The sequence below is a fragment of the Dryobates pubescens genome, chromosome 14 (genome assembly GCF_014839835.1).
Source record: "Dryobates pubescens isolate bDryPub1 chromosome 14, bDryPub1.pri, whole genome shotgun sequence".
In the NCBI taxonomy this organism is placed as follows: domain Eukaryota; kingdom Metazoa; phylum Chordata; class Aves; order Piciformes; family Picidae; genus Dryobates; species Dryobates pubescens.
This window is the reverse complement of record NC_071625.1, coordinates 8,315,380-8,387,468: the sequence shown is the minus strand read 5'-3', so window position 1 is coordinate 8,387,468 and position 72,089 is coordinate 8,315,380. Positions and strand designations below refer to the sequence as shown.

Here is a 72,089-nt window from a genome sequence, read left to right as displayed (position 1 = left end):
GTAACAGGGGTAGACTGGCACCTGCATGCCTTCTAAGCTCTTCTGAAAGGTGCAATAACCCCTACCCAAAGCCACAAGGATCCTGGATGGATCCCATTGCTATTACTTGAAGGCTTGTCACTCCTGTTGCTTCCACACTGCAGACTTTCCAAAGCACCTGCAGGAAGCTTCAAATGAACTCCACATTTCAAAGCAACACCCAGGGGTAAGCACTGAATTTCATCTGGGTATGCTTTGAAGGAAAGACCTTCAGGCACAAACATGAGTTTCCTAAACATGAGCAGAGCTTTCAGAAAAGCTGACTGAAGTTGGTAATGAAAACCAGTGTTAGCCAAGCTTTTCATTTCAGAAACCACTGTAAGTATTGGCAACACTGGTATCACTGCTCTAACCTAAACCACCACTCTAATCTTTGGTATAAAGCCAGAGGAAGCTATGGAACTCCATCTGCTAACTGCAGCTGGTCACAGTCATCGTACAGGACTTTGTCATTCAGGGAGTCAACAAATTCACTTTAAAAAAAACTGCTGAGAAACCAGTGGGGCTGCTGAGCATGACAATTAATTGTTTCCAGCTCAGTAAAATGAGGGAAACACACAGGTGACCTGTGACAGCTGAGCCTAGCATCTGCCTTGGGATGTTCAACAACTGGCATTTTGGGATGCTGTTGCCAAAATCCTTCTAAACCAAAATTCTTCAGAGATTAGCTCTGCAGGCCTTGGCCAAGGAGGCCAGGTCATCTAATCACCTCTTACTAGGAGTCAGATCGAGCCCCAAGAGCTGGCAGCTATGCTCATAGAATCATTTTGGTCAGAAAAGACCTTCAAGATCACAGAGTCTGACCATTATCTAACTCTCCCAAGGCCAGTGCTAAATCATGTCCTTCAGCACCACATCTCTGCCTCTCTCCAACACCTCCAAGGATTGGGATTCAACCACCTCCCTAGGAAGCCTCTTCCAGTGGTCGAGAACCCTTTCAGTGAAGTTTCTTCTAATCTCCAACCTAAGCCTCCCCTGGTGCAACGTGAGGCCAATTCCTCTCATCCTATCACTTGTTACTAAGCAGAAGAGTCCAAGACTCACCTGGTTACAACCTCCTTTTAGGTAGAGAGTGAGAAGGTCTTCCCTCAGCCTTCTTTTCTCCAGGCTAAACAATCCCAGTTGCCTCAGCTGCTCCTCACCAGCCCTGTTCTCCAGACCCTTCACCACCTGTATTGCTCTTCTCTGGACATGCTCCAGCACCTCAATGCTCTTCTGGTAGTGAGGGCCTCAAAACTGAAGCCAACACTCAAAGTGTGGCATCACCAGTGCTGAGTACAGGGGTACAATCCCTGCCCTGATCCTGCTGGCCACACTGTTCCGAATCCATCCCAGGATGCTGTTGGCCTTCTTAGCCACCTGGGCACATGCTGCCTCATATTCAGCCACCTGTCAAACAACAGCTCCAGGTCTTTCTCTGCTGGGCAGTTTCCAGGCACTCTGTCCCAAATCTGGGCCATCCATGGGGTTGCTGTGATGCAGGTGCAGCACCCAGCACTTGACCTTCTTGAATCTCATACAAGTGGCCTCAGCCCATTGATCCAGCCTGTCCAGACCCCTCTGCATAGCCTTCAACCCACAAGCAAATCAGCACACTCTCCCAGCTTGGTGTCATCTGCAAACTGACTGAGGATGCCCTCTATTCCTTTGTCCAGATCATTGATAAAGACACCTGCTCTCTCCTCAGCCCTTGACTCTGTACCAATACCCACAGCCTGCAGGACTGAACCTGGGTTATTCATGGCGTACAACACTTTGGCTGGAAAGTTAGAACCCTAACATGCAGAAGATTCATGGCACACGAGTGTGCATAACAGAATCAGACTGTTGTTCCAAGAAACTGGAGCCAACCTCATCCCAACAGAGCCAGTGGTAATTTTCCTTATTAATGCACTGGGAGCAGTGCTGTGGAACTCTGCTGAAAGGAAGTTCTCCACGAGCCTCCACAGGGCTGCGGTTTTACAACGTGGCAATTATTCAAGTATCATTTCCTTGCAGAAATTCTCACTTTAAGCTGTGTCACAGCTTTTGACATTTGATAGATTCATGATATGTTTTGCCCCATTCTCCTGCTCAGGTGTTAATATGCAAAGTCCCACAAAAGCAACCAAACACAATAAAACTTCTGACTTCAGATATTAATTAGGCGATTAAAGCGTCACACAAGATTTGTTTGCCCTTTGCAAATTAGTAGCTCAATCCCCCCCCAGTTTATAAGCAGAACAAATCATAAAACAAAAGGCTTGGTTCACTATAAAAACCACTAAGCTTTTGCACAGGGCCAAAGCAGCCATGGAAAATTGATTTTCCACAGCTTGCTCAGGCCTGAATAGGCTCTGCTTTGTCAAAGGGTTTTTTTATTGAGTGAAGCCAAAACTCATTACAGCTAAGACCTTTAGGTACAACGTGTGTTTGCCCCATTATTTTTAATGTCATCAGCATCACATTTTAATCTCATGTTTTAAAGCAGGAAGAGCACAAAGACATATTTGCATCTCATTACGGGGGGAAAAGAACAGAACTATGCCAGATCTTTAGTGAAACGTTGACCGTGGGAGAAGGAAAATGATCACTCATTATTTCTCACTGGGTAAACTGTGGGTAAAGAGCAGGTTTAGGTTAAAGTGAAGTGAGGCTTTTTGTACAGTGTACTATTAAACTGTAGGGCTCGTTATCACTGGATCTTAGATTAGTCAACACAAATAGCTCTAGGGCAATTCAGGGGGCAGGACATTAAGCACAGCATTCCAGGTGCTCCTTAAGAAACCTCTCGACTAGTGATCACCAGAAGTCCTGAGAAACCTTGTCTTTCCACAAAGTTTGTTCTCATTGTGGGCAGCTGGGTGGTCCAGACGTGTCCTCAGGTGCCTTCCACTCTGGACTGTGCTACATCCCTCTTGACACACTCTTTTCTTATACTCTTTGCATCCTAGCTGGCATCACAAACACTTAAGTTGGCACAGAAGTGTTTACACTACGTCAATAGACAAAATTGGGTCACCTGATCTATGATATATTAAAGCCAACAGTCTTCAGTAGCTTTTTTGGTCAGTGAATTAGGCTAGCTCATTTTGCCAGGATTATCACAAACAAATTCTTCTAGAGGACAGTCCACACACCTGAATAATAGCAGAGTAGGGGCTGGGCAACTGGTGTTTTCCAAGAGGCACAATTTATGATACATGAAAAAAGCCACCATTTCCTCACCCAGCTCCTGGCAGGGACATGATCTCATGGAACTACAGTGTTCAAACCCAGAAAGGCCACCTGTGAGCACCTAATCTGACCTGCTTACTACAGTCCATTACCTTTGTATTGGGCTCAATAACTTTGTGTCTGATTTAAGTACATCTTTCAGAATGACATCCCATCTTAATTTGAAAATGAGGGATGGGGAATCCATCTCTTCCCTTCATCATGTATTTCAGTGATTAATCACTCTGTTAAAAACAGGCCCAGAATCCCTAATCTGAATTTGGCTGGTGACAGCTTCCAACCATTGCTTCTATAGCACTCAGAATTTTCTCACTGTGACTATGCTCACGTAGTGTAATGAGGTCACCTCTGAGTCTTGTTATTAATTCACTAACATACCAATTCCTTTATTTCTCATGGGGTGAGGTATTTCTTGCAGCTCATGAATCATTTTGGTAGCTCTTTTTTTTTTTTTTTTCTCCATTGCCCTCTCAAATCTTTGAACAGTTTTGAAAATGTGTGTATGAAGTGGACACAATATTCCATTTCTGTGCTGAGAAGTAACAGATTTCCACGCTCCTATCAGCAATCCATTTACCAATGGACATCCTACCATTGACTGGAGCATGCAAACTGGATTATGTTGGATGAAATGAAATCATATTAGAAGATTGACAGCTACTGCAGGAGAGGATTTTTTTTTTTGCTATACAAAGGTTTAGTTGAACACCTGGATTCCCAAGTAAAGCAAACACATTTCTTAGTGAAACATGCTGACTGGCAAGCTGTGGCCTTTCAAAAGGCACATTACCAACTTACCTCAGTTTCCATAACTACAAAAAAAAAAAATTGGGAACAAAATCTTGTTAAGCCTGACACACCAGGAAAAAGAAGCAAAAAACCCCAAGACATTAAAAAAGCTTGCTGGTATTACTGTCAGAGCAATTCCATTCGTCACCACAACTGAAATGTTCAAGTAACTGTGTCACCTTAATGTTAAAAAATGGATGCTACGCTACAGTCCTTTCTTCTCATGGGGCTGCTCAGAGCAAATCCGTAGCCCCTAGAATCACTGCAGGCATAGGAAGAACTATTATCCTATGGCTCCAATGGTGAGACAGATGACTATTGAGATAACGAAGGGGCATGGGCAGTACTATATTACTTCAAACCTACTGAATTTTGCATACTATACAGTAGAATAGAATGCAATGCAATGCAATAGACTAGAATGCAATAGACTAGACTAGAATGCAATAGAATAGAATATTAACCAGGTTGGAAAAGACTTTTGAGATCATCAAGTCCAAGCTATCATCCAACCCTATCTAATCAACTAAACTATGGCACCAAGCACCCCATACAGTCTCTTCCTAAACATCTCCAGTGATGGTGACTCCACCACCTCCCTGGGCAGCACATTCCAACGACCAATCACTCTTTCTAAGAACTTCTTCCTAACACCCAGCCTAAACCTCCCCTGGTGCAGCTTAAGACTGTGTCCTCCTGTTCTGTCACAGATTGCCTGGGAGAAGAGCCCAACCCCCACCTGGCTACAACCTCCCTTCAGGTAGTTGTAGAGAGCAATAAGGTCTGCCCTGAGCCTCCTCTTCTCCAGGCTAAGCAACCCCAGCTCCTGCAGCCTCTCCTCATAGGGCTTATGCTCCAAACTCCTCCCCAGCTTTGTTGTCCTTCTCTGGACACGTTCCAGCAAGTCAACATCTTTCCTAAAATGAGGGACCCAGAACTGGACACACTTTAGGGTCACTGCTGCCATAGCTGATGTTTAATAATGCCAAATTAAATGCATTACTGAATGGAAAAGCTGAGCTCTCCAACATGTGCCTTATTTACTTTGAAAATCGCTGCTTTTCAGCAAGAGAGACACAGGGTTTCTCAGAAGTGATGGATGCTGCATTCCTTTTGCCACTCTGGATTCTTAGCATCCTTTCAGAAAATTTAATTTCTTCCATTTGTACAATCTATTGCCAGAGAAAGGACTGCAAGTAAAACCCAATGACTGGAATCAGAACTGATTTGGCAATACAGGAGCACTTCATTGATCCACATAGTACCTGGTATTTGCTTATGAAAAAGCTCATGAGGGATAGAAAATTGTTACATTCATGTAACAGATTTCTGCAAGATACACTTGAACTCACTTGGTCTTTTGGAAATGCCCTAGATGTGATCCACATTAAATGTCTAAAGGCTGATTAGCCAGAGAGATTAAAGAAAACAAGAGTAAGCCCAGCATCCTTATCCAAAGAGGTCCTTTCTAGGCAGATTCCTCAAGCAGGATCTAGTACAAACTCAACATGAAATAGCATTTGGCAGCAATCTGAACAGGAGCATTAAACTGATGCTAACTGGTATGAATATACCAGTAAAATCTGTGACATCAAAAATAATTATTTGCAGAATGACTCAGAGAAAGTAATAGCCCTTTCCAGCCTTTAAAATTTATGAACTGATGCCACACTATTGATTGGAGCATTTGCTGCACCTGCAATAGGTCCAATTCATGAAACTGCTCAGGGAATGAAACGTGGTGCTTAGCAGGATGACACTCTGCCCCAGCACTTTGCAAACACCACAATCATAACATTGTCATGCTCATGGAGTGACCTAAGGAGAAGGCTACCTCCTGTCCTAGTGAAGGCAGGGAGTGTTTTCATGACCTTAGGGATCTTATGCTTATTTACATACAAACACAACGCTACTTATGAGACATGTACATTGGAGGACCTGACACTTGATGAAATGAAACTGTTAAAAATGGAATACTTGGTTTGTGCTTTTATCAATTAGCTTTAAATCATTGCTAGAGTGTTTAAGATAGAGTCACTGCAGCACACTGCAATGTGTGTCACATGAAAAAATGTGTTGCATTTTGCAAATAATAAATATCTGCATGTTAAGATGTTCCAACACAACAGTGTAAAGCCAGACACAGGCAGTCTAGCATAACAGAAAACAATCACCTGGAAAGAGACTCTAGAAGGCATCTAGAAGTCCCAGTGGGGACATGGTATGACCTTTTAAGCAGCTCCATTATGGCAAGAAAAGTTAATACCATTTGGAACACGTCAAAAGAAATGAGCAAATGCAGAAGCAGTTTTTGCCTGTTGGTGAGACTATTTGCACAGAATCACCAAGGTTGGAAGAGACCTCAAAGATCATCAAGTCCAACCTGTCACCACAGACCTCGTGACTAGACCACGGCACCAAGTGCCACGTCCAATCCCCTCTTGAACACTTCCAGGGGTGGTGACTCCCCCACCTCCCTGGGCAGCTCCTGCCTACCTCCCTTAAATAAAAAATAAAATTTAAAAAGAGTGAAAAAAGGACAGAAATGGAATAAGAGCCATAAAGCTCCAGCTTAAGGGAATGCCTTACAGCAAGAAACTGCAGGGGCCAGAGCATCTTGTTTTCTCAAGAAAACAACTAAGAGACTGGAACCTAAAAGAGCAATAGGCACAAAGGAAAACAAAAGATGGACTTAGAAGGCAGAGAAATTCACATTCAAAAAATAGCCACTTTTCACAAAGATTAGTGGATCTTTTTGTATCTCAATGCCTTCAGGTGAGGGCTAGGTAGCTTTCCAGAAAAGTTTCAGGAAAATGTGAGCCATTTTGCCACAGAGTTGTCAGATGTAAGAGTGACTGAGTGTTTGTTCAATACATGAAGAGACTTTCTAATTTCTTATTCTGTTCTGCCCATCTGCAAAGACAGAAAGGTCAGCAGAGTAAGGATTGTAGCTAAAGGAGATCAAAGTTTCCTGGCTCTCTGAGTCCTGTTTCCGGAATTTCACTGCAAACCAGGCATCTAATAAGCAATTTCAGATTATCCACCCCTTGAAAGGACACAGTTTGATCCTTGCCCAGCTATTCAATCTGGAAATCCAAGAGCTCAGAGGTGACATCCTCAAAGTCACCTTGTTACATCTGTAGCACCCTCCCCACGCTGCATGATCTCGTGTCACAGCTACACTGCTATAATATAAACCACAGAAGGAGATGAGTTTACAGCCTCAGCTTTCTTGGCTTTGTGAGATTCAGCCAGCACCAAAATGTTACTTACACCTTAGAGGTATGTTAGAATGTTGAGGACAGCAAGAAGCTGGATTTTTCTACTGCACATAAAGAAAATATTTCTGTCTGAGATTGACTTCTAAAAGCTACCAGCCTATGGAAGGTGATACCCTGCAGAAGTCCATGGAATACAACTGTAGCTAGCAACAGCAGTCAGTTCTGGTCTGGCAACAGATTCTTGAATCTGCCCCAGAAGATTCTTCAGCTTAGAGCATCATTTGTTCCACAGAAACTTCCATCAATCATTTTTCCTTTTCACCTTTCAGATAAAACCAGCTTTCATGTGTTGAATGAAGGTATCATGTGTAGGTTACCAACACTATGATCCACCCAGACTTCGCCACCTGTCAGCTGCTCCAGAGGAACACAGTAAGTCCACCCAAAAACCTCACACTTCAAAGGACTTTTGAGCAATTTGAATTTAAGTTTAAAAATAAGCACAAAACCACATTTCTAGGCAGTCTCATTCAGAAGCTGAACTGGAAGTTTTAATCTAATGTGATTTTTCCATGTTTGCTTATTACAATGGCTCTATACCATGGAGCCATTGACAAAAGCAGGCAGCTTTTGTTCTTTGGGGGTTTTTTATGTTCTGGCTAAAGTTAGAGCCCTTGACTTAACAGCATTTGACTGAATAGGAAATCAGAACTCAGGCAGGATTTTTTGAGCCCTAGAAAAGATAAAAGTGTGTTACTGCTTTAATTGGCTGTTGAATTAACTCATATGAATAATAGCTCATGGTCTTTTCAAGTTCTGTGGCTTAATAAGACTCCTTTTTACTTCTTTGTCTGAAGATTTTCAGGAAAAGATTCATTCCTTGTGGACATAATGATTACACTCAAATTCCAGACGTGGGGGGGAAGGAGAGAAACAACTATGCAGAGCAAAAAGCATAAGTAGTATAGGCTGCTGATTACACTGGGTTTGTACCACCTTCTCCATATGGCAGGCACAAAGGTCTGTTGTAATTATGCTACAGGACAAAAACTGAGGGGGCACTTCATGATATGGGACTGCACTATACAGGCCTTGCAGAGCTGCATACAAATAATAAGAACAAGAAAAGGCCAAAAGGCTCAGAACAGATGCATGCCAGCTGGCAGAACCATCACCCATGTCACAGAGCTGCACCTCAGGTGGGAACTCAGGAGCTTTGCAAGTTCAGATCTAAACCAACAAACATGGGGAGAAATGTTATGTGATCCAACTGATTCCTATCGAGCCCCACACCTACAATATCTACAAGCAGACACTACCAAACCCCACTTTGTATCAGTAATCAAAAAAGTCAAAAGGAAACAATTCTTTATTCTCTTTAAATGATTTTTGTTGTTAGTAAGTCCCTATCTGCAGGAGCTCTTACTATTAACACCTTTATCCTTGCAAACAGCAGCATTGAAGATGTTTATCTAATCTCCAGGCAGAAGCTGTTAAGCATTGCCACTATCTTCCATGGCACCAATTAACTGTTTACCCTTAGTGTATCCAACCATACTACTTGGAGACAGTGAATACATGGGGCACAGGGTGAAGCAAATTCCCCAAGGAGAAAAGAACCTCCAAAAGCTCCATCACCTTCTAGTCTCACTTGTGAACCTTACACATTGAAAATAGGAATATAACCATGAAAGTACTCATCACAAACCTGAAACTCCAAACTACCCAAACAACCCACCCTGCCCTAGAGACACAAAAAAGCAGGTGGGGCATCAAATCATTGTTTAATCCTTCTCTTGGAAATCTCTCCTGTACAAGGGTGATAATAGCATCCTGTATCTGTGTATTTTGACACAGTCTTTAATCTCTCCTTCTGCATAGGAACACTCTTTCATTCACCAAACAGCTAATCAATGCTTTGCTTTCACCTCCTAACTCCCTGTGTGGTCCACAATTTGTTTACTGCCCATTCTTCAATTGTGTTATGATGGCAGAATTATTAATTTCCTCCAGGGCTTCTCAGGGGTGCTTATCATTTCAATATCTGAGTGCTGCACAAATGCAAATTAATTTAGCTTCACAAAAATTCACAATAGTAAGGAAGAGGTAGAACTGATGTCTGAAACACAGGCTGTGGAGGCACAGAAAAAAATAAAGGCAGAGATATTCAATGATTTTAGACATCCTGAGGCATCCCAGATGGAATTGAGAAGCATTTAACAATATTTCAGGCACAGAGGTTGCAGCATCATCTGCAGCTGTGACTGCTGAGCAAGCTGGATTTAAGATTCTAAAGGTGGTCATTGAAAATTAGATAATTAGAAGCTATTAGACTATTACAGGTTCCACATAAACAGATAACAGAACTAGTTTAAGTGTCTGTATCAGCACTAGATAGGAAAAGTCCAAGGCAAAAGTGGCAAGGACTTCCTTTACTCTCTGGTTCATCCATGAATGACTTCCCAGCTGAAGCAGCAAGTGAAGCAGAAGTCACCTGGGCATAACTTGTCTCTCCTGCACAGCCCTAGCACATCCCTAGGGCAAGTCAATCCCGCAGCACGCCTGAGCCAGAAACCCTGCATAAAAACAACATGTGATCACACATGTATGGTAAGGGGACAGAATTAAGGTTGCCAAGCAACCATCTCACCACGTTATGCCACAAATCCCTGTCCCTCATCTTTTCAGCAAACAAAAGGCAGGTCCTGTCTCGCAACCCAACTCTCCCCTTAGTCTGCTTCTGTGACCCTAATTATCTGTGCTCCCAAAGGCTTCTTCATTACAGCTCTTTTGTCCAGCCCCTACCAGCTTTCCCTCATTACTCCAGTTGTTATTCTGTCTTTGTGTTCTTCATAATGAGTATTTAGTCCATCCCATTTCCTACTTCTCTGACCATCTGTCAATCCCAAAAGAAGAGACAGACAGTGTTTAAAAAAAAAACCAAAAGGTTTCTCTTCTCTCCGAGAATGCTTCAGAGATTTTTAGCTCTTAAGATTTTAGCAGGTGTCTCCAAAAGCAGTATAAACACAGGGCTGGTTTTTTTCCCCTAAAGCAATAAAGTGTTACCAGGTTTAAGCAGTGAAAACACAGTCCATCTCTCTGCAACCAAAACTGCCTGCCAGATTTCAGTTGCCTATTGCAAAACAGCTACTGCATTTCTAAGGGTGGGGGGAAAAAAAAGAATCACCAGAATGAGCAAAACATTGTCATACTGCAGGAAATGTATCCTCAAAACCAGCTAAAGCATCTCAGCTGACATTTTTCAAACACAAACAATAATCAAGGGGCACGCAACAGTGAAACCGGCAGACAAAGTCTGGCAAAACTGTGAGCAAAAATGGTCATTACATGAAATTTCCTTTAGACTTTCAATGGGCTAAGACCAAGACCAGAAATATTATTATTATTCTAATCATCATCATTATTATTTCTCCTACACTTCATTCTCCAAGCATTTTTTCTACTAATGTTAGTTAACCTTCACCCTAGGCAAGATGTCGCTGACTAGAAAATCCTCTTACCTGGTGTGGTCTTGGCATGGGAGGATATATAATTTATAAGCTACTGGACAGATAGAATCACAGAATCACCAAGGTTGGAAGAGACCTCAAAGATCATCAAGTCCAACCTGGCACCCAACACCTCATGACTACTAAACCATGGCACCAAGTGCCACATCCAATCCCCTCTTGAACACCTCCAGGGATGGTGACTCCACCACCTCCCTGGGCAGCACATTCCAACAGCTAACAACTCTCTCTGTGAAGAACTTTCTCCTCCCCTCGAGCCTAAACTTCCCCTGGCACAGCTTGAGACTGTATCCTCTTGTTCTGCTGCTGATTGCCTGGGAGAAGAGACCAACCCCCTCTTGGAGAGCCCCATGGTCTGATCCCACACAAAGGTTCTCATGCTGTCATGAAGATGCTGTCCTCATTGAGAATCACACAACTGCTTTCCACCTCAATTTGCCCCATCTTCCCCCACAGTGCCTATGGTGGTTTATGTATTTGCAGCACAGGGCAGCCTAGATGCACCTAAGTCACTCCCATCGTGCAGCCTTGCACAGCTCAAGCTCATACATCACGGTCAAGGGTACTGAGGGAGATCTCATTGTGTACAATCCCTGTGTTAGCATTAAGCCATCGCTGACAGATTTCCAGGGGGAAAAAAAAAAATACCCACAAATACCCTAATACCATTATTCAGCTTCCCCACAGCGATCCTGAACGCTGCTGAAAGGAGCGCCACGTGCAGCCATGCAAGTATGAAAGCCTGCGTGAAACCAGGCGAGCACTAAAGCTGCCCTATTCCAACCTGCGTGTGGAATGAGCAGCAGCTGAAAGCCCTAATGGTGACATTGTTTGCAGCTGCCTTATCGAGCCACTACCAAGCTTTTAACAAGATGACTTTTAGATAGGCCGTGCCCAGGAAGAAACAAACACACAAACCATCAAACAACAACAAAGGGCACCGTTTCAGAAGCTAACAGAAATGTAATGGCATACAGTGGTCTATAACTCAAGTGTTACACAGGAAAGAGAAAAGATGAATTTGAGAAGAAAACGGTGACAAAGCTTTAGGTATAAGACACAGCTATGCAAATGCACCAGTGCTCTTTCTTTCTCCTGGTGCTTTCAGAACACAGTCTTTTCATCTGCTTGGTATATTTATAGCATTCTGTAGAAAATTTGGGGGGGGGGGGGGGGGGAAGTAAAAAAGCCAAAATACTACAAAATCACACACAAATAGGTTTGTGGTCTTCTCTAAATTCTACAGCAATATACTTAGGGTTTAGCTGCTTACTGAAACAACAAACTACACTAACATTTTCCAATCTACACTTAACCTGCTCTGAAGAATAAGGCTGGGCTTGATGGGGTTTTTCTTTTCCACCCACATTAGGAAAACCTTCTGGCACACATTCCTGCAAGAATAATATAGCATAGCCATGCTTTCAGGGGCACAGAGGACTGTGTCAAGGTCTGCTTTTATGAGAAAAGAATGGAACTAAAATATCAAGCAGTACTCACCAAGGCAGTACCATCCATCTTGTTGTGCATGTAGGGAAAAATCTGGTGGGGGGGAAAAAAAAACCAGCATGTGAGTATATAATTTACAAGAGTATCATTCTATGTATGCAGAAGAAGGGTAATTAAGATTATACAGGCACCATTTTTCTTTGACTTTCGAGGATTTCATCCTACAGGCTGAATAGTATCTTTTACCACAGGTTTTGGTGAGGAGTTGGAAGCAGTAGGGATGAAGACAAGCTAATCATGAACTAATTACTAATTAATTTTCTAAAATTACATAGACACAAAGAGAAATTGCTCCAGGAGGCCCAAAGAAGTAGGAGTGACCAAAGGGGGGGTGGGGGTGGGGAGGAAGGAAGAAAGAAAGAAAAGAGCTGCTTTAATTAAGGCCATTATATCTGCTAATGACAAAGGTTAAGTGTAAAGCAGTCTCCCAAAAGTCAATGAGAGAAACTGAATTTCTCAAGGTATTTAAGAAAGTTAAACAAGGCTGCACAGACTCCCAGCCTGTGCAGCAGAGGAACAAAGCACAGGCAGAGAGCATGAGATTCACAGCCTGCTCCCACGTCTGCAGTTTGTATTATTTCAGTGCCAATGTAGTTAATTCACCTACCAACAATAGTCTTCAAAGTGAGTGTAAACATTGATCTTTTTCCAGCATTGCTTTCCCTAATAGAATGGTTTATGTTGGAAGGGACCTTAAACATCATCCAGTTCCAACCCCTCTGCCATGGGCAGGGACACCTTCCACTAGCCCAGGCTGCTCAAGGCCTCATCCAGCCTGGCCTTGAACACCTCTAGCACAGGGGCATCTACAGCTTCTCTGGGCAACCTGTTCCCATGTTCCCTGCACCCTCACTGCAAAGAATTTCTTGCTGTTATCCAGTCTAAACCTCCCCACTTCAATCCATTTCCTCTTATCCTACCACTACAAGCCCTTGTTAAAAGCCCCTCCCCAGCTTTCTTGTTGGTCCCCTTCAGGTACCAGAAGGCTGCTGTAAGGTCTCTCTAGAGCCTTTTCTTCCCCAGGCTGAAGAACTCTTGTACCCTGTCTCCACAGGGAAGGTGCTCCAGCTATCTGATCATCTTTATGGTCTCCTCAGGACCCATTCCAGCAGTTCAATGTCCTTCTTGCATTGAGGGCCGCAGAACTGTATGCAACAGTCCATGTGAGGTTTCACAAGAGCAGAACAGAGTGGGAGAATCATCTCATTTTTTCCTGCTGGTCACAATTCTTTTGATGCAGTCAATATATGGCTGCAAATGCACCAGGGGAAGCTTGGGGTGTGGGTGGGGCAGGTAAAAGGTTCCAACAAATGTAGAAAAGAAGAAATAGGAAGGGGAAAAAAAATTAACAGTTTTCAATGATCTGGCCAAGGCCCCAGAAGAATCCTCAAACAAGTAGGATGAAAGCCTCAATTATATTCCCCTGGTATTCAGAAGCAGTTAATGAGTGCTTTGCTCAGCAGCCTGTGCATCCTTACAGCCCATGCATCCACACACCTGGGCTGCAAGTGCATTTTAATGTCAATTAAGAGAAGGCCCAGCTTGTGCAAGAGAAAAGTCTTTGCCTTGCCAGGATGTGCTGCAGCTTAGTGCATGTTCCTCTTAAATGTGTGTGAAACACAACACTGAGAGGCAGCAGTGGATCGGAAGCGCTATGTGGAGTGTCTGGTAACTGCTTTGGTACATGGCGAGAGTTAGACATGACAGTGATTGCCACGCAATTTCTTGCACTGCTTCCCCCAGGAGTCTGGTCCACCCTTCTTGAGGGACAACCGAGCCACTCACCGCCGCTCCCAGCCTGACAACTCGCCCAGCTCCTTCGGAAGGGGCTTACAGAAGGTCCTGATCCCGGCTCCAGCCGAGGGCACCCTGGTGGTTCGGGCAGGGATGCGGCAGGGGCGGGCGGAGCCGTGGAAGGGAGCGGGGAGAGGCTGCCGTCACTGCGGCGGTGGCTGCAGCGAAGGCGACAGGCAATTCCCTCCTGCCCGGGGCTGCGGGAACCCACCGCCGTGGGGATCACCCTACTGCGGCTGCCCCTGCTCGGGGGAGAAAAAAAACCCGGAATTAAATGAAAAAACACAGATGTCAGGGCACGTTTGCTGCCTGCTGGGCGTGCCGGTTGCCGCGGCTCGGGGAGCCGAGCCGAGCCGAGCCGAGCCGAGCGTCTTTATAGCAGCACACTCTTGGCGTCTTCCCTCACCCCTCTCCACGACCGGGGCAGCTGAGCTCCGCAGAGCCGAGCCGCAGGCCACTCCCTCCCAGCCGCCGCCCCTCATCTGCTCTGCGGGGCGTGCGGTGCGGGGAAGGAACCGCCCCGCTGCCGCGCCTAGCCCCTGCTACACTGCCTGCCCCTTCCTCCTCTCTCCCCGCCGGTGTCCCGTCCCTTCCCTGCCCGCCCGGTCCAGCACCACGGAGAGCGCACAGACGGGCTCCTCCCGCGCCCCGCCGCCGCCAGCCGCGCCGACTGTGTGCTCCCCGTTAAAGCCGGGTACAACGTCCTTACCGCAGGACCGGGGGCTGCGGGGCTGTGTCTGGGGGATTAGGGCGAGGCTCTCCGGCCTCCGCCCTTCTGCGAGCAGTGCACTGTGGGTTCTCACGGTTGCTATCAAGGATAACTTCTTTTCACTATAGACATCCTGGCATGATTAGATCTCGATCTCACACAGGTGAAGACCCAAAAGGGTTTCACTAGAAATAGGCTGCAGAACTCCCGGGGCTCCCCGGCAAGGGCAGGTCCTTCCAGAAATCACAGGATGGCGGGGACTGGAAGGGGCCTCTAAAGATCATCGAGTCCAACCCACCTGCCAAAGCAGAAACACACAGAGCAGGTTGCACAGGACCATGTTCATGTGGGTCGAAAGTCTCCAGAGAAGGAAACTCAGCAACCTCTTTGGGCAGCCATGATCCACGGCTCCAGCACCCCGAGTAAAGAAGTTTTGCTTTATGCTTCCTGGGTTCCAGTTTGTGCCCATAGTGGTTTGTACCCTGCCTCATGCTCCCCCCGCTGAACAGCCAAGCTGCCTCAGCATAGAGCCATCACTGCCTCTGCTGTGCTGCAGGTCTCACAATGGAGAGCCACGTGCATCTCACTGTGCATGCTGCATGGTTTGGTAGCATTTCTCCCCCCAGGCTCACTTCCAGCCTTTACTAAAACAACTTTACTACAGGCTTTACTAAAGCAACTCACTAGTTCCCTCAATTCAGAAATCATCAATAGTCACTCAAAAGGGAAAACTGACCTCTAACTCTTACTCTGAGCCCTGTTTTACTCAAAGATCATAGAATTGTAGAATGGTTTGGGTCAGAAGGAACATCAATCATCTCATTCCAGTTTCCCTACCATGAACAGGGACACTTCATACTAGACCGGGTTGCTCAAGGCCCCATCAGTCCTGGCTCTGAACACTTCCAGGCTTGGAGCCTCCACAACTGCTTTGGGCAGCCTGTTCCAGTGCCTCATCATCCTCATGGGGAAGAATTTCTTCTTTGCATCTAATCTAAATCTATCCTCTTTCAGTTTAAAGCCATTACTCCTTGTCCTGCTGCTACACTCCCTGACAAACAGTCCCTCCCCATCTTTCCTGTAGTCCCTCTTTAGGTACTGGAAGGCTGCTATAAGGTGTCCCTGGAGCCTTCTCTTGTCACAGCTGAACAATCCTAAAAAATGCTGTTTCCTGACCTCAAAAAAAAAACTTGAAAAGCAGAATCCTGCATTACCTGGTCTAAGAATGCACACAAAGAAGAAGAGCACCACAGACAGTGCTGCCACAAGGTATCACAGTATCACCAAGGTTAGAAGAGACCTCAAGGATCATGGAGTCCACCCTGTCACCACTGACCTCATGACTAGACCTTGGCACCAAGTGCCACATCCAATCCCCTCTTGAACCCCTGCAAATGGCACCACTGAAGGAAGAACAGTTCCAATGTCCTTCCTCCTCTGGAAGAACATAGCTTGCAGACCTCTGCCCTCACTATCCTACTTTTCCCACCCACCCATATACATCATGAAATGAGATTCAAAGCTGAAAACTTGCCCTATGCCCCTTCTGCTTGCAGCAGTGCAAGAGTCTGTTATCACTGCAAGCTTTTGGCAATAAGGCTGCTTTTTTTCCCCTGGGAGAGGCAAATGAGCTGCAGGATGAGAAGTTAATGATGGAGTGTCTTCCTCTAGCACAGTCTCAGACACTGTTTTCTCTAGGCTGGCAACAGCTTCCAGCCCTTGGAGGTGTACAAATGGGTCCCATTACTGCCATGTTTCTAGCAAGAGCCTTAACCACCCACATTTGTTTAGTGGCTGTTAGTCACTTCACTGGCCTTCCTCTTGCTGGGGACAGAGAACCCTTCAAATTGATGTAGAGAATGCTTAAAATGTGTCCATCCTCTTTTGTGTAGTAATCATTTCAGGTTCTGCTCTGCACATTTTATCAAGTGAATTAAGTTTGCAGATTCCCATTGGCACTTCTTATGGTACATCAGAGAAGTGATTATGGACTTCACTTTTATCCTGGTTTTGGCTTTCCAGAGCCCTTGCAGAGTGTGAGTGGGTCCAGCTGCCAGTCCCCAAGTTTTAGAACAGAGTTCAAGTTGTCCAGGGTTCAGTCTGGGGGTGATAAAAACAAGCACCAAAATGCAGAAAGGTTGGGTACAGACCAATTGTATATGCTGTCTGTGTGCATTTGTAGGAAATGGGATGCAGAGCAAAAAATAATCTGAGCAGCTGCTTTACTGCAGTGATTTAGAAAACCCCTTGCACTGGCCCATTTTGTGGTCATACCTTTGGAAGGAAATTAATTTGTGCCTGTTTTACAGGTAGCAACAGCAGAGCATTCAACACCAATAGGCTTTTTTCATGTGAGACATAAAACATTTGACATGGAACGTACTATTAAAGCCAGACCGAGGGGGGAGAGGCATCCTAGGACTGATTTCCATTTCAAACTGCGTTCTGGCACTTTGTACTCCAAGCACCATTGGTGGATCAATATTTAATGCCTGGAGATTCTGGCTCTGCAGGAGTCATGTCAGGGGACCTCTAGAGCCAATCTGCTTGGGTAGAGGAGCAATAATTATTCATGGGCTCCTGCCTCTTGCTCCTTCTCTTGCACAGCCCCACTCTGCTGACTCAGTGCCTTATTCAGTCTTCTCTCCCTCTCTCCACTGCTGTAGCCGGACCCCTTTGCCTTCACCACCTCTGAGAGGCTGCACATCCCACCATGGCTAAAACAGCAATGGGTAAGAAACTGCATCTCTTTTTCTTCAGCCAGTACAACGGGGACTGGGTTCCCAGGACTGCTGCCTACATGGGTGCTCTTCTCTGCATCCCCAAAGCTTAGGAAAAAATCAAGACAATGCTAAGCAGCTTTTAAATTTCTTTAACTAGAGGGGAGGGTGGGGGGGAGAAAAGAAAAAGGAGAGGGTGTGGGATGCCGAGGCTCTTTTAGTGATTTAGCCTGTGATCAGGGGAATGATTTACTGATGGGTGAGGTCAGCACATCAGGCACAGAATCATTTTAAACGGCTTTCAGCCATTTCAGCCTTCTCTGAAATGGGGGGGGATTTGCACTAGATGATCTCCAAAGGTCCTTTCCAATCCCTACCACTGTGATTCTGTGAGTCATTATTTTAAGGATGAATATCTATATTACAAAATTAATGGAAAGAAATGAAAAAAAAAAATTTAAAAAGAAAAAAAAAAAGAAAAAAAAAAGAAAATAGTATAAAGACAATTACTTGGGAAGTTATCCTCGCTATAAATACACCTCCCACCACCTTCCTACCCCCGTCGGCCAAGAGGCAGCCCTCTTCTCAGCTTCGGAACCGAACCGCCTTGGGAAGAAGAAAAGAGGGAAAGAGGGGAGGAATGCACCGCCAAATCCAGCACCGGGGCAGCGAGGGGATGCGGGCGGATCGGGCGGCGGTACTGGGGAAGCCGTGTCGGCGGGCATGGTACTCGCGGTGCCGGGGTTCGAAGGGGTGGGGGGGGGGTAGCGCGTAATGAGGTGAGGGCCGCGCCCAGCCCGGCGCAAGGAGCTGCAGGGAGCGAGGAGGAGGATGCGCCGGTTGCCTGCTGCCTGCACCTGCAGTCTGCCGGGAGGGGGAGGGGGGGGGGATGGAGGGACGGGAGGTGGGGTGTGCTGAAGTAGGTCACTGCATCATGGCGAGCTAGTATCTTCTAAGCCGTTCCCACCCTGTTTTTCTCTCCCGGGGGGGTATCTTGCAAGGCTGTTGTTATCTTGCGTTTTTCAGCTGCAAGGAAAGAATCCTCCCACCCTCGCCTGTTCCCCCCGCCCCCCGGCCAGGAGCCGCACCCTGCGCCCTGCCGCCGCCCACCCACCCATCTCCCCCGCAAGGCCCCTGGGAGCGGCCGCCAGAGCCCTGGCCCCGGGCAGTCTCCGGGTCTCCCCGGGGAGCGCTTTGCCCTAGGGGTCCCGTCTGGCGACGGGGCTCCTGTCCTCCAGCCAGCTGTGGGAGCGAGCGGTAGCAGCAGCCCGGCCCCTTTGTTCGAGGGAGGCTGCTGGGGTGGGTGGGGAGCGGAAAGTCGCAGTGGAGGGTGTGGGAGCCAGGGAAGAAGAACTGTGGGGTCAATCTGCTGAGAGCATCCAGATCCCAGTGACCACATTGCTCCTTGATTTTTCTTTTCTTTACTTTTCTTTTTTTTTTCCCCTTCCTTTTTTTTTTTCTTTTTTTTAAATTCTTTTTTCTTTCTTTCTTTCTTTTTTTTTGGGGGGGGAGGGAGGGTGGGAGTGGGGGTGGGGTGAGGCAGGGGTGGAAATAAGGCAGGACCTACGCCTGACACATTCCAATTCAAGTTTCCCCAATCATTCATCATTAAAGTCACGCATGCACAAATCCCGCAAAATATGGGTGGAGAGCTCCAACACAATTAAGATCCTTCTCCAAGAAGCAAATCCCATTCAATTTCCCATTCTGTTCAGGCTCTATGATCACTCTTAATCACCTTCCACAAAGTTATACTGAATCTTTTCCTGGTGCTGGCTGCAATCAAGGCAGTATACATTTATTTATTTGAATGCTGCTGTCCCACTCCCGAGGACGGGAAGCATTTTAACCTGGCTGTGGCACCGCTGGGAACAAAGCATTGAAGCAGCTGTAGGTGCGAAGAGAGGAAGGAGACAAGGGCTGTGGGAGTCTGGCCAGCCCTGCAGTGCCGAGCACGCCGTCCCCTCCCCACTGCAGCAATCTGGTAATCAGTATTGATAATTTGTAGTCAGTCAGAGACTTAGCACTGCAGAAGGCCCTGTTAGGTATTCTGCTTCCAGGGAAGAAAGGGCTCAGCAGCCTTTGGTTAATTGTCTCACAGCACACAAACGGAAAGGTTTCTGCAGCAAGGGAGATGCCTGGAATCATTAGGTTTGCCCCAGATGGGTTGACTCCGTCATGCCAGTTTGCCTATTAGTACCTGGTTAACAAGCTATATACACTAACTACCTACTCCAGGTGTCTGAAGATACTAACTACAACAGCAGTCAACTAAAAAGAATGATGGATGATATTATTTGAAGCATCTTCTCTCTTTAAACTGACAAAGGTTGAGGATTCTCTTCACCATTTCTCTCAATCTTATTCTTCCTTGTTATTTGTAGAGGAAATCTGGAGCTGGACAGCCTATTAGAACAAGCCACTCTATTTCAAGAGGTTCTTCAAGGCAACAAATATTACCTTCATGTGGAAAAATTGATGCATTCTCTGTCATACACATTTCCAGTTAGTGCTAAATAAGCCACATTTGTTTTGTACTCGAAATTTACCCAATAGACCACTGAGAGAACTACAGAGTGCCTGATTTTTTTTCCCCCCTGTTGAGCACTGTATTTTGCAAAGTGGCAATAAAGGCTAGATCCTGCTGCCACTGGAGCCAGCAGAACATTTCTAATCAGCTTAAGCTGGCCTGCTATTATGTTTCTGGCCCTGTTCCAGCAAGGCACTTAAGTAGGTGTCTGAGTTTGAGCATGTGAATAGTCCTGCTGGCTTTGGACAGAAATCTTCACATAACTCAGGATCCACAGATGCTAAATACCTTCATAAGCCTGTGTTTATATTCTGCTATAGAAAGCAAAATTAAGCCTCATTTTCTCTTAGGCTCTGTTAAATAAAGGGTTTCCAAGGAAAGCTGCTTTGACTTACGCAGGGATTTCAACAGCTGCAAGAACTTCTGGAGCTCAGTAAACCCTCAATGCCCATCAGGTTCTTGTTGTATAGTTTACATTGTGTACAACTGATGCACACTACACACACACACACACACATCTATTTACTCTTTATTTATATGTAAGTGTGTCTTAGTTTAAAAAAATTCATGGACTATGACTGTAGAGAAATTCTAGGGGCTTCTAAATTGCATCCCTCCCTCGCTGCCATCTTCCAAATAAACTCTGGATTGTGAATGGACTCCATCCACATAACTTATGCTCCTTCATATACCTTGTTCTCCTTCGTACCTTATGCTCCATACCATACAGGATGGGTGTTATATAAAGCAACAGCTTTTGCAGGTGGTGGTCACTACAAACCTGATAGATAAACCTGGTTAGATAAACTTTCTTGAGGTCTGTCCATGGCAGTGTGAGGGTGAAGCGGTCATTAATGCCACTGAAACTAAAAAAGGTGCCTGAAACCATTATCTCATTCACAGAATCACAGAAAGTTCTTCCCATGCAGTGCTTCATTCAAAGAAAACTTATCATGCAAACATCTTCAGGCAATTATCATGCAGGAAGTCACAATCCTGATTAAGGTTCTTGCTTAATTTCTAGTAAACTGTTTAACAGAAGGACATGGGCTACAGATGTGTTTTAATTCAGACTCCTTTTGAGCTAGTCAGGAGCTCTGTGAGGTGATAAATGGTAATTCAGGCAGCCCCATGCTGCCTCCTTTGTGTATCTCAGTAAGACTGATGAAACTGCTATAAAACTGCTTTAGAGTTGTTCTTCTCCTTTGTCATTTGCATTCTAGTTGCATGCTCAGACCTCAAGACTTAGCTTGATGGATGCAATGTCGCTGCTAAGTTTATTAACTGAGTATTACATTACTGTTTGATCTGGTATGTAAATATACATATGAAGTCATAAGTAAGTGTATGGTTGTCAAGCTTAACTGGGTATTTTAATAATGAGGCCTTTTTTTTGCTGCAAAAGGATAAGCATTCTGCCTCTGATCTTCCAATACACTTAAACAATTGCTTGATCTTCAGCAACTGCACACAAGAAGTCATCTGGACATCAATGGCAGCGAGAGGCTTCAAGTTAAACCGCTGCCGACTAAGCGCCAGGCTGAGTTTGGACTCAACATGCTCCTTTCCCCATTATGCAGTTTCAGCAAAAGGATGAAACCTCCTCTCCTTTTACAAACAAGTACATTTCATCCTGTTTTAGAAATAAATGAACACAAGTCAGCACTGAATTATTTTAAACTGTCAGAAAATTACCTGTCTGAGTAGACAAATGGGAAATTAAGACGAGAATGAATGCAGACAAGATTCAAGGAAGAATTTATTGTCTGATAATGCTAACAGAAGTGTGATTTGACTGACACACTATTATTGCCAAGAAGAAACATTTCAACTGGTTTATTTTTTTTCTAATAATTTTGATTACTAAGCTAACATAAGAGTCATAAAAAGAATTTCTTGTCTCATAACGCTAACAGAAATGTGATTTGACTGAGACACCATTATTGCCAAGATCTAGCAGAAGAAACACTTCCATTGGTTTGTTTTTTTTTTTCCTGATAATTTTGATTGCTAAGCTGCACACAGCTGGTGATAAATGCAATTCACTCAAGAGCGAAAGGTTAACACCTAGTCATGTTCTTTCCTGGGTTTAAAAGGTCTGTTACTTTTCCTGCTGTTGAGAATTGAGGCAGGAGTGACTTTTACAAATTCTATAAGGCTAAGAATTTATATTGCCCCATGGCTGTTCTTCACTTACCTCGTGAAGTGGACAGTCAGGAGGATGGGGCCTCATCTGTTCCATCAGCTTATGGAAAAGATTCCATAACACACTGTGAAAATAAACTCCATCAGCTTGAGAACTTCCAAAACGTTCGGTCATCTCCACTTCTATCACCTCTTTAGAATCATAGAATCGTTTTGTTAGAAGGGACCTTTAGAAGTCTAATATTAAAGTCCAGCTGTTAACCCAGCACTGCCAAGTCCACACACAGATCCCAGAGGGTCCTCAGACCACTCTGTCGCTACCTCCAGGCTTCTGGTGCAGAAAGAAAATCCCACTCCCTCCAAGATCCATAAATGCCTTCTGCAGTTGCTGAGAGTCCCAACTTCTTTGTCCCAATATAAGCTCTATTGAGACTAAAGGCTTCCCTGTTTAATAATATATTCCTGTAAGTCATTCACATTGATTTGGCACGTTGACTTTCCATTAACTAATTAATTAAGCCCGGGGTTTGTGGGTTTGTTGTCCTTTTTTGTTGTGGTTTTGGTGTTTTGTGGTTTTTGTTGTTTTGTTTTAATGTCTTTGATATTTGTACTACACTATCCCATTTCTCTAGATCACATTTTGCACTCCTCTTATTACTATAAATATAGCTGCAATCTAACCTCATAGTAAGAGCAATTTCAGGTGACATTTGTATCCATTTCTTTAGAGCAGAATTCTCCATTTTCAAATTAATAGCATTAATTAAACAAACAAACAAACAACCCCCCCCCAAAAAACTCATTGCAGAAGAGAGATTGGACTCTTCTACCCAGCAAGATCTTCAGATAGCATTTTAGCCTTCAAAAATTACATGAAATTAACTAATTAATTCTCCTAAGAGCCTTCCATGAGAAGTAGGCATTATTATATCACCTGAAACAGAGATCAGAGGGTTCCCAACACAGGTAGGTCTAGGCAGTACTCGACCTGTGTGGCGTTGTCATGTAGGTCTTATTTAACCACCTGATTAACTAAGCAAAAGGAACATGAGATGTTCAGCATTCCTGAAAAACATCAAACCTGCAGCATCTCCAAGTAGGCATCCTAAAATGGTGCCACTCCAAATAACTGGAGCAGTTGGAAAGTCAGCTCACTAAAAGCTTAGCTACGGGAAGAAAGCCACCACAATTTAAGGGGCTGAGATTGACTCCTAGGCTTGTCACCAGTGGACAGCAACACAACTGGAAGTTCTTCTCATAGAGCGTGCTCCCTCAGGCTCTGTATATATTAAACACATTTGCTTTTAAACTTGTCAGGCTTCAAAGCCTGTTATCTTGGCACTCTAAGTAGTTCTGCCCAATGCTTTAAGGAGGGAGCAGGTGTCACACATGAACCACCAGTGCTTGCTTACCTCTGCAGCAACTGCCTTCAAAAATACAATCTTAGTTCTCCATACAAGTCACCTTCATCCACAAAAGCTGGTGCAATTCTCAGGTGGCCTGTAGAGAACATGTCTTCTTCATCAGTGTCCATAAAATGGATGGTAGATGGAATAACTTTGTCAATGAATCTTGACTCACTTGAAGCCATCAGAGTTCAGCCACTGGCCTCAGCACTGTCAGCTAATCCTTAGCCCGTGGGGGGACAGAAATTGGCAGCTGCCAGTCACAATTCTTTCTAGGTTAGACACAATCCTCAAATTATGAATTCTGTAGATGCAGTCTGAGGCAGTGTTGATTTTCATTCGATTTAAAGAGTCTGTTGATCCCACTTGGAAGTGGGAACATCAGCCAGCAGTTCTACCAGGGACACTTACCTCCATCCTGCAAGGTGCTGGGTGCTCCTAGCTACAGTACATGCAGAATCTATTGGTCTAGTTGCTCAGCACTTTTCCAGTCCAGGAAGAAGTGCTTTGGAGAGCTCAGTCTGCAATACCTGCATCCTCAGGAGAAAAGAAGAAAAAAGGTGGAGAAACACTGACCCCTGGGAACAAAATATTCAAGACATCGTGTGTCTGAGCAATACCAGCATATAAAGCTGCTCTGTAATGATTTACTTTTCTCTTCCATTTGTTATGGTTTTTTTCCCCCCTTTTGTTCTTTCTCTTGTTGTGGCAGTTCTTCAACCCACCACACCTGTCTTTTAATACATAATTTAACAAATGAATTGAATTTAAGCTCTTTCTGCCAGGATGTGCAGTTATACTGATGCACAGCATCAACAATGGTCTTCTCCATTGTAGTGACAATGGGTGCAGTCCTGCCCCTCAGCCAAACAGCTGAGAGCCTCCAAATGAAGTGCTAGGATATGGTGACCCTGGTCCCTGTATCCTCCCTTCCCAGAGACCACCAGAGCCACTGAGCTGAGGCCACTGCCCACCCTTTTGTGGGAAGAGCATCATGATGGAGTACACACAGTAAGGTTAACTCCACCTGGTAACTGGGAAGCCCTGACTTACAGAACCATGTCTGGATTTTGCGTGATACAGCAAAAGAGAAACAATTATGGGAGCAGAAAATAAAATGTGGCTTTTTGTTGGGTGGCAGTTAGGACCTTTCAGCTTGAATCCCCTCATGTCTGAAAGAGACTGCACCCAGCTCTGGCATTTCCCAGTCTATATTGTCTCAAAAGGCAGGAGTAAAGCAGCTAGCAACATTTCCCCTCAGTTGCATTTTAAAAGCAACTAGTGGCTGCCTTTGCATTTATGAAGGACCCTGTCCTATCTATCTGTGTGTGCCACATGTTCTTAGGAGCTAGGATACAGGGATTTCTTCACAGGACAGGGTCTGGGTTGAAAGAACACTCGATTCCCACTGTCAGGGAATGAAACATTCCAAGTCTGAGGCACCCTTGCTTGCACAAACAGAATAGCACCCTACAATGCACCACCAATTTGAAGAGCACAAGTTGATGCATTTATGGATTTTCATTGCCTCTCTGCAGCCGTGCAGGAATTTGCAGGATCCACATTTGGCATTTAGACGTCTGGATTTTTCTTAATCATCATCTTAGGCACTTAACTTCTTTATTTGATTTGTCTATTAATCACTGTATGACCTGACTTTCTCTTCATTAGGATGGGGATAAGCTTACATACTTACCTCAGAGTGGTGATGGGAGGTTATGTTCTACACTGTAACAACGCTCTGATGTTGCAGAAGCTGCCAAAAATCCATACTGATCAGATTAGGAAAGGCAGTGACTTACCTGCTGAAGCTGTATTACCATTCTGTGCTATTCAGGGACATTTTATAATCATTAGGGAATTTCTTAGGAAAAGAAAAAAAAAATTATGTGGATATTTTAGAACAGAACAGAACAGAACAGAACAGAACAGAATAGAATAGAATAGAATAGAATAGAATAGACCAGGTTGGAAGAGACCTTCAAGATCATCAAGTCCAACCTATCATCCAACGCTATCTAATCAACTAAACCATGGTATCCAGCACCCCATCAAGTCTCCTCCTAAACACCTCCAGTCATGGCAACTCCACCATCTCCCTGGGCAGCACATTCCAATGGCCAGTCTCTGTATGAAGAAGTTCTTCCTAACCTCCAGCCTAAACCTCCCCTGGCACAGCTTGAGACTGTGTCCTCTTGTTCTGGTGCTGGTTGCCTGGGAGAAGAGACCAACCCCCTCCTGGCTAAAAGCTCCCTTCAGGTAGTTAGAGACAGCAATAAGGTCTCCCCTGAGCCTCCTCTTCTCCAGGCTAAGCAACCCCAGCTCCCTCAGCCCTCCTGGTAGGGCTTGTGCTCACGGCCTCTCCCCAGCCTTGCTGCCCTTTTCAAAAGACTGTGAAGACCACAACCAGGTCAAATATGCCCAATATTATTTTTTTTTTAACCTATATTTGCATACAAAATTAAATGGCTTTATTAGTACCTTTGTACTGAAAATTATCCATTTACCTGAACGGAGCTGTAAATAAACCCCTGTTTGCATGCTCCTGGGAAATATTGTTATTTGAAATGAATGCATCATTCAAGCTTTATAATTTTTCAAAGACCTCTTTTTTTTTGGGAAGTGAAATTCATTTCTGCAACCCCTCTTATTAGCCTCCACTCAATATTTCATTTAACTCTTCTGATATGTTTGTTTCTTGCACCATTCCTGTGAAAAGAAAGTGCAACTGATGTCACTCAGCAGTCATGTTTACAGAGACTTGAATACACAGCCTTCATCTCCAGGTGCTGGCATGTATTCAATTTATTATGTAGATGCAATACAAAAGGCCATTCCTAAGCTAATATCTTTTCTATGTATTTAGATAAGTTTTTTGATGCTGTCAAGACTGCAGTCAGGGAGCTTTCATTATATTATGATGTAGAAAGGCAACTGTGGTTTAAAAACTAACATGTTTAATAGTCCCCAACAAACCCCTTGTTCTCAAGGCAAATAGCTGATTGCTGGGGAAACAGTGTTCTACCTCTAAACATCTTTATGTTCTAAGTAAAATATCAAGAATGACTTCTTAAGTAACAACAAGATATTTATTTTACTCTGCCTTGAGGACTCAAATTATTCCCTTTAGAAGCACATTCACTTTTTCTGCAGTGACAAGTCAAGACAGTGGAACACGTTGCCCAAAGAGGTCATGGATGTACCCTTCCTAGAGGTGTTCAAGGCAAGGTTGGATGAGGCTTTGAGCAACCTGGTCTAGTGGAAGATATCCCTGCCCATGGCAGGGGGGTTGGAATTAGATGATCTTTAAGGTCCCTTCCAACCCAAATCATTCTATGGATCTACAAAACACTGAGAAGAAGAATATCCTACTCAGAGAATCATACTGCATGAGATTAACAGTGCAAAGAATTTCACCTTTCAGTGGAGGGAGGACTGAAAAACACTGTCAAACTCGACAGAGGTGCTTTTACCTGCTCTGCAAAATTGTAGTTTCCAGTTTGTGTAGCTTGCCACTGCTGTTCTGGAGCTCTCAGCTCTCCCCACTTCCTTCTTTCTGCACAAAAGATGTGGACAGGTACTGTCCAAGGTAAAAATAAAAATGAAGAGGTAAGGATAAATAGTGAACCTTGACAGAAATTTCAAGTCATTTAAAGAAGGAAACAGGTCATCTATTATACAAAGGTGGCAAAATTCCATTTAATACCTTTCCAAGTAGCTATAGGCTTACAATTTGCTAGATTAAAACATAATGTTTAAAAATAGATCCTGGAAACAGAATATTCTATCAGATGGAGCTCAGCCTGTCCCTGACCTGCTACTTCAGTATTTTTTGTAGTATTATAAGTAGCATTTACATACTAGATGAAAGTCTGAGCTAGCAGTCAGAAACATTTCTATTTCAGATCACTTCAAGCTTTACTGTGAACTATCTCCCATCCTAATCAGAGTTTCCTGTCTGCTCCATCCCCACCACTTACTGAATTCCAGTCCCAGTCCATTTCCTTGGTAGCCTTTCCCTCATTTTTCTTAATCCAATCTCATTATCCAGTCAGGCATAGTGTGACCCTCAGTCATGATCTAGTTTCAATCAACCCTTCCCCTGACTGACTTTGCTTTTTTCCCTTCTTCTTCTTCTTTTTCTTTTAATTCATCTGCTGTCAGCAATTTCTTCCACCAGGCAGATTCATTTTTTGTCCCTTCACACATCATATTCCTTCTCATAAACCTCCACACTTCTGCAGAGCCAGAAGGGAGAAATTAAGACCACAGGAGAGTTGTTTCTTCAGCTATTTCCAATTTCCAGCACTCCAGTGCTTGAAACATCCCTCTCAGCCCATGTGGAATCAGTCATGTCCAGCACAAAGTGTCTTCAAGAGAAACTGTCTGTGAAGCTTGAATATGTCCCTCCCAGCCATGATTGAAGCCTATCATTTCAGTGGCCAGGCCTGGGCAGGTTTTTCAAATGAAGAATGATTTCCTAGCACAAAGCACTAAAGCCTTTCAAAGCAATACAATAAGCACTTGTTTTGCCTGCCACATGCATGTGCTTTTCTCCAGTCATCTTACCAGAAATAGTGAAATGATTTTTTGCTAAAAGCTTCTTGAAAAAACAGCAAGAGGCAGCCCTCCAGCCAAGAATACTGTGGGCCAAGTTGTTGTAATTTAACAAAGTGGTGCTCAGTGGAAGGAGGACTCCCATGTTTTCTACTGCAGTGGAAGGAAAAATAGTGGCGCTGGATGGGACATAGCAATGGGTGGCTGCAGTCACACATTTAAGTGGCTGAGATATGCAACAGCCAGGAACACCAGTCTTGCTGGAATTAAATCCTAAACCAGCAGAAATCTAGGGTAGTAGACCCATGTTGGTTGGAAAAGACCTTTAAGACTGTCAAGTCTAACCAGCAACCCAACACTGCCACGCACACTGAACCATGTCCCAAAGAGCCACATCTGCATATATAGAGTGGAATGGAATGGAATGGAATGGAATGGAATGGAATGGAATGGAATGGAATGGAATGGAATGGGATAGAATAGAATGGGATAGAATAGACCAGACCAGGTTGGAAGAGACCTTTAAGATCATTGAGTCCAACTCATCATCCAACACCATCTAATCAACTAAACCATGGCACCAAGCACCCCATCCAGTCTCCTCCTAAACACCTCCAGTCATGGTGACTCCACCACCTCCCTGGGCAGCACATTCCAATGGCCAATCACTCCCTTTATGAAGAATTTCTTCCTAACATCCAGTCTAAACCTCCCCTGGCACAGATTGAGACTGTGTCCTCTTGTTCTGGTGCTGGTTGCCTGGGAGAAGAGGCCAGCCCCCACCTGGCTACAACCTCCCTTGAGGTAGTTGTAAAGAGCAATAAGGTCTCCCCTGATCCTCCTCTTCTCCAGGCTAAGCAACCCCAGCTCCCTCAGCCTCTCCTCATAGGGTTTGTGCTCCAAACCCCTCACCAACTTTGTTGCCCTTGTCTGGACACCTTCCAGCAAGTCAACATCCTTCCTAAACTGAGGGGCCCAGAACTGGACACAGTACTCAAGGTGTGGCCTAACCAGTGCAGTGTAAAGGGAGCGAATGACCCCCCTGCTCCTGCTGGCCACACAGTTCCTGATCCAGGTCAGGATGCCATTGGCCTTCTTGGCCACCTGGGCACACTGCTGGCTTATGTTCAGCCTACTGTCAACCAGTACCCCCAGGTCCCTGAGTACTTGAATACTTCCACAGATGGTGACTCCACCACTTTCCTGGGCAGCCTGTTCCAGTGCTTGCACACTCTTTTAGCAAAGGATTTTTTTCCTAATATCCAGTATGTCTAATGAATCATTTCCCCCCCTGTAAGTCTCCTGAAGGATCAGCTTAGGAAGGAAATATCTCCTTCATTATTTTGAAAAGTCATACAAAAGCCATCTACACTAATAAATGAGAATCTGATTATACAGGAAAAGAGACTTTTTCATAGAGGAAAACCAATTCAATTATGCCACAAAAGAGAAAAAAACAAGCTGTTATAAGTTGACATTTGGATATCTCCAGAACCTTCTTATTTTAGAACATACTGAAAAATATGACAGGCAAATCAGTCCTGGAACTTTGATAAGTGTGCTGTAAAGGGCAGGATGAATAAGACAGAAGAAATTCTGATTTGCATTTAATGACACACTGTTGATGCTGGGATCTGCTGAGGCACAGTGCCCTGAAAATCTAGACACATACCAAGTGAAGATCCCTTTTTATTCTAAGTGGGCCAAGCACCCTCACAGTAGCCCTACAGAAATCAATGGAGAATCTCTGCAGGGATCAATTCCTCATGTGGTTTATTTAGTACCAGAGTTGTGTCTCTGAATTCATCAAGAGAATTCAGTCTTCTGTGTGAGTGGAGGCAAGTGTTGCATAGGTAGATAGATAGATAGATAGATAGATAGATAGATAGATAGATAGATGAATGAATAGATAGATAGATAGATAGATAGATGAATGAATAGATAGATAGATAATTAGATAGATGAATGAATAGATAGATAGATAGATAGATAGATAGATAGATAGATACAAAGATCTGTGTGAGTGGAGGCAAGTGTTGTATAGATAGATAGATAATTAGATAGATGAATGAATAGATAGATAGATAGGTAGATAAATAGATAGATAGATGGATAGATAGATACAAAGAGACAAAGATCCTGGCAGAGCAAATGGATTCTAGAAACCTTCAGTAATATTTCAGAACAGGAGGAAAATCACCACAGTGAGAAAGAATATAAAAGAGGGAAGGTGAGGAGAATGATGAAAAACAGAGGTGGATTATGAAGGACTTAACTGGAAGCAGTTACATTACTGGAAGTCGATATAAATTGTTACAGCACTGATATTTATGCATTAATTTTGCATCTTTACAAAGTGAATGTAGTTTTATTAAGCAGCTAAGCTACCTAAAACACAGCTCACTTCCTCTGAACAGTAGCTCTTGTTCTAATTTTATTGTAGCATCAACCAACAAAAATATCCCAACAAATGTTCTTTCTCACCCAGTTAATCAGTTCTGAATAAGCTACTAATTTCTGGGATTGTTTAGCCTGGAGAAGAGGAGGCTCAGGGGAGACTTTATTGCTGTCTACAACTGCCTGAAGGGAGGTTGTAGCCAGGTGGGGATTGGTCTCTTCTCCCAGGCAACCAGCACCAGAACAAGAGGACACAGTCTCAAGCTGCACCAGGTGAAGTTTAGGCTGGAAGTGAGGAGAAAGTTCTTCACAGAGAGAGTTGTTAGCCATTGGAATGTGCTGCCCAGGGAGGCGGTGGAGTCACCATCCTTGAAGGTGTTCAAGAGGGGATTGGACGTGGCACTTGGTGCCATGGTTTAGTAGTCATGAGGTGTTGGGTGCCAGGTTGGACTTGATGATCTTTGAGGTCTCTTCCAACCTTGGTGATTCTGTGATTCAAAGAAGAAGCTGTCATATTTATTTTACTCTTTTTTTCCCCCTCATTCATTTGACACATCCTCTGATTATAGCACTCAATAATATTTATAATCTATGCCTAAATATGATCAATTTTAGCAATGTGCTGTTGAGTGGTATAATTATTTTCTTAATGGAGGCAATCAAAAGTTTCAATGTATGCATAAAGACATGGCAGGATACAATAGTAGAAGTATAACTCAGGTAATTAGTAGTAATAACTGCATAGATAGCACACAGAAATATCTGAAAGCCAAATAGCAAATATGTGACAGTTAGCTCAAAAATTCCAGCTTGGAAAGCATCTGTTGGATCAAGCATAAATGCACCAAAGTCAAAGAGAGCTTTTTGGTTGACTTGAAACAGGGCTAGGAATCCATGCACAGATAACCTGATTGTTAGGAAAACAATATTAAGCAGCTCAAGAGCAGGGATATCAAAACCTTCAAACTATTGGACTATAGGGTCTGGAGAATAGGTCATGTGAGGAGCAGCTGAGGGAACTGGCGTTGTTTAGTCTGGAGAGAAGGAGGCTGAGAGGAAACCTTCTTGCTCTCTGTAACTCCTTGAAAGGAGGCTGGAGCCAGGCAGGCGTTCATCTCTTTTCCCTACTAACAAGTGATAGGAGGAGAGGAAATGGCCTCAGGTTGCACTAGTGGAGGTTTAGGTTGGATGAGAGAATAAACTTCTTCACTGAAGGGGTTCACAAACACTGGAATAGGCTATCCAGAGAGGTGGCTGAATCCCCATCCCTGGAGGTGTTTCAAAGAGGCAGAGATATGGTTCTGAGAGCCATGGTTTAGCACCAGCCATGGTAGAGCTTAATAATGATTAGCCTTAATGAACTTAAAGGTCTTTTCCAATGAAAACAATTCTATGATTCTATTAATTTTATTGGGAGTTAGGACAAGTTCATGGCAGTGGAATGATGCAGTATATGGACCTTATCTTCTAGATGGGCTTCCAGAGGACTGCTGATAAATGGTCACAGCTCAGAGCTGTACATGTCTTTTTTGTCAGGCTAAGAAAGGATGTGACAAATGGGAAAATGTTTGTCACCTAGCAGGGGTCAAGGTTACTGGAACTCTCATCCATCACTTCACACAAGTCACCACATAGCCTCTAGTCACTGCCCAAACCGGTATTCAAAGCACATCCAATTAAATAAATCTCTCAGATTTATGTTCTGGTTTGCAGCAAGTCTTCAGTTTGGCCTAGATGAATGCTTTCAGCTGGCCAGTTTCTGGTTAAAATAGTCACACTTACACCCACATGCTTTATTTCCAGTACCACTTAATGTAATGGTACAGATGTTTTAATTACCTTGACCAATGCTTTTGGGCCAGATGTAAGCAGGTGAAGATGTTTATTACGGTATACAGCAAAGCGAATCAGCCTGTCAGAAGGCACATGTGTCACCTCTCAGTTGGTCATTTTGTACTGGCATATGTGTAATTAAGGCACACAATAGGGTCAAAATAACAAAACAACATTTTAACACATCCGACCAGGCTCTGCCCAGCTTCTCTCCTTCAGTTACAAGGTGTTTACACTATTCTCAAAGACAAAACATAGCTCTCTCCGACTCGAGCAAAGGCAAATCTTCACAGCCTTCCAAAGCTATCCAAAACCAACCCTCTTCCCACAACCTAATGGCTTTGCTCAGTAACAAAACTCGCAGAGACACCAGGTTTGCCGTGCTGCCCACTGCTGACCAGACTGCTACTTTATCTGTAAGGGTTCCAAGAATGAAACAATGAGTCAGACTCCTCAAGCTATGCAAAAATCTTCACAGTGAGGCAAAGCCCAAATTTGAAAGCACTGTGATGATCATTCTCTTTCTTAGATTTTGTCTTATTTTTTTCATTGTCTGGGTCTACTCTGTGTGGCTTTTTGCTTGCTTTGTGTGACAGTTTTAGGTGATGGCCTTCGACATTGTTTTCGCAGATCTTGAGCAGAAAAGTAGTAACATGTAAATAAATCACCACTGCCTGTGAAAAGCAAAATAAAGATCATCCTGAGCAATCCCACTGGAAGAGATAAGGGACTAAAAACACCAAAACAATTTCTCTTCTTTTCTCACTTCTTCGCCCTGGGAGAGATACCAACTTGCTTCTGCTTGCCCTTGGCTAAGTCTAACGTCCCTCTGCTGCTTTCTCTTTTCCCTTTTGTACAGGGGGGATAACAGGCAGGCAAGGAGGGAGAAGCTAGTAGCTTCCTCTGGTCTTTGACCAGGGGGGGTCCTTGTGCTGTTTATAAGTTGTCAGTACCTGTAAATACTGCAAATCCTGTGTATGTTGTACATAGTCATTGCATTCCAGTGTAGATTGTAGTTTTGCCTGTAAATGCAGCTTTCATTTGCTTCCAACTGAGCTGGTCTGGCAAAATGTAATGTTGGGGGGGAAATTTCAACCCACCACACCCTGCAAGCCAGCTTAACTGCTGGGAGAGTTTTAACCAAATCTGAAAGGGTGCTTGGAAGAGAGCTTTTTCAGAGAAGAGGTGGGATGTCTGGGGAAGTGGCCTATGGAGATGGCCACAACTGAAGTCCAGTAGTTAAACAGATGAACAGGTTATACAGAAGGCAGCAAGTGAGTGAGTGGTTGGGGGTAGAGCCAGGAAAGAAGCCCAAGGGATTTGGGGCTATAATGTGCTAGGGATGAGCTCACTGAGAGTCCTCACAAATCCTGAACAGTAGCAACAGTGCAGAGGTCCAGTGAGATGAGATGCATTTTTGTTGGCACCACTAAACCACTAACAGGGACTTTTTAGGGTGTCAGGTAGTGATAGGGCTAGGGGGGATGGATCCAAGCTAGAGGAGGGGAAATTTAGATTAGACATTAGGAAGTTCTTCACCATAAGGGTGATGATGAGACACTGGAACAGGTTGCCCAGGGAGGTGGTGGAAGCCCCATCCCAGGAAGTTTTTATGGCTGGATGTGGCTCTGGGCAACCTGATCTAGTGGAAGGTGTCCCTGCCCATGGTGGGGGGTTGGAACTAAATGATCCTTGAGGTCCCTTCCAACCCTGACAAACCTGTGATTCTTTCTGTGAAGATTTGAATGACAAGGAGGAGTGGAGCTGAGGCTGAGAGTTGCTAGCAAGCCCTCCCTCTCACAAAGGCACACATATAATTGAACTGGCTCTGGGAATTGAACTGTGGAGAAACTACTTAGAAGTATGTCTCAAGGTTACCTGGCCTGTCTTTCTGCTTCAGTAAGGATCACTTTGTCTAGCCAGCTCCTGAATGGATGGTCTCACAAATCCCCAAGCCACGGTTTATGATTGTGTGGTGGCTTGAAAATTCCCCTCAATGTTAAATTGCCAGCCCAGCCCAGCTGGAAGCAAATGTAGATGTATTTACAAGCAAAACTACAATCTACAATGGGATGCAATGAATATATACAAAATAAACAGTATTTAGAATAATTACAGGTATTTACAATGTATAAACATCACAAGAACCCCCCTGGTCAAACACCAGGATTGGCTACTAATAGCTTCCTACTCCCTGCCCACCACCCACCCACCCCTCTTACCTCCCTGGACACAAAGGGACAAGAGAAAAGAGCAGAGAGTTATTTTGTTAGGATATTCAGCCACAACAAAGAACACAACCAAGGTTGGCAAAGCCAGCTAGAAGCACAAGTTAGTATCTCATGGAGAGAGGAAGCCAAAAAGAGAGAAAGGTAGTGTGCACATCTAATTTTATGCCTGTTTGGCCAATGGGATTGTTTAGGCTTATCACTATTTTCCTTTTTACACCCAATGGTGATTTATTTACATTTTACCACGTTCTGCTCAAGATCCATGGAAAATTTTAAAGGTATAGCCTAAAACTACCACAGACTGTTCTTCCTTTTTCTGTTATCTGGAAGAGTTTGGGTCTCTCATGTCACTGACCTTATCTTCAAGTAGTTGTAAGCAGCTAGTATACTGTCCCTTAGCCACTTCGTTTTAACCCAGCTTAACAAAACCTGGCCCTTTCCACCACTCTTCACAGACCATATGCTTCAGGTCTCTTACCACCTTGGTAGCCCTCCACAGGACCTGTTCCTCCACATCCCTCTTAAATTGGGGGCCCCCAAAACTGAATGCAGCACCAAATACCTTCAACCACTGATGAGCCCAAACTCCTCTCCCGTTGACTCACACACACCTCTGCTTCTGGCCTGCTTCCTTCCTCCATTTTCCTGCAAAAGGAAGGTGGAAGAAATAGCAAAACCACCTCTTCCTGGTGGGATTTTCAGAGCCAGCCTACATATGTGCATTTATTTCTGTGCATTCATGCTTTAAAAGAAGTCACTGCCCCAGAATCTGTTCCTATTTTGGCACTCAAACGTCATCTTCCAGCACCGACAGTGAAGAGTTTATGTAGCCAAACGCTGAGGCATCATCTGAGATCTCACTTGGGCATTTGTACTCTTTGTGTGGAAGGCAAGCAGATAATTATTTTATGTCTTTAAATGCTGTGAAAATAGATTTTCACAATGAACATGCTGAACATTGGAATGTCTAGAATTAGCCCCAGTCTAGACGGGGGGACCTGCCAAAAGATACTTTTCCTAGACATTCTGCTGCCCACTGGTTAGAAGACACCACCAAAAGAAAGGATGAGTTTCACAGAATCTGCTTTGTTGCTCAGGGATTTGCTCTGATTTTTCCTTACCCTGTGCAGTGCTTTCAGAATCACTCAAAACTTAAGGACATTCTTTTTAAATCAAAGAATTTCACCAAGGATAAACACTCCCTTGACAGGCTTCCCACATAGGAGGCTTTCTTAAATTACAGTATCACAGTATAACTAAGGTTGGAAGAGACCCCAAGGATCATCAAGTTCAACCTGTCTCCACAGACCTCACAACTAGACCATGGCACCAAGTGCCACGTCCAATCTGCCCTTGAACACCTCCAGGGACGGCGACTCCACCACCTCCCTGGGCAGCACATTCCAATGACGAACGACTCGCTCAGTGAAGAACTTTTTCCTCACTTCGAGTCTAAACCTCCCCTGGCACAGCTTGAGACTGTGTCCCCTTGTTCTGGTGCTGGTTGCCTGGGAGAAGAGACCAACCCCTTCCTGTCTACAACCACCTTTCAGGTAGTTGTAGAGGGCAATGAGGTCACCCCTGATCCTTCTCTTCTCCAGGCTAATTAGAAATTATATTAGAATTAGAAATTAGAATTAGAAACTATATTTCCCTAAACCCAAAAATTCAGTCCTTTGGAATAGCTTGCAGTTAAATAAATACAGCCCCTTGCTCCGGCATGTGCCAGAAGTTCAGTCCTTTTGAATGCCTTGTAATGAAATAAACTCCTTGCTCCAACGTATACCAGATTGAGCAGACTCTTAAAATTCTATAAAAGCATTGACATTTCTGTGGTCTTTGTTGTGAAATCAAAAGGGAATTAAAGCACTAAAGATTTTAAGCCCGAGCATCAGGGCATCTGCACATAACTTCCACGGCCACATCTCCTTAGGCTTAAAAAGAAAATCCTCCACAAATATGTTGAAAGGCAAACTCTAATCTCAAATGTATACAGAAACTCCAGAGCTCGTTTGGCTCTGGCTGTAAGGTTTTAAATACTATTGTTAATTAACACAGTTACAGAGTGTATGATGTTGTCTGCACTATTACAAGGATAGGAACCCTTCATTTTTCAGTAACCTCCATAAGTCATTTGTGATTGTGGACAGAAAGCAAACCAAAGCCTTTATTATAACTGGTGAGGCAGCTGACTGGGACTGGGGTTTGGGTGGTGTTTTTTTAATGTCACAGAAAGTTAAAATTCCATTCAAAAGCCCAAAGAAAAAAAATGGATTTTTCAGACTGTCTCCTTTCATTGTCTTTTGCATTTTGACTTTTAGCCGGTAGTCATGGCAGCCAGGCAGAGTGATTCTGTAGCATAAAGATGCAGTTGCAGATATTTGGCTTTGGGTTAAGCACATTAAACGCATGCAGATTGCTCAAAATCAACCAATAAACCTGCAGGAAAAGCTTCAGACATTTTTTTTTAGTGCATACACATCTCTATGAACTGCATCACGAATGCTTCTCTGTGTTTACCCTTCAGACAGTATAAATTAGGGTTTGTAATCTACATGAAATTAGTGGTTTGAGGGGTACCTTCCACAGCCCCCACGGCAGCATATTGTCTCTAAAATGGATTCTCCTGGTAATTGTGGTGTGGAAATAATTGCAGCAGGTTCTGCACCCAGTGAAATGACTCAGCAAGCAAGGAATACATGTAATTACTGGAATGTAAAGATCAAGAGACCACCCCCACTGCAAATTAGAATTGCATTTATCCCATATAACATAAAGACAAATTTCGACTCATCTTAATTGCTCTTGTATTTTCTTTGCCAAATCCCCCACAAAAGGCACCTTACAGTTGAATCTGCTGATTGTTTTCTGAGCCTGAAGTTATGACTAGCTAATATTTTGTCCTTCACCAGTTCAAAGCACAGGTTTTAAAGATGTCAGAAGTTATCAGAGGTATCTGTGCTTGGAAATGGCACAGGGTGTGTAGCAATGCAGGCTGTGGTTCTAAGCCCTGTGCAAGCTGTAAAAAACAGCCACATATTATATCTGACCTACAGTTGTGTTATAACCACGTTTATCTGATTCCAGGAAAATGCCAAGGACCATCCTCTCTGTTAATGGAAACTGCCACTTTAGTAGTTCATCTCTGTGTCCTTGATTGAGGAGTAGCCTAGACTCTCTTGATGATGAAAACAGAGAAAGTTGGATCCTTTACCCATTCCTCCTTCATTTGCCTGCTTTGCTGAAACATTTTGGGCCATTCCTTTTCTCTGTGCTGTTATCAGTTGCCTGCATTCTGAGCATGTGGGTAATTCTGCTATAAATTTGCTCTCTTGAGAAGCTCAGTATGGCTCTTAAAACAATTTGACTGTAATTGCAGTTTGAAGATGGGGGGAGTGATTTCATAATACAAGTGAATCATACAAGCATAGAATCATAAAATCATCAAGTCCAGCCATTATCTAACTCTACCATGACTGCTGCCAAACCATGTGTCTCAGCACCACATCTTTGAAACTCTTTGAAACTCCTCCAGGGATGGCGATACAGCCCCCTCCCTGGAGAGCCTGTTCCAGTGTTTGAGAAGCCTTTCAGTGAAGAAGATGCTTCTGTTATCCAGCCTAAACCATTCCTGGTGCTACTTGAGGCCATTTCCTCTTGTCCTGTTACTTGTTACTAGGGAGAAAAGACAGACTCCCACCTGGCTTCAGCCTCCTTTCAGGGAGTTGTAGAGACCGACAAGGTCTCCCCTCAGCTTCCTTTTCTCTGATCTACTGTGTCCTGATGAAAAGAAACAGTTGCAGAACTCTTATTTCAGTTGTGAAGACTGACAATATGCCAAGGCTATGTCATTATTCTCTAGGTGTGATAACACACAACTACTGTTGAAAGAAATGACATTCAGCGTCAGTGAGTGATGCAAGACTGGAAAGAGTTAGTCAAGCCTACATAAAGGGGTCAGGGTGATGCAAAATGAAGTCAGTAGCAACATCTGAAGAGATCAATAGGAAAATCTGAATAAATGCCACCAATGCAAACACACAGGGCTGAGGGTGAAGTTCAGGAAAATACAAGCAATGCTGGCAGCCAGCTCTGTAACGCTGTGCTCTAGTAACCTGGTCCTGTTGTGCTAAAACAGAACTCACAGCATCACTCCCATCTTGAGAAGATGCTGTCTGATCATAGTAGACTACATAACTGCACCGTGGCCATTCTGTTTCATTGCACTTGATTTTCATCCTCACTCTAGGGGCTGTTCCACCAGCCAGCACCAGTATTGCCTGCAGTGCTCTCAAAGAGACAGCCTGTGCCAATGGAGGTATCTCTGACATAGAAACCACAGAATCATTTAGGCTGGAAAAGACTTTCAAGATTATTGAGCCCAACCATTAACCCAACACCATCCAGTCTGCTTGGTCCCTCAGCACCACACCTTTTAAAGACCTCCAGGGACAATGATAAAACCACTTCTGTGGGGTGCTTGTTCCAGTGGTTGATGACCCTTTCAGTGAGGAAATTTTCCTCAATATCCAACCTCAACCTCCTCTGGTACAAGTTGAAACCATTTCTTCTCATCTTATCACTTGTTACTAGGTAGAAGAAACCAACAGCCACCTGACTCCAACCAAAAAGCAAGAGCCTACTTTTCTCCAGACTAAGCAGCCCCAGTTCCCTCAGCCACTCCTCTTCTCTATGAAGCTTTCATACAGAGTAGATCAGTGACCTGAGGTAGTTTTTTTCATGTCTAGGTCATTGCTCCCCCAGCATCCCTTGCCTGTCTTTGTCACTTGCTCCATAAGCTCTTTGGCATAGGGTGTTCACATGTCTGTACAGAAAGTAGCACAGATCTCCACTGGGCCTCTGCATGCTTCTGCATTGCAGTAATGAGATGACCTTAAGAGTGTACTGGGCAACAGCAGCCTTCTCTGATAGCCTAGTCCCTGACTGCTGGGTGCTCCAGGTTTGCTTAACACACACTCAAAACTGTACTTTCCATGAATGCCTGAATCAGCAGCAAGCTATGGACGCGCTGATGTTCTGGTGACTGATATCTGCATGCCAGGGCTGTTGGGGGCAGGCAGGCTGACTGCAGGCTCTGAAGTTGCCAAGCTGTAACTTAGTCCACCCCACACTTAAACAACACTGAAGAAGTGCCACCTAATTTGCAAATCCTTCCCTGGTGCTTTAGCCACTAGTGTGGACCCAGGACTAAGCCAAATACTATGTTTTTGAACCCAGGAAACAGCCTGGCTCAGAGGTTCTCCTAAGCACTACTCAGCCACTTCTGAGGGAAGGATCAGACATCTGGAGGTTGTCCTGATGCAAGGAAGTCCAAACTCTACTAGGCTGCTGTTCTGGCAAGCCAGTAGAGGTGGTAGCCCCAGTCTCAGAAATGCTGAGGTAGGACAATCTGTGTTCAGCAGGACTGTGCTGGGGATAGTCCCTGAGAAGCCTTTTTCTCTGCCCTTCACACATGAACACCAGCATTCCTGAAAACACCTCTTCTAGCCTACATGAAGGCCGAGATTCTAGCTCAAGTGTGGCTTACCAGAGGCATGTTCAGAGCCATGTTAGCGGGTGTTTTGGAGTGAAATATGAGGCTTTCAAAGCCTTTTTATCTGTAACCTATCTCAGAAGTAAAAAGAGTAAAAACACCTTTGTGGGCTGGGAAAAGCTCTGTCTCCACCTTTCAGGCACACAATGTGAAGGCAATGCATTGCACACAATGACCATTAAATCATGGAAAGCAAATCCATCCATTCAGAAATGCCAGAGCTTAAGGTTTTGATTCTCAAATCATTCATACAAGCTCAGGAACAGGAAAAATAACAATAGAATCAGACCCAGAATCACTGCTATTACATTATCAGTAGTCCTGAATGAAAGGAAAGCTGAGGATTTTTGTATGAGACATGACAGAGCCAAGCTTGCTACAATGCCAGGCAAAAGAGACTCTTCCCTTTGTGCAGATGTGCAAGAAAACCAGCAACAGTTCTCAGGCAGGTAAGATGAGCCAAGTCAGGAGGCTTATTTCCTCCTGGTGCAGCTGCTACAGCTTATTCCTTTTTCTCAGGAAAATCTCTTTGGTCACATCATCCCAGAGATAATTTCCACAGTCTTTTGTGCTTCCACAGATACAGAGACAGCAGATTGATTACTGGATAGGGCTGCCTTATGGAGTTACAAACTCTTGATGCTTACCTGACTTTCACACTTAAGTGATAGATGATAGTGTATCAGGAACTATCTGTGGCTGTGGTGGCCTCTTGTAAAGGTAGGCATAAGTTCAGCATCCTAAACATCAGCATCCTGTCAAAGCTTCTGAAGAACAGAGGTTGCACTTGGCACTGCAAGACCTGAGGGAGTCATTTTCAGTTAACCAGGAGGAGATAAAGCAGTCTGAGAAGTACTGTAGTCTTTTGAGTTCATTCCTCACTCTTGTTCATTCCTCACTCTTCAAGCTTTGCTTTAGTAGCTCACATCCTTTCCTACAAAGAAAGCTCTGTGGAAAGAAAATTGGGGGGAAAGAGATGGGGTGTGGAGGTAGAGAGGGAGACACAGACATGGCAGCTGGTGTAGTCCATTGTAGTCCAAGAATCCACAGTCACATCAGTGATTAAGCTGCAAAATTGGGAGCAGTTTTCAGTTAGACTTGTCACCCTCTGGTGCGTGTGTTTGCATCTGTTTGTGTCTACACACCACCAATGCAAGAAAATCATTACTGGGCAGCCTTTGCATGAGCAAACACCTGCTTGTGTACAAAACGACCCCAACATTGCTGTCCAGCAGAGTGTGCTTGCTGATGTTCACAGAATGGCACGGCTTTTCATGAGTTCAAGCATTGTCTCAGCAAGCCAAAAGCTCTAGCACTTCAAAGAGAACATTAACAAAGCGGAATTTATGACAAACTGCCTTGTCAATAACACACAACAAAAAATGGTTGTAGAGGATAGCCATGGGTGGTCTTCTCTACCTTGCTTTTCATGCTTCACTTAATCTTACCTCTTGCTCCTGCAAGCTTTTCCAAAGCAGAAAACAAAGGAAGATTTTGGTTCAGCCTCAGAAAGCTGACTGTCACACAGGTAGCTGGCAAGAGAACGTGTCGTATGGGTTGCACATTTTGGCCACAGGCAGCAAGCCAGTTTCTGTTTCCTTCCAGTTGTGTGGAATTTCAGGCACTAGTTGGCTGGTGGGACTTGAAGCATCAAAAATGAGGGACACTTTGTTATAATTGGATTTGGTGAGGCAAAAAAAAATAAAGAATCCACAGATCTCCCTTCATCATGTGTTAATTATAAGTAACATTGACAATTAATCTCTTTGGTTTGATGCGTTAAAAATAGCTTTGGTTATGAGTAACAGGCTCTGCTGTGACACAGCAATCTGTCCTAGCTGTGCTTTGCCAAGGAACAAAATGTGACCCAAATTGCCCATGGTCCATCAGTCAGGACAGATTTCCATCTTACAGTGCAAACTGTGAAAAACAATACAAAAATCCTAATAGCTATTGGGTAACAGATGAGAATAATTTTACCAATCTTTTCCCAAATCTTCCTGTTCCTCCCAGCAACAAGGAAGTGGTTGTTGATATCTAGTGACAGCCATAGCACTCTTCTGAGATTGAACACATCCAAGTGCTGGGTTCTGCACGTTGGCCACAGCAACCCCATGCAGTGCTACAGGCTGGGGTCAGAGGGGCTGGAGAGCGGCCAGGCAGAGAGGGACTTGGGGGTACTGGTCGATGGTAGGCTGAACATGAGCCAGCAGTGTGCCCAGGTGGACAAGAAGGCAAGTGGCATCCTGGCCTGTATCAGGAACAGTGTGGCCAGCAGGAGCAGGGAGGTCATTCTGCCCCTGTACTCAGCACTGGTTAGGCTACACCTTGAGTACTGTGTCCAGTTGTGGGCAATCTCAGAGTGCACCAACTGGTTTACTTGGTAGGTATGAAACTGGAAGCTGTGCATTAGCAGTACATCTACTACGCTCCAGGCACGAATGGTTGTTCAAACCATGGCAGAGAACTGATCTAAATAAAAGACACCCAAAATATGCAGCATGAGCACTGAGTCCTTAGAATTCTTCCGTTTCACAGATCCAGTCCTACTCTCCTTCCCTGCTTGCTCATGCAGACATAGCCCTGGCACCATCTGGGAGATCTTACCTGGACCAGCAAGCAAAGAGCACACAGAGTTCTGTACTATGAAGGCGCTGGAACGCTGGGACAGGTTGAACGGGGAGGTGGTGGAAGCTCCATCCCTGGAGACATTCAAGGTCGGGCTTGATGAGGCTCTGAGCAACCTGCTGCAGCTGGGGATGTCCCAGCTTACTGCAGGGGTATTGCACTAGATGACTTTTGTAGATCACTTCCAAGCCAGGACATTCTATGATTCTATGAAAGAGCATGGAAATAGTCACTCAACATTCTAAACAATGCCTGAAGTTTGAGAAAATGGTGAGATTGGCTTAAAACAATGATATTAAGGTGCATATGGAACTCATTCAGGAGAAATCATGCAGTCTTGAATTTCAAAGCTACATGAGTTTCCTCTCCTCTGAAGCTGTCAAAGCTTTTAGAGGCATTAGATAATATTTCCAAAGCTTTCTCTGCAACTCTATGAGGAGTTGTAACGAGCTTCCTCCTGCTGTGCAGCCTAAATCTACCCTGCCCCAGTTTCAAACCATTGCCCCTCATCCTACCTTTATGAGCTCTTCTGAACAGTCCCTCCCTAGCCTTCCTGTAGATCCCCTTCAGATATTAAAATGCTGCCATTAGGTCTTCCTGGAGTCTTCTTTTCTCAAAGCTGAACAACTCCAACTCTTTCATCCTGTCTTTGTAACAGAGGTGCTCCAGCCCTCTGATCATCTTTGTGGCCTCTTCTGGACCTGCTCCAGCAGCTCGCTTCTGGTTTTAGCAAGAAACAATGTTCTGCTCTTGCTCAGCTTTGAATCTTTCAATGTATATGAACATTTTACTCTTGCTGTGTTGAAGAAGATTCTGTTGCCATCTTTTGTCAGCACTGTTCTTTCCTGGCAATTTCCCTCTCAGCGCTTTTGGAATCTCCCGATTACCATCATTTCCTTCCCCTCATTTAACCTGCACGTTTAATGGGATGATGTGTACCCTCCCTGGCTGCACAAGGAGCCATATAATTAGCAAGGCAGTTGAAACACATTTGGAAAACCAACTTTGTTGCAGTCACTGCTTGTCTTCAGGAGTTTTAAAAGCTCCACTCTAAGGCAGGTAATTACAGGCCTATTTCAGTTAACACGAGAGGTCCTGTGCAGACTTCATCAGTGCCTTCTGGCCTGAGTGTTGCCTTTTTAATTGAAGCCCCAATATTTTTTGAGACAACAGTTCTCCATAGCTAATCCCAAATCCACTCAAGCTTTGGGAAAGCACAGTTATCTTTTTGTTCAACCTGGGTGACATGGGACAGCCACTCTAACTAGACCACAGTATCACTAAGGTTGGAAGAGACCTCAAATATCATCAAGCCCAACCTGTCACCCCAGACCTCATGACTAGACCATGGCACCAAGTGCCACATCCAATCCCCTCTTGAACACCTCCAGGGATGGTGACTCCACCACCTCCCTGGGCAGCCCATTCCAATGACAAATGACTCTTGGTGAAGAACTTTCTCCTCACCTCAAGCCATTAACTGAGCTAACATTACTGCTTATTTTTTCATGTGTGGCAGTTCAAAGAAAGGACAGCTGAGCAGAGCCGGGCTCCTGCTACTCAGTGCTGCCAAATAAGCTGTTCTTTGCCTGGTCAAGGGGGCCAGGCGATCACAAGGCTGGTGTTAGATGCCTGAGGAGGTGTGTAAATCTTCAGTCCCTTTGAGGCCTTCAGCCTCCAACAGGAGAAACAGTATTTGTCATCCTGGCAGCTCGTTCGGATCCCAGGTTTGCAGCGGTCCCCAGAACTTTCTGTGAGTCTTCAAGTCGAGCTCCTGGTACAGCTGAAGGACTTTCTAGGGCAAATGGAGACGAAATCAGTACCGTGAAGAAATAGAATGTAATGCTTGTAAAGCGTGGAGAGCCACCCTAATTCTGTCAGTGTCCAGAGTGGAACAGGACAGTGATTTCACCAGTGTGCTTTCTGTGCAGCTATTGTACTGAAAGGGAAGAGAGCTGAGCACGTCCTTATCTTTCTCCAGTCACGTTTTGCAGACGAGCTGGGAGAGCAAACACTTTCCTTCTGACTGTTTGAAATGCTGTTAGAAAACAAGACATGGTCAATGTCAAGCAAAAGTAAAAAAAGAATAGCAAAGCTCCCAAAGTGCAGGATTCCTAGGAAGCTGCTTTGTATGCCGCCTCTTCCAAAAATATTTCAAGGTAGACATTGGAGCAGAGCTTGCAAAAGAACCATCAGCCTCCAGCTTGTGTCATCAGTGTCCTTGTCATTACCGTGCAACGTGGTGTCCATTTTCTGTATGTTCAGCAGACCCCCAGGGAGCATGCAGAGTCTCATGTGCAGCCACTCCACAACCTCTCTGTTGAAAAGGATGTGATTTTGGTGGTGCCCTCCTCAAAGGACAGGCTGGACAAACACATCTGTGTGCTTAGAAATAGACATGGAGTTAAATGCTGTGTTGGAGCGTGCCATTATGTTTGACTATTTAGCAGACACCATGATTTGTCTCTTCAGAGGATTTCTAAGTTATTCCTTGTGAGCTGGCACTCAAGTTTCAAGCCAAGCTTCCTTGACAACCTCAGTTCACAGAAACCATAATCTTCAGTACATTCTTGACCTGAGATGCTGGCTTTCACCAATGGTGTCTGAAAGGCTGTATGTCCTTTTGGTAGGTTATTTAGTGTCCATGATCAACCATCCACTGGCAGCTAGAAATTCATTCCTGAGCTGGTAGATCCTCCTAATATGACTATGCTGAGCAGTACCCAAAGGCTCTCAAGCCCTCATAAACCTTGGGAACCTGTCTGGTTAGGAAAAAAATGAATTAAAGAAACCCAAAAGCATACAGGAGAAAGGCTGAATGACAGTCTCATGTGTATCCACAACGAGAAGATCAAAGGGCTGTCTGATTTTCTTTCAGTAACATGAAAATTAACTTGGTTTACTCTGTTAGATACAAATCTTTCAGTAGCAGTTGTATTTAAAGCCATGTTTTCACATGCTGGCAGCAAATGTGTGTCTGCCTCTGCAGATCTGATTTTGGTGGAGAGAAGGGATTTCTGTTTGCCAAAATGAATTTTGAAGCAACCCCCCCACCCCAATCAAAAAATATGTGGGCAGTGGCTATGGTATTGTCCCAGGACCCAGAAGGCAGCCTGTAGTCTGGGCTCTGTCACTGACTTGCCAAGTGACCAGATGCAAGACCAGTGTCCTGTTTACATGCTGGGATAATGGCAATTAGCAGGGGCCAATGCAGAACATTGTGTAGTGTTTAGGTACTGGTGTCACCATTTCTAGACCAACCCTTCCTCAGACTATGTCTGAGGCCTGGTAGAAACCACATCATTAAAGGTTTTTAAGGCCAGACTGGATGTGGCTCTGAGCAACTTGATCTAGTGTGAGGTGTCCCTGCCCATGGGGGAGGGAGGTTGGAACTTGATCCTTGAGGTCCCTTCCAACCCTAACAATTCTATGATTCTATAGGCATTACAAAGTCAGTAAAGACTGTAAAGGTCAATGACAAGGGCATTTATGGCCTCAGCTATTGCATATTGCATCATATGCATTAGACCTGAGTATGGAAGCAATATATTTTAGCCACTAAATGAGGAAGGAAAAGCTTTGCTTGCAGTGGTTATGCACAGTAAGGACACCATGCAGTGGGTTTGATAAATGTATCCTGGTTTCTGCCTTTTTTTTTCCCTTTTTTAATTATCTGGGTGACATTTTCCTTTGTAACAGATAAAGTCTTTAGCATCTGCCTATGGCAACACACGGGCAGCGTTTCAGAGCTGTTCTCAATTGCATTTGGATACGTCAGAGAATTTGTGAGAGCTTCATGTCTCTCCACCTGCCAGGAGAGAGTGGAGTCTTGGCACTCTTCCAACACTAAATCCATTTCCTGGTAGCCAGCTTCACTTTCTATAAACCAGAGAGGACTCTCTGCCCGACACGCGAGGCTGAGGTCATGCAGGAGATGGGAAGCAGGCTCTGCAATGCTGAGTGTCTCATGTGTGGTTTGACAAAGGCTCACTCAATGCTCACAAGAGGCATTCTAGAGGAATCTGCCAGGCTGGGTGACAGAGCAGACTTGCTGGTCCCCAGCCAGTCACCTCAGCTAGAGCAGCCAAGGAGGGGTTGGGGAAGTGAAACATACTAACAGGATCTCTCCTTTCAGCTTACAAGGAAAAGATGAAGGAGCTGTCCATGCTCTCCCTGATCTGCTCCTGTTTTTACCCGGAACCTCGCAACATGAACATCTATAAATACGATGGTGAGTGACTTTCACTGGAATTTATCCTGCAGGTCAGGCAGCAGGGCTACTGCTGGGAAGTGACTCAGTTCACCACCCCAGGCCATGGCGTTAGGCAGTGGATATTTTGCCGATTTAACCTTTCGTTTGCTGGTTTTGTCTATTACTTTCTACTGTTTGCGTGTTACTTATGATACTGGATTTTGTTCCTGCTAACGACTCAACTCTTAAAGCTGTCCCTCTCCTGCTGAGCTGTACTTTTCCTACTCCCCAGCTGAGAATTCCAACTCTTCACAACTGACATAATTCCCAAGGAAACCAAGACAAGATGAAAGCAGGCTTGAAAAATTAATCAGCTTGGGCACCGCTCGCAGGGGGTGTGAAATGGCACAAACGCCCAGTAAGCTCCCAAAACTGCTGTAAATTTTTATCTTTATGAGATTAAGGTATAATTAAGCTATTACAGATAAAATGGAATGTACTTCTCCTGAGAACAGTTTTCAGGCCATAATCTGCCATTGCTTTTTAAATGCCCATGGCAAAGATGCTTAATCTTTTGTTTGTGCTTCTGATCCTACGCTAAGGTTTGTGCTGCTGCTCTCCTCAGCAAACTGCTGAAGTATTACTGAAGGGCTTACCATTTCTCACTTTATTCTGCAGACATGGAAGTGAAACAAATCAACAAACGTGCCTCAGGCCAGGCCTTTGAACTGATCTTAAAGCCTCCATCTCCGGTCTCAGAAGCACCACGAACTTTAGCTTCTCCAAAGAAGAAAGAACTCTCTCTTGAGGAGATCCAGAAAAAGCTGGAGGCTGCAGAGGAGAGGAGAAAGGTATCATTCCTTCAAATAACACTAGTAATTATACCTGGCTTATCACACAGAACAGCAGCCAAGTTTTCAGTCCATTTCTGTGTTTGCCATTGCTGACACACGGACAAAAATTACTAACCTGGTTGAAAGTTTATCTCCCTCCAGGAGCTTGCAAAAAAACCTCACTGGTTTTGATGCTTAGGAAGCATGCATCACAAAATGCAGATAGCTTCAGGCAGGAGGTTCAAATATAAATGCTTACTGTGTAAAGAAGTGGTTCATTCAGAGCATCTATCATAGCCTCTGAAAACCAGTGCAGCTCTTCTGGTGTCTAAGAGATGGATGTGCAGTTCAAATGGTCTGGGCTACCCGATCTTGACTGCTGGTAGTGGCCCATGGAAATTGCCCACAAGGCATGCCTGGTGCCTAAAATGTCTTATCTATGCAGTGTGGAGGCATGTGAGCATGGAACAAAAAGCCTTCTGGACTATTCACCTCACACTTGAATGAAGATGCTAGCACAGTGCAGCTACCAGGAGAAGCTTTTCTAGCAGACAGCCTCAGCAGTGCTGAAAGTTGGCCTTGTGGGGTGATCTACAGCCTAATTCTTCCCTTCTTTATGACCTTACCCATAATGGTAAAAACCTTTTCCATAACCAGTGTTTGTCACACAGGGTTTAGAAGGGTTGTTACATCTTCTTCACAAGGTGTGCACAGCAGGAAGTCCACATTAACTGTTTATTTGGGGTTTGTGGTAACTGATGTGTTTGAAGAGGTCTTTATTTGCTCTAAGTTAGAGATAGTTCTGATGGTGGGTTGTTGGGGGGGGGTGTTGGTTTGGGTATTTATTTGGTTTTGTTTGATTGTTTGTTTGGTTTGGTTTGCTTTTATTTAGATGGGGGTTTTTTGAGTAGACAAAAGGATGAATTCCAGCTCAGATCAATTGTAGGATGACAGGCAATGCCAGTGAGACACTGCCAAAGGCAGCCTGCATTGCCAACCTGAAAATGAGCAGTGTTTTGTATGGGCCCAGCATTTATGGTGCTGTGCTGCACCATTGCAGGCTGCAATGGCCACAGGAAAGTCAGCGTATGATAATATATTGTCCTGGTTAGCCCATGTTTCCTTTTGTTGTGGCCCACAAGGAGAGCCACAGAAGTCAGAGATGATTCAGGAGCCATGGAAGGACTTCCTGTGTCTTTCAGCCAGGTGACTGATGTTATTTTGTGACCAATCTGCTTGCACCAATTAAAATGGAGTTAGAAGCCCCTTCCCCCTGTTCATCGAGTCCCTAGTAGAGGGTATCTGAAAAAGAAATAAGCTTAGATGTCGCTAAGCCTTTCATTTCTCTCTCAAACAATGTGACTTGTTTCTAAAACTGACATTCACAGAATCTGTGCAAGACAGGGACAAAAACATATACAGAAGTCCAGAGACAGCAAATACACCACAGGCAGCACACAGAGCAGCTCCAACAAAAGGAGTTCCATTCTGCTTTCACTCCTGGCAGACTCGCCTCCAAGAAACCCGGTGGAAACTGGTGTATAGCAAGCTGTAAATCCATTGAAGTCAGTAGATCTGGATTACTGAGAGGTCCTTAAAACCTGGCCCTCAGTTCTGATTCGCAGTGAAGTCTGACTAGTCTGAACCTCACTAAGATGGGCGCTGAAGCATTGCCACATTTGCCGCTCCTGCTACCTTGCTACCAGGACACTGTGCTTCTAATGCACACACATCAGCACTATTGCTTCTTTCAAAGCAATCCTCCTCAGGTGTGGTGGGTTGAAAATTTCCCCCAACATTAAACTGCCAGCCCAGCCCAGCTGGAAGCAAATGTAGCTGTATTTACAAGCAAAACTACAATCTACAATGAAATGCAATGATTATGTACAAAACACACAGTAGTTACAATATTTATAGGCATTTGCAGTGTATAAACAGCACAAGAACCACCACCCCTGACCAAAAACCAGGGGAGTTAATGGATTCCCTTTCCCTGCCCCCTCCTTACCTCCTGGACACAAAGGGACAAGAGAAAGAGCAGGGAGTTGCTTTTGTTAGGATACCCAGCCACAAAGAACATAGCCAAGGTCAGCAAAGCCAAGCAGAAGCAAGTTAGTGTCTCCCAGTGCAAGGAAGCCAAAAAGAGAGAAAAAGTTAGCCTATACAACCAGCTTATGTTTGTAATCCATCCAATGGGATCGTTTAGCATCACAGAATCATAGAATCAATAAGGTTGGAACAGACCTCAAAGATCATCAAGTCCAACCTGGCACCCAACACCTCATGACTATTAAACCATGGCACCAAGTGCCACATCCAGTCCCCTCTTGAACACCTTCAAGGATGGTGACTCCACCACCTCCCTGGGCAGCACATTCCAATGGCTAACAACTCTCTCTGTGAAGAACTTTCTCCTCACCTCGAGCCTAAACTTTCCCCTCACCTCGAGCCTAAACTTTCCCTGGTGCAGCTTGAGACTGTGTCCTCTTGTTCTGGTGCTGGTTGCCTGGGAGAAGAGACCAACCCCTTCCTGGCTACAACCTCCCTTCAGGTAGTTGTAGACAGCAATAAGGTCTCCCCTGAGCCTCCTCTTCTGTAGGCTAAACAATCCCAGCTCTCTCAGCCTCTCCTCATAGGGCTGTGCTCGAGGCCTCTCCCCAGCCTCATCACCCTTCTCTGGACACGTTCAAGAGTCTCAATGTCCTTCTTAAATTGAGGGGCCAGAACTGGACACAGTACTCAAGGTGTGGCCTAACCAGTGCTGAGTACAGGGGCACAATGACTTCCCTGCTCCTGCTGGCCACACTATTCTAGATGTTTAGAGGATAAGTTTAGAACTTATCATTATTTTCCTTTTCACATCCAATGGTGATTTATTTACATTCTACTACTTTCTGCTCAAATCTGTGGAAATTTTCCTAGACATAGCCTGAAACTACCTCATCAGGTATTCATTTCTGCAAAAGGACATGACTATATGCCAAAGGAATAGGCATTTGCACAAGCAGCTGCCCAGAAACACGAGCTCTCACACACCCAAATGATGATACACCCCAAAGACTCAATCTGTGAAGTGCCTCTGCACCAAGTGCAAATACTCGTGTCAAGATACGGCCACAGAATGAAATGGCAGCAATTAAGAAGCCTGACATTATGCATCCTCTTGGTGGGAAATAGAAATTGAATCTCCCAGAGATTTCATTGCATTGATTTCATTACTGCTCCTTTCTTCCTAAAGAAAAACTCATTACACCATAAACTGGTAATCAGGGACAGCAGCACAGACACCTGCCCATCTCTTCCCCTCGGTACTCTGTTCATTTTGAATGAATCTATGAGTGAGTTCTTTTAATTGACAAGAACCTCCACGTTAGCACTGCAGCAGAAATTGCTGAGAAAGGAACAAAGAGAAGAGAAGAGGAAAAAAAAACCCTTCATTACATCCCTGTTAAAATCCCTGTTGCTCTCACATCCCAACTGTTGCCTCCATTTTTGGCCTGAAAAAAATAAACAGAGAGAGTCTAGTGCAAAGAAGGATAAAAAAGCAGTCAGAGGAATGGCAAGTCTTACATAAGATAAATTAAATAGTCTACTTTTCAGCTTGGAAAGAGACAACAGATGAAAGATAAGATAGAAGCCTGGAAAGTCATGAATAGTAATGAGGAGATTAATAGGAATAATTATATTCTCTTTCACACAATCCAAAGGGGAAAAAGCACTCAATGAAATTATCAGACAGCCATTTCAAAACAGAGAAGGGAATCACCTTTTCATGTGTTGCTTAATCAAGCTGTACTTGTTGTCACAGACTGTTTGGAGATTATTAAAATATTATTTCCATGAGATAATAGCAAAATCGATAAAGCAGTGCCTTGTAGGAAGGGATTAGGTTAATTCAGCCTCTGGCTTGGAAAATACATAACTTGGTGACTGCTGATAGATAGGAAGAGGTAGGGAGGTAGGGAGGCAGGGAAGGAGGTAGGTAGGTAGGTAGGAAGGGAGGGAGGTAGGGAGGTAGATAAGTACCAGGCAGATTTGCTCAGCTTCATAGAATTGGTTGGAAAAGAGCTTTAAGATCGAGTGCAACCATTCCCTAACTCTACCAAGTCTGGTGCTAAACCATGTCCCTCAGCACCATGTCTCTGCTTCTTTTAAAAGCACCTGCAGGGATGGGGGTTCAACCAGCCTGTTCCAGAAACCATTCAGTGAAGAGGTTTCTTCTCATATCCAACCTAAAGCTCCCCAGTACAACTGGAGGCCCTTCTCTCTTACCCAATCACTTGTTCCTAGGGAGAAGAGACCCATCTTCACCTTGCTAAACCCTCCTCTCAGGCAGTTGTACAGAGCATCTGCACATTCCCTAAGCATCTTCCACATTCTGCTGCCAGGCAAACCAGCTGGACTTTTTCTGACATCCACTGTGGCAGTTGTTGCCATACTTTTCAGTCTGTGCACAACAACTGACAGGCATGACTATTTCTAGATCATGTCCTTTCAGCACTGTTCCAATTAAAATCAAGTATAACAAATGGAGAAGAATTGCCTTTTTGGGGGAAAAAAAGATACTAGTTGATTCCACACTCTTTAAGGATTAGTTTCTACTCTGATAATTAGGTAGTGTTCATTAATAAATGTTCAAACTCTCAAGAACACCTAGGGCTTCGTTGTCTTTATGCTGGTTTCTGATCATCATTCTTGTCTATTCCCTTACCAGCTTTTACAAATCTCATTCCTTTCCTCCTTTTTTTCTCTACCTCACTTGGCAGTCATGACCTCAAGCTCCCAGACCAAACTCAGGGTTTCACCTGAGGCATCTTTTCCTTCTGCACCACACAGCAAGACCCATTTGGGCTGGTTGCAGATCTGTCCTTGCCGTTTATAGACTCCCCTTTACAGCATGTCATTAGCAGCCCATTATGTTTTTGGCACTTGTGAGCTGTATTTTCCCCACCTTGATGGATGCTCAGAAAACTCTTTTCATCCTTCCCACGTCAGAAATTAGAGCATGCTGACATTGTAAGCAGCAGAAGTTTATTTCTTGCAGAATCTTTAACAGCCATCAATTTTTACCCATTCCCTTGAATGTTCAGCAGTTAATATGCTTGGATTGTACAGACTTTGAGAGCCATACGTTGCATTATACATCTTTATTGCCCTTGTTCAGCTTACTAGCATTAAAATGAAGCACTAAAGAGATGCACATTTCTGCTAGATTTTGGATTATGGGAGGCAAGTTGCATGTAATTAAACCCTTTTAATGGCTTTGTATGGGAATGAAGTTTAATCCAGCACAACCCTCATGCTTAGGGCTACAAAGAAAGCAAGAGAACAGCCATGGCTTCTAACCTCCACGTTGTTGGATAATGATTTATAGCCACAGGGGTTTTTAATATCATTACTATGAAATGGTGCAAGATACTGTGCCCAGTTCTGGGCTCCCTGGTTTAAGGAGGACAAGGAGCTGCTTGAGAGGGTAAAACAAAGGGCTATGAAGTATTGGTGGTTTTCCTCCACTATTTCATACTGTTCTCTCCTTCTTTATCTTTCCTCCCATTTCCAGCCCTTTTTACTCATTTGCTCCCAATAACTGCACCAGATGCACTTACCATAAGCCATTTAAAAGTGTATAAGAACATGGACTACCAAAGGTTGGAAAATATCTTTTCTAGCACTTCAAACACAATCTTGAAAACAAACCTGGAATAAAAACTTCCTACATATGTTGGAGTCCTGAGTCAAGACCATGGGAGTGCCAATACAGGAGTTAAAACCCAACACAAACAACAAAGGGAGTCTGCTAGTCCCAGCCCCACCAGATATTTGGAGTCATTCATTTACACATTTCTGGATGTGTAGTAGACTTTGAACAGACATAGGGTGGCCAAGTTCTTTTTCCAAATGTGTTGGAAACAGAAAAGGGTTTGGCAATCCAGTACCAAAAACATCAACTGCCTTCCAAATTTGTCCTAAGGGCTTTCAGAAATGGTGTGAACACCAGGGAAACAGGCTGACTGCCAGCTGGGTGGGGTGCAGCAGCATCACAAGAGAGACATCCATCTAAATGGGACTCTGCCATGTGGATGTCTTGTGGTGGGGAGCAAGGGGGTCCCTGTGCTTTGAACCCTTGGACATGCCATATGTTCAAGACCTTCACCATTCTGAGGGAGGAAAAGGAATGCTTATTGAGGCACACTCCGAAGAACCACCACTTTAGGGGTGTGAAGTCAGTTCCAGAGGTCTGCTTTAGCTTCCATTCAGACTCTTGCTGGCGCCAGCATAATTTGCATCCAGTAAACGCTGGATTTAGAGTGTAAGGATTTTCATCATTATCATGAGTTAGTGGACAAATCACTTTTTAATGCATTATGTGCCAGCATAGCCTTCAGAGCCGTGGGTGCTTTGATTCAAAACTCTAATTTTCCACAGTTCTCCTGGATTTATGATAACAAGAAGCTGTTCCAGAAGACAAAGGATTCGAATAGAAGTAAACAAATCCTGAAAAATGGGCAAGTGCCCCAGAGTCTCAAAGGCATTTTGCTACCTCCTGTTGAAAGCCAATGCTCTTTTAAAAAATGCTGCTTACAGGCATGCTCCAAATCTTTTTCTTGCCTTTTTGCTTTTTTCTATTGCATCTCCACAGGCCCTGCACATGTCCTTGGAAGTGCCCAATTCTGAAAAGGCTTGATTTTATAACACATTGTATACATGTATTTAAACACCATTAAATGTTTCAAATTAAGAACTCTGTCAAATTAAGAATTCACTACTGTAATGTTTCATGGAAAAGGACATAACAGTTAAAGCAGTTGTGGAGGCTCCAACCCTGAAAGTGTTCAGGGCCAGACTAGATGGGGCCTTGAGCAGCTTGCTCTAGTAGGAGGTGTCCTGGCCCATGGCAGAGGGGTTGGAACTAGATGAGAATGGAATGGAATGGAATGGAATGGAATGGAATGGAATGGAATGGAATGGAATGGAATGGAATGGAATGGACCAGACCAGGTTGGAAGAGACCTTTAAGATCATTGAGTCCAACCTATCACCCAACACTATCTAATCAACTAAACCATGGCACCAAGTGCCTCATCCAGTCTCTTCCTAACCACCTCCAATGATGGCAACTCCACCACTTCCCTGGTCAGCACATACCAATGGCCAATCACTCTTTCTGTGAAGAATTTCTTCCTAACATCCAGCCTAAACCTCCCCTGGTGCAGCTTGAGACTTAAGGTTGGAAGGGACCTTCGAGATCATCTACTCCAACCTTGTTGCCATAGGCAGGGATGCCTCACACCTAGATTCAGCTTTCTGGTCACATTTGCAACATCTTTTGTCCTACACAACAGTTATTTCCTGAAAATTGCTTGCTCTTTTAATACACTATAATGGAGGTGGGAGTCAGAAAGAGCCTTTGTAAGGTACCAACCATTTCAGCAGACCATTCCCATCAGGAAGTGCTCCAGGGATCGCAATTATGAGAAATAAGCCCTTAACTGCAACCAGCCTAGAGGTAAAAGCAAATACATTAAGTGACCAAGATGGATGAAAGTAGCTCTTTCCTCTGATCTCAAGCAAGCCATTACAGTCTTTCAAGGCCAGATATGTTTTACTGCAGTGCCCTGCTGCAAGATGTCCTGCTTGGCTTCCTCAGCCTCTTCTAGAATCTGCTGCATTTGCCTCATCAGTACATTTGGCTTTGTGTGTATCTTACCTTCATTAAAATACCATTTTTCTCCTCCTCATTGGACCTCGCTCACGTCAGATAGACTCCACATGATAGAATTTAATGGGATTCATTTCTGCTAATTTTAATTATTGGCTAAAGCCCTTAGTTCAGGCTTTAAATGAATTCATTTTTACAGATAACAATGGCAACAGCTCATTGTGATCTGTGCTGAAATAATGCACTCAGCTTCCCGGAACCATTTTTCATTCCCTGTTTTCTGTCTGCTTCTCATGCTCCCTCTAATTTGTTGTATCCAAAAGCATACAGCTTGTTTATCATTTCCAAATCACCCCTCTGAAACATATTGTCTTTTCTGACTAGGCTTGCCTAGAGGGTGGCCCCAATGCTGCAAGCTCTTTGGCTTCTCTCCTAGGACCGGTGGTTTCATGTTAGTAATGGGATGTAAAATAAATAACAAGGCTGATGCTGCTGAGCACTGAGTTTGCAGAGAACACCACAGCCTTGCATATAGGTTGCATCTCTAATTCCTACCTGCAGCTTTCATCTTCCTTGCAAAATGAAACTTGAACTTCTAAGTAAAAATCAGGTTTTATTATTTTCCACAGAATAAAACCATTTTCCCCCTTCTAATCACTGAGATGAAGCCAAACATAAATAACATGGGGAAAAAAACAAAACCACAAAAAAACCCCATCCCAAACCAAACCATTATCTAAATTGCTTCTTTCACAACAGCAAGCTTCAAAGTCTGTTAGTAACTATTCAAGCATATTAAATAGTCCAATCTGGGTAAAAAATGGAAAAAGCTCCCTTTTAACACTGTGCCTACCCTCAGCCACCAGTCCCTTGTCTCTGCAGATGAAATGCTCATAGCTAAAAGCCTGCAGCTGTCAGAGGTTGAGCGAGCACTGCAGTAACTCCAACAACCCAAGGCAGAGGTGGCTCTTAGCAGAAGCGCTTCAGACACCTCTCTGCTGCTACCTCAGGCACATACCCCACATTAGGGCAGTGCCTCTAAGCCTCTCTGGTTGAAGCTAATCTGGTTTATACACAGAAGTGATCTTTCCAAACAGGGCATGTGACAGCAAAGCAACAAGCTTCAGGCAGTTGCCACACTCGGTGATCTATTGCCCTGTGAGGGTTACGTTTCAGCCACGTGTCTCTCTGTTTGCAGTCCCAGGAGGCCCAGGTGCTGAAACATCTGGCAGAGAAGAGAGAACATGAGCGAGAAGTGCTTCAGAAAGCTTTGGAGGAGAACAATAACTTCAGCAAAATGGCAGAGGAAAAGCTGATACTGAAAATGGAACAGATCAAAGAAAACCGTGAAGCTAACTTAGCTGCTCTTATCGAACGTCTCCAAGAGAAGGTAACCACACCATCACTCCTCACCTTAGCCTAGAGAGGAAAATCTAATCAACATTTTGTTGTGGGTAGCTCTGTGTGTTCCTGCCCCTGAGTAATTTTTAGGTTAGAGCCCTTGACACCTATCTAAGCCACCACCTTTGAAAAGAAAAAGACTGAACTTCTGTAATCACAGGATGGGTGAAGTTGGAAGGGACCACTGGACATCATCTGGTCCAACCCTCCTGTTCTACAACTCTACAGGGCCATTTAGAGCTGGTTGCCCAGGACCTTGTCCAGAAAGCCTTTAAATATCTCCAAGGATGGAGACTCTACAACCTCTCTGGACAACCTGTGCCAGTAGCTTGATCATCCTCACAGCAAAAATCTGTTTCCTGAAGTTCAGACAGAACCTGCTGTGTTTCGGTGTGTGCCCACTGCCTCTGGACTTGTCATTGGGCACCACTGACAAGACCCTGGATCTGTGCCCCCAGGTATTTATACACATTTATGAGATCCCCTGGAGCCTTTTCTTCTCCAGGCTGAAGAGTTTCAGCTCTCTCAGCCTTTCCTCAAAGGAAGAGACTGAGAGATGCTCCATTTCTTTAATCTTCATGGCCCTTTGCTAGAGTCTCTCCAAAGAGAGTTTGATTTTCTAGCTTTTAAGTACTGAGAACAAGTGAAAGGTCACTTATGATTAGATATCAGCTTTTAAGAAAAGTCATGGATCAAATCAAACAACCTGTCCTGTGTCTATGCTCTTTGTTTCTCAGAGGAAAAGGATGAAAATAGATGGGGGAGAGGGGAAATAATAGTGAAAAATAATCTTTCCTATACATCAAAGGAGGTCTGTTCTTCCATAAGTCTTGCAACTAAAAGAGAGAGAATTTTCCTCTGGAGATTGCTAACACAGCCAGAGGAAACAGGTAAATCTCAAGCACCAGACAGGACCAAGAACACCCTTCTCCATAATAACCCTTCCATATAACAGAGGAAAACATGGAGATAAAGATTTAGGAGTGTTAAGGAAAAAGTCAATTAGTTCTGCATGAATCATCACTTGTTGGTGAATGTCAGTATGTTAGTAAATTGCCTAGCAGAAAGAAAATAGTTCCCAGTGGTGTTCACTGAGATCTTCTCCATGAGCACCTCTGCAACAAATGTCTCAGAGAGCAGGAAAGAAACAGCAGGAACCAAAGGATAACATGACAAGTAACCATGCAAATGGGATAGTTCTGGACCTTAAGAACCATACTCAGATTCCTTCACATTTCTGCATTAGATTAATTTGCAGGCATATATCCCAAAGCTTATGAAAACAAAAGGAAAAGCCAATAAGCCATCCTTGAAGTCCAAAAGCCAGAGCAGTATCATGCCATACGTGCATGAAATCCAGAGGAGGCTCCTGAACAACGATGGCAGTAACTCATTTGGGAGCATTTGTTCAGACCAGTAATTAGAAGTTGTATGACCCTACAGATTTGCCAACACAAAAGAGCAAACCCTGTATGTGCAGGGAAAGGAGTGAGATAGCTGGGTCCAGAATGTGACTCACAACTGTGGGTGGCCCGAGGTATTGGTGGCTAGAAGTTCCTGCAAGCACAGATTACTTCTACAACCAGCAGTTAAAAGGAGCCTTGGAGAATAAGTCTCTTCTAAAATCTAGCATCCAGAATGGTGGATCTTGTAAGATCTGAGATTTGCAGGTTCAGTTGATGCAATGAACTGTCTTGGTCTGTGACCCAGAGTGTAACTCATACAATAAAAAGGTAACTCCTGCCTTCTATGAATCTTTCAGCATAGAAGACCCTTTAGTGCCTGGGAACACCTCAGGAGTGCCTGAAAGTCAGATTAAAAGGATAGATGTTTGCTTCTGTAGTCACCTTCTGCTTGTCTTTTGATTGTCTGGGGTTGTTTTCAGACACAAGAGGTAGAAGTCTTATTGTTTGACAGTTGAGAGAGACATAAAACCAAAATTCTAAAATCCAGAAGCTGCCAAAAAATAGTTTTATAAACACCCCAAATAGAACATTCCTAAATCCACTCAACAGCTGGTCAGCCTGACCACAGGCCCAGTTCCACAGAAGCAGCTGAATATACATGGGCTCAAGCAACTCTAAATTAATTCTGGCTGCTGTTGTAAAAGGTCTCCCCTGAGCCTCCTCTTCTCCAGGCTAAACAATCCCAGCTCCCTCAGCCTCTCCTCATAGGGCTGTGCTCAAGGCCTCTCCCCAGCCTCGTTGCCCTTCTCTGGACACGTTCAGGTGTCTCAATGTCCTTCTTAAATGGAGGGGCCCAGAACTGGACACAGTACTCAAGGTGTGGCCTAAGCAGTGTGGAGTACAGGGGCACAATGACTTCCCTGCTCCTGGCCACACTATTCTTGATGCCATTGACTTTCTTGGCCACTTGGCCGCACTGCTGGCTCATGTTTAGGCAGCTGTCAATCAGCACCCCCAGGTCCCTTTCTGTTTGGCAGCTCTCTAGGAGCCTCCCTGGGCAGGCTCCCTGTTTGTCATCAGGAGCCTCCCTGGGCAGGCAGAATGAGACAGAGGTTTGATTATTATTTTCCTTCCTTCTTGATGTTTTCCAGGAGAGGCATGCCGCAGAGGTCCGTAGAAACAAGGAGCTCCAGGTGGAACTGTCTGGCTGAAGCACCAATGGTGGATGTGACCCATCCCCACCATTAGTAAACTCCCCCTGCCTATATTATGGATCATGAGATATCAGTATGGGAAATGTATGACATGGTTTAAAAAAAATAAATAAATAACTAAATAAATAAATAAAAATCAAGAACTCAAAGAAAGGGAAAAACAAACAAACAAACAAACACAAAAACCACAAACCACAAAAACCAACTTTAAGAAAGAAACAAAACAAAAACCCATAGAAACAAACCCAATGTGGTCTCTTTGCAGAATGATTTGCTTGATGTTTAAAAAAACTTGGATCTTATTTTGTAAATACTTACATTTTTGTTAAAAAATACAAGTATTGCATTATGCAAGTTATTTCATAATCTTACATGTCCTGTAACAGGCTTCTGATGTCGTCTACTTCCACCGGGTTGAATTTGCTGGGTCTGTTCATTCGGAGCACTTCGCGTCTAACCCCATCCCCCTGCGCCTTCCCTTCCCACCCCACGAGGTCAGTAGTAGTTCTATGGTGCTAGAGACCAGTCATTGCCTAACGACCCAGGCTGCTTTGCCATCAATGAGCTTTGTTGAAACAGTGACTAGATCACAGGTAATCGTGACTTCATGTTCTGCTGCCCGAGACAAGAGGCTCTTAAAGCGTAGTTTCTCCAAAGGCGACTCAAGCGCTGCAGGACTCTGTGGCGCGCTGTAAGAGTCGAGGCTGGATTGCCGCAGGCAGCGCAACAAATCCATCCGTGCGACAGAACACGAGCAAATGGGAACCCATTCGAGGCAAATTTAAGAGGCACGCTGTAACCATCCAGCTGTGACAAATCCTGGGCAATGCCAAACAGCCATACAAATGCTAATTGTAAAAGTGAGCTGCTTCCACCACTTGAAAAATTTATCGATGGAGCAACCAATAGATAGCATCGAGTGGCTTTATCTGTAGGTGCCATGATCTATGATGCTTATCTGATGCTGCCACATTAAGTGTGTAATAGTACCAGAGGCTACCAAATATTTCACCTGGAACCCATGAGCCAGTTACTACCTTCTTGGTTTTTTGACACTGCTGACTTCCATTCATCATGAACTTTACTCTTCAGTGTTATCTAACCCTACCTAGTGACAGACATCTAGGATTAAGAGGGCTGAAGCAGGAGGAATGACTAGACAGGGTGCTTGTGCCAAGTACAGTATCACCAAACCTAACACATCGTCCCCAAAATAGCTGCAGTTTTGAAGTTGTCCCTGCCCCCCCTGGAGGTTGCTGCCTGCATATTCTACTCTTCATTAGTGCTATTTTCCTGTATGTCATTGTGAGCAAGCTGTGATTAATAAAGAATTGGGGTTCTGTGAACTGAAAAAGGGCTTGTCTCTTCTCTTGCTCCATTACTGCTTTGCCATGTGCCCATCTGAGGTGAAAACCTAATGTGGTCAAAAGAGCATGGAAATGAGACTTGAATAAGACCTGTTAATAAACCAAGCCTATTTCCCTGTTAACACAGGACTAACCCCTGCTGTGTGCTCTCCCAGCATGTGCTTAGGCTGGTTGTTTTTAAGGATTACTGTATCAACTGAGCCTAAAAATGTGGCCTCTGGCACTGAGTTTATTTTAAAAGGAGAATTAGCTACACACACATGCACCCCTTAATCCTGACTCAATAGGGGGGGGGGGGGGGGGGGCAACAAAAAGGAATCTAGGGAAAGAAAAGTGAATGATGTAACTGCACATACATAGAATCATAGAATCATTTTGGTTGGAAAAGGACTTCAGGGACATTGAGTCCAACCACTCTCTAACTCTCCCAAGGCTGGTGTTAAACCATGTCCCTCAGCACCACATCTCTGCCTCTTTGAAACACCTTCAGGGGTGGGGAGTCAGTTACCTCTTTCATTGAAGAAGTTTCTTCTAACATCCAACCTAAGCCTCCCCTGGTGCAACTGAGGCCATTTTTTCTCATCCTATCACTTGTTACCAGGGAGAAGTGACCACCTTGATACAACCTCCTTTTCAGGTATCTGCAGCAAGACTCTGGCTGTTAACCCCCTGATTTTTAGGGTTTACAGGATTTACTGAAAACCCAAATCACTGGGAAAGCTACTGAGCTGAGCTATAACACTGGATCAGGCCCATTTAGAACTGGATGGGTGATCAAGAATTACCTCTAGGGTTAGTTTTCCAAGTTAAAGTCACAGAAGTAGCATCTTTTATTTGCTCTTTCAGAGAGGTGGGCTGAGAGCTCCAGATCTGCAACAGCAATTTTCTGAGCCAAACTCTCTGTTTTATTTCAGAGCCATGTTGTATTCTTGGAAGACTTTGCTTTTGGGTCAAAAAAAAAAAACAGTAGAAGCTGGTCCAGGTGCAAGGCTGCAAGCTCTGTGCTCAAGGAATTGCAGGAGTACTCCAACTTGTTATGGCATCTGTGTTTCCTTATCTAAATTCCTTGGCTTTCTCCCCAAATTACCAGGAGTAAACCTGGGCAGAGAAGCCAAAGAGCAAACTTAATCTGGACGTCATGGACTTCAGTGTTGCTAAGCTCTCAAAGTTGTATATTGCTAAAAGTCCCAATGAAAAGGCCATTCAATCAAGCTTATATTTCAATTTAAGGCCCAAGATCTCAGTTTGAGGGCTCTTGTGTTCTTGTTTCATTTCCTAATAGCAAGTCACTTACAGTTTGCCCTGTACATTTCCCTAAAACATTCTGGTCATGCTTCAAGGCCTTCTCCTGTTTGTCCTGCTGGCTACACTTGCTTGGGGATCAGGCTAAGGACAAATCTTTGGTGCTGAGACCAAGCAGGGCAGCCTGCCTCCCCTTTGTGAAGCTAAATTTTCATCCCCCACAGACAAGAGTGTCCACATCCAAAGTGCCCATAGGAATGGTCCCCAGCACATACCTACCCCAGCACAGACCTGAGCATTGCCTGAGGAATGCTTCTCAGCAAGTTCCAAGTCTGCACCAGAGAAATGAGTGAAGAGCAAGACAGTATGAACAACGCTGACTTATGCCAGAGCCTATGCTCTGCTCCTGCTTCAAGGCTCACACCTTTGAGATCATCCAGTCCATCCACTCACCTAGAGCTCACAATCCCACCACTACAGCTAAGCTACTACCCACTAAGCCACATCTTTAAGCACCACATCCATGCATCTTTCAAATATCTCCAGGGGTGGTGACTCCACCACTTCCCTTGGCAAATTCAGGGTCCATCAGACCTTCAGAGAGTTGTGGGTCTAGGGTTCATTTTATTAAGGTATAACTATGCATTTTGAAATCTTGTTTGCAAACACACTGCACATTTAATCTCTAATAGCAAAGATAAAAGGAAACACCTGCAGAGCTGCAGCATGGTTGTTTCCTTATATTATTCCTTTTCCCCCATTTCATTATATTTTGCTTTAGTATTGCCTTCCTGGCTTCTCCCTGCTTGAGCTACCAAAAGCATGTTGGTGGCACGTGCCTCTCATGTGGCCTTATAGAGCAAGGACCTCCATGAAAAATAATAAGATGTCCAAAACATGCATTTTTAGAGTATTGCCATGCTGGCTGCATGTATTTTGTCCTCATTTCAAAGGCAAGTGGAGTGCTCAGGACTTTCACTTTGATAAACTGTAGCTGCCAGTCAACACACCCTGAGCAGCTGATGCTGAGCTGGAGAGCTTTTTTCTGCAGGACTGGAGGGAGCCTGGAGTGCTGCCATGCCAACTTGCAGATGCTCCCTCCTCTCACTGAGGTACACAATGAAGGCTTAGCAGCAGCACATCAAGAAAGGCGTAGCCAACCTATGGCCTCCACAGGTCCCAGGACTCCCCTCTGAGGGTAGGAAGGGCTCAGGTTTTTATTAGCTAACCCATAGTTATGCCAAGTCTGCTCTGAGGAGACAATCCAAACATTCAAACAGGAGCAATTCACTGGCTCCTGACACTTTCCCTGGTGGAGCAGGAACCTGTTCTGAACCTGAGCTCTTAGTGAGCCAAGCAGAGCACAAAGTGAAACATCCTGAGTTAGAAGATGAAGTAAAGGTGGCACCCCCAGATTTCCTGGGGCTATGAAATGTTTACTACAGGACTGTAAAGACTGTCACACTTCACGTGGTCCTAGTGAAGCCAGAAAATTTATGCTCAAAACAAATCAAACTTTTCCAAATCAAGAGGCTTGGCTGTAGGCTGTAAGCCTTTTCCCTTCTTTGAACCAACCCCTCTCATCAGGTTGCTGTTGGAGAGAAGAGAGAATTGCATGGGAGGAGGCAGGTCCTAGCTCCATCTTGCAGCACATGCCTGCTTCTGAGCATATCCCAGGAGTGGAAGGAGGCAGCTGTTCACTTAGCAGATAATGAGAGGCAGATAACGGGAGAATTGTAGATAAGGTTCCCCATCCCTCAGGGCTGGAGCCACAGCGCCCCTGGTACAATAGTGCCATGCAGTGGTCAGTCTCAATAACAGGAATGCCCCTAACTACAGCAGCGATTGCCAGGACTCCCTCGGGAGCACATCCGTGCAGTCTGCTGCACGGTTTACAATAGGTCTACAGAGAGGGTAGATGGGGGCTCTGAATCTGAAGAGCCAGCCCAGGCATTTGGAGGTTTAACTCTACTGGAACATGAGTGGCATGACCACCAGCAGCTGTACATTAAATAAATAAATGAAAGAAAAGGCTGATATTCTTGTGTGGAACAGAATTACAACCATTGCAATGCTACCATCAGAAGCTCTCCTGCCTCAGGATACCTGCATGACTGAAACTCCAGTCATGCCTAGAAAGCAGCAGATACACAGCCACCAGCTCGTGAGACTGGGGGGATGATAAAAGCCGTGTCAGACACACAGGGAGCTGCAAGAACACCTAGCATCAAAAAAAACATAAGTAGATCAAGGGCTAAATGAACCATGAGGCAATTCTCCCATTTTAAACGCAAGCTTGAACTCCCAGCAGAGGAGACAGGATGGTAACCCTTGAAGCTGCCACCCTTGGGGAAAAATAAACTCTTTCTCCACCTTCACTCCAACTCTTGGAACTAGAGCACACGACAGAGAAGCCTAAAATCCAGCCTACAATACATGTGTAAATGTAACTTACAGCTCTGTGAGCAGGAGAAACGAGGCTCTGCTATGGAATCCCCATGGATGACTCCCCATGGATTATGGGGCTCTCCAGCATACAATAAAATGCTGTTCTTCAGCCATTCATGACATCAGCATTTTGCTGGTGCTCTGAGGTCCCTTCCAACCTTAGCATCATACGATTCTGTGACAGCATCTGAGCTTTAATTTTTCCTCTGAGGAAATTAGTGATGGTTCTTTTTCCTGTTCCAGTGTCCACAAAGACCAAGGGAAAGCAGGTAATTGACCATGTGCCTGGGGAAACGTTCACCTTCCTCAGGTTCACAATGTAATAATGCCAGCCTCCCTTTTGAGTGGCAGCACATAGCTGCTGGAAAATGTCACAGAATCACACACTTGTTTCGTTTGGAAAAGGCCTCTAAGATCATCCAGTCCAACTGTCAATCTAAGACCATCATGGCCACCACACCATGCCCTGAAATGCCATGTCCACCCATGTCTTGAACACCTCCAGGGACTCCACCATCTCCCTGGACAGCCTGTTCTTGTGCCTGGCTACTCCCTCAGTAAAGACATTTTTGCTACTATCCAACCTAAATCTCCCATGGCACAATTTCAGGCTACTTCCTCTCATTCTACCACCTGATACCAGGGAGAAGAAACCATCATCTTACTGCCACAGGCTGGCTTTGGTCAGATGTATCCCAGAACAAGGAAGCTCCTAGGCATCTCCTGAAGAAGGGAGGACAATGGGAAGGCTTTGTCCATGCTGCAGCCCAGACTGGTGTGAGATTAGGAAGCAGCTGAGGTATGCATTAAATTTAGTTAGTATAACTATTAACTGTTTTAGCTGTTGTAGTTGGTACAGAGTTTTAAACAACAGTTGAAAAAACCCACAAGTATGCCATGCTATCATCCAACTCTTATCAACGGGCAGCTGGCCACAGATTTTAGATAACAATTTCCCATAAACCCTCAAGTAGTTTACCACAGAAAAAGAAGGAAGGAGGGCGAGAGGGAGAGAAGAGAAGAGAAGAGAAGAGAAGAGAAGAGAAGAGAAGAGAAGAGAAGAGAAGAGAAGAGAAGAGAAGAGAAGAGAAGAGAAGAGAAGAGAAGAGAAGAGAAGAGAAGAGAAGAGAAGAGAAGAGAAGAGAAGAGAAGAGAAGAGAAGAGAAGAGAAGAGAAGAGAAGAGAAGAGAAGAGAAGAGAAGAGAAGAGAAGAGAAGAGAAGAGAAGAGAAGAGAAGAGAGAAGAGAAGAGAAAAAAAAAAGATAAATAAAGCCCCATGCACAACTGCTTGTGACCAGAAGAGGGCAAGCTCTGGTTGTTTAAGAAGCTCTATCTAACGACTTCTGTTTCTAAAAGCCTGCCAAGGTGTGCACTATCCTGGAGATTGATGCGGTAGATTCGCTCTTGTGGTGAGTTGAAGTTTCCCCCCCAGCATTAACTTTGCCAGACCAACTCAGTTAGAAGCAAATGAAGCTGTATTTAAACCAAAGAAACCTCTTATGTGCCAAATATCTTCCTAGCTTACCTAGGAACCATGTACCATCTATATAGAATCACCATCAGAGCAGAATGTATCAAATGCCACAAAACACAAACCAGCTTCATTTTGCTTCCTGAGCAAAGAAAAAAGAGAGAGGAGAGAGAGAGGGAGGAGGGGAGAGGGAGGAGGGGAGAGGGAGGAGGGGAGAGGGAGGAGGGGAGAGGGAGGAGGGGAGAGGGAGGAGGGGAGAGGGAGGAGGGGAGAGGGAGGAGGGAGGGTTTATTTATATTTCTCTACTTTTCTACTTTTCTGCTCAAAATCTGTAACTAAATTTTAAAGGCATAGCCTAAAACCACCACAGCTCTAAAAACTGGACTTGGGTTTATATTCAATATAAAAGAGTACTTTTTCTTTGGGTAAAACTCACTCCTTGGGCTAGATTTCCTTAGGAGTTCAGCTCTGGGCAGGTGTAAAAGGTAAAGGATCAGGTAGCTGTAGGAATGAACAGGTTAAAATGCACTCAGTCTGGAGTTTAGGGGCTGGCTCCTACCCCCACAGGGAGTCCAAGCAAGCCTTCCTGAGTGCAGGATGGGAGAAGGGAAACCTCATTGCTTTTCAGCTGCTTTTCTTGTTGCCATAGCTTTGATGCAGCTCCTCAGCTAACCAAGCTGGAATTTACAGTGTTGAAATTAGAGACACTCTCCTCATCACTTTCATGGTTATCCAAGGTGTTCAGTCTCTTCATATCAAGGCCAAAGACATGTTTGGATTCTTTTTCTTTCAAAGCTGCCTAGTTGTGGATAACTATGAGGAATTTCCTTCTCCACCTTCACCCCAACACTTGGAACTAGAGCACAAGACAGAGAATCCTAAAATCCACCCTACAATACATATGTAAATATAACCTATGGCTTTAAAAGCCTAGAAAACTGTAACCTATAGCTTAAAAACCCCTACAGATTAAAAAGCCACCTAATGCCATCCTCCCCTACCTGGGCATTTTACCAAGAAGTTGGTAACTCAGGCAGCTCCCTGCAGAGCTCTGGAACATGCAGCACTTCCAGTGGTGCCAGGCACACCTTTGACCAGTGCAAGCTGCTGCTGTGCCTGGCAGGTCCCAGGCAGGGATGGGGAGTGCCACATTGCTACCAAGCAGCCTGCATGCAGCTGCTCTGCTTGGACACTGGGATTGTTTGTTGAGGCACAGGCTGTGTGCACCATTTGGTCTCCAAGCTGAGGCGTGTTTAATGTTCACAGATGTAGTCAAGCAGCCTTGGCTATACAAAGTGATTTGCATTGCCCAAGGCATCTGCTGGCTCTTGCAGCCCGTGTGCAAGGATGTATCCAAACGGCCCTAAGCTCCCTGGCCTGGGCTCAGGGCTGCTTGAGCTCAAACAGCTTGAACACAGGATCTCCCCAGCCCGGCAACTCCGTGTTGGGAGTCCCAGGATGTGCCAAGGCAAGCACTAAGCTGCTGTAGCACAGCTATGTGGACTCCAGCTCACTACCACTCAGCTCAGCCAGTCTGGAAGGCAGGCAGACCCTGGAGTCAAGGCAGAGCTGTCACTTTATGCTCCACCAAATTCTGGCTAAGGCTCCTCTGGTCAAGGCTGCTCCTACTGTGGGTCCCCACTTTCTACAGCCAGATGGGCTGCTCCTGTCTTTTTATGATAAAGCCAGGTAGTCCCTGGGGTTTATGTGGCAGTAAGGGGGATTTGGTTCCCTTTCTCCTGGGGGAGACACTGGGCAAGTCCAGCTGGCTGCTGCAATGGTGAGGCTGACTCCAAGAGACGCTCAGCCACCTCCTTCCCTTCACTGCACCCCTGTTCTGAGACCTCTGCAAAAGGTGGGCAGGAAGGGAAGGGTGGGGACAAGACCTGCAGGCCTGTCCTGTAGCTCTGAACAGGGCACCTCAACACATTTTTCAAGCTTTTCCAGACTCCTCCAGTTGTTTCCCTCTGAATTAAACAAGTACCTCACTGCAGGAATGATGTCTTGCAGGTTTTATTAATTCTGCATCTTTTGAACTTTGACTTGCAAGTGGAGCTGTGCTGGATGGACCAGTACTTGGCCACTGCTGGTTCTGGTCAAAGATGAGTATAAGAACAGTACAGGCACATGGCAATGCTTCTCCAGCCTCCAATAATAGGCACTCCTGAAGCTGCCTGAGCAAGAAATACTTTGTCTTTCTCCAGTTTAACATCCCTGATGGATATTTTCTTCTGTTAATATGTCCAATCACTTTTGCATCCATAATGTCCCACAACTGTGAGCTCCCCAGGTGAAAATGTATGTTTGATTCCAGCTGGTAGTGGTTGCCTATCTGCTGCATCTCCAAGTTCATCAGTTCTTTCAAAAATAAAGAGCTAAGCAAGAAAGTTTGAATTTGATGTCACAAATTCCAGGGAATTTCCTGGACAAACTTCTTCTGTTTCTCCAGATCACCAGCTCCCCAACTCTCTGAATCCTATCACCCACCCCCTACTCAAACACCAGCAGGGAGACAGGGTTACCCTCAAGTAGAGTTTGCTTGTCTACATGCCCCCACATTATTCTGTTTCTACTGTAGCTTAACTGCTGAGGACCAGTCTGTTAACAGACACTCCCCACAGCATGGATGTGCAGATGTGCACAAGCCAGTTCCTGCTCTTGGTGGTTGGTTGCCATCAGTCCAAGAATAGCCCTTCCCCTCAGGAGGGAGCCTCTCTCCACCCAGGGTCTGAGAAGTGGAGGGGGTCTTCTCCTTCTTCACTCACTGGAAGTGAATACCCAAAGCACACTTGATATTTTCAAAGCTTCTGGCCTGGAGTTGAAAGCTGCCACATGGACACCCTCCACAGGTCACCCAGAGATGCTACTGCGTACTACTGTACTACTCTAAGCACGGAGCACTGCCTATATTATACAGAAAACTGGAAGAAAAACTTTCTATGTTTTCATGCTTTTTAATACTCCTTTTATTGGGACAGTAGAATATAGGGAACATGTTTTCATCTCCCTGTTTTACTCCTTTCTCAGAAAAACTAGCATTTTTATGTCTTCATTTGGAGGAGAGCAATTCCTTACACAGGAAAGGGATCTCTGCTTTCCTCTCTTCTCTGGTCAGGGCTGCTCATACAGTGGGTCCCCACTTTCTGCAGCCAGATTGGCTCTTCCTGGCTTTTTATGCTAAAGCCAGGTAGCCCTTGGGGTATTATTTTACCTGTAGCCTTCCATGGATTGCCCAGGCAAAGAGAAGAAAACAAAAGGTTTCTAAATCAAAGAGAACTGCTTCTCAGGGGAATCAGAGGACACAGTCTCAAGCTGCACCAGGGGAGGTTTAGGCTGGATGTTAGGAAGAAATTCTCCACAGAAGGAGTTATTTGCCATTGGAATGTGCTGCCCAGGGAAGTGGTGGAGCCACCATCCCTGGAAGTGTTTAAAAAGAGACTGGATGAGGCACTTGGTGCCATGGTTTGGTTGATTAGATGGTGTTGGGTGATAGGTCGGACTTGATGATCTTGAAGATCTTTCCCAACCTGGTTAATTCTGTATTCTAACCACTGGAACAGGCTCCCTAGGGAAGTGACTGAATCCCCATCCCTGCAGGTGTTTTTAAAAGAGGCAGAGATGTGGTACTGAGGGACATAGTTTAGCACCAGACTTGGTAGAGTTAGAGGATAGGGTAGGGGAGGGTAGGGGAGGGTAAGGTAGGGTAAGGTAGGGTAGAACTTGGTGATCTTCGAAGTCTTTTCTCACCAAAACAATTCTATGGCTCTGTGAGTAAACCACATAGGTGCAGCCTGCATCTCTCCTTTTGGATTTCCCCCACCACATTTCAGATTACTTTTCCAATGGGCTTAAAAGAAGAATAAAACCCAAGAAATCAGCTAAGTATTCCAACTTGCTAAAGAACTCTGTATGTATTTTGTAGCTTTGAAGCTCTCTGCCCACATCAGGATGATGTGGAATGTAAACACAAAGGAATGATTAGAAAAGCAGCACACCAGGTTTCTGAGTAGTGTCTTGAATTCTGCTGAACACAGAACTGAGCTTGCCCTCAAACACAAATGCTCTGAGACTGAATTCTGGCAAAGCCCTACCCATAAACTTAAACTGGGTTTGTGTACCATGGGAACCCATGATCTTTCCTCCTTATTCTGCTCAGGGATTTATTTGTTGTTATGGTGTGAACAGGGACTCATTTTTCCCCTCCACTAGCCCTTTAGTTGTCTGAAAGCACAGAAACACTTTTGCACAGGGCACATTGTTTCACAAAGGAAAAGGCTTCAGATGTGCTTTTGCAGCCTTGCATCACTGTGAAGTTGAATTGTTCTTCAAATGACCACTGTGCTTACAGTGGCCTTAAAAGAAAGTAAACAGAAATTAAATATGAAATTATCTCCATTCTACTTGGGCAGACAAGGGCTGGCTGAAAACACAGCTGCAAGCAGCTGGGGCAGTTGCAGTTTTATTCAGCAGCTGGCCTTAGGGAAAAGCTATTAATGAAACACATCAAAATGCCTCAAGAAGAATTGGAGCAGCTCCACAGTTTTCTCAAAGTTGGGCAAGACTCATGAATCTTGAGGGCCATTTCTGAGAAACTGCCTGGAGATGGAGATAAATCAATGGATGGAGCAACAGACTTTGGGAAGACAAAAGCAAGTGGGTATGTGGGTGAGGCTATGAATATTCATGGCAGTCTTGGCATTGCATGAGGTAGCTGCTGCACATCAGAGGTAACCATGTCAGTAACTGCCTGTGTTTTTATTACATTTAAGGCTGAGGAACGAGTCCACTATGAAATGACTCTTTCAGTAGCAAGAGGTAGAGGTAGAGAGTGGTTGGATGTGATGATCTTCACGTTGGGTGGGTTTTTTCCCCCCAGCCAAAACAGTTTTATGATTCTAAGTGCAACCATCAGCCTGTGACTGGAGAAACCATTAACTGTATGCACTCATGAGCTTTGGGTAGGATGTGCCACTGAAGCAACACAATCTACAAAGCATTAACAAATCTGTATGGAATCAGGAAATTATTTTCACACAATTACCAAAAAAGCTGCAGGGGGAAAAAAGCCACTTTTGGGTAAGGGCCCAGCAAGGAGGATTCGTCATGCAGAAGAGGAGAAATCATAGAAGGCTTTGTGTTGGAAAGTCACCTAGTCGGCTCTGCCATGGACACCTCCTGCTAGACTAGGCTGCTCAAGGCCCCATCCAACCTGCCTTTCAACACATCCAGGCTTGCCACAGTGCTCTGGGCAGCCTGTTCCACCTTCAAGGGGAAGAATTTCTTCCTAATGTCTAATCCAAATCTGTCTTCTTCCCATCTGAAGCCATTACCCCTTGTCCTGTCACTCCACCCGTGAAGACTGAGGCAAAGAAGTCGTTGAGACCTCAGCCTTCTCCTTAGATCAGAAATTGTCTGTGGTCCTGCCCAGAAATTGCTTCTCATGAGCCCCTGGCCTCCTGCATGACACAGAATATCCACTCCTGTAAATAACAGGAATATAGGTGTGAAAATGTCCTGCATTTGGGCAGCTGCAATCACCCAGGCCACCACTGGCAGATTTTAGAGCTTCCTTTGGAAAGCTGCTGGCAGCACAGACACTGTTCCTATAAACAGTAATACATTCAAGGTGACTCAAAGCAGACATTACAGCTCCTTCATTATATTCTCACCAGCAATTGGGATGATCCACATGCCACCTACCTTATTTAAGTGGGCCTCTCTCATCACCCAGGTCCTCTAGACAACTGCCCTAGGTACCATCCCAAGCTGCCAATCTTCTAAGCAAGCCTGTGTGTGGCACTGGGCTTAGCCTGGTACAGCAGTCACAGGAGAATGTGAATCCATGAACTTCTCAAGTGCTATTGAACATCTTGGGACACTCCCTCTTACCCCACACTGCTTAATACTTTCTGACCAGGGAGGTCTCCGAGGCCATGTTAGAGAACACTGTGTAAAGGAGAAGGCAGGCAGTTCCTAAAGTATGTCTGGTTTATGCCATCAAATGTATTTTGCCCATGACAGCATAAAATAAGATGGTGCTCACAAGT

At 44.5% G+C, this 72,089-nt stretch overlaps 1 protein-coding gene across 1 annotated transcript; it reads left to right on the top strand.

Moving 5' to 3' along the window:
- Positions 1-17,272: 17,272 nt before the first annotated feature.
- On the top strand, positions 17,273-60,880 carry STMN2 (stathmin 2). Its single transcript, XM_009905763.2, has 5 exons — positions 17,273-17,539; positions 46,944-47,039; positions 47,679-47,851; positions 56,692-56,883; positions 59,452-60,880. Exons 1-5 carry the CDS (start codon positions 17,521-17,523, stop codon positions 59,509-59,511), a joined length of 540 nt encoding a protein of 179 aa, XP_009904065.1. The 5' UTR covers positions 17,273-17,520; the 3' UTR covers positions 59,512-60,880.
- The last annotated feature ends 11,209 nt before the right edge of the window (positions 60,881-72,089 follow it).

Bases quoted from the DNA above. Each gene is read 5' to 3' on its own strand.
- STMN2 (XM_009905763.2), top strand. The intron at 47,040-47,678 runs GTGAGTGACTTT...TTTATTCTGCAG, and splicing joins GAACATCTATAAATACGATG to ACATGGAAGTGAAACAAATC. The intron at 56,884-59,451 runs GTAACCACACCA...GATGTTTTCCAG, and splicing joins TCGAACGTCTCCAAGAGAAG to GAGAGGCATGCCGCAGAGGT.